This window comes from Rhinopithecus roxellana, chromosome 15, assembly GCF_007565055.1.
Source record: "Rhinopithecus roxellana isolate Shanxi Qingling chromosome 15, ASM756505v1, whole genome shotgun sequence".
NCBI lineage: Eukaryota > Metazoa > Chordata > Mammalia > Primates > Cercopithecidae > Rhinopithecus > Rhinopithecus roxellana.
The window spans coordinates 65,770-134,610 of NC_044563.1; the positions used below are offsets into that span (position 1 = coordinate 65,770).

The window sequence follows — 68,841 nt, forward strand, 5'->3', positions numbered from 1 at the left end:
CCGGCTAATTTTTGTATTTTTAGTAAAGATGGGGTTTCACCATTTTGCCTAGGCTGGTCTCGAACTTCTGACCTCAAGTGATCTGCCTGCCTCGGCCTCCCAAAATGCTGGGATGACAGGCGTGCGCCGCCGCGCCCGGCCTGCCTAGCATAATGTTTTCAAGGTCCAGCCTTGCTGTAGAAGCGCATGCTTCGCTCCTCTACCGCTAATAACATGACGCTGTTATCAAAATGCTGCAGCCATGAGCGCTGTAAGTTTGGCGTGGACACGTGTTTCCATGTTTGAGGAGCTGCCACACTGCTTTTCAAAGTGGCTCAGGAGCTAATTTTTTTGCGGGGTACCATGTCAACAATTTGGCTCAACCAAAACCAGCATGTCCGCACCATTCTCGCCGCCCAATTTCGCGCGATCCCGCCAAAGAATGACCCAGATCGGTCCGGGAGCGGTGGCTCACGCCTGTAATCCCAGCACTTTGGGAGGCCGAGGTGGCAGATCACAAGGTCAGGAATTCGAGACCAGCCTGGCCAACATAGTGAAATCCCGTCTCTACTAAAAATACAAAAATTAGCAGGGCCTAGTGGCGGGCACCTGTAATCCCAGCTACTCGGGAAGCTGAGATAAGAGAATCGCTTGAACCCGGGAGGCGGAGGTTGCAGTGAGCGGAGATCTCGCCATTGCACTCCAGTCCGGGCGGCGGAAAAGAATGACCCAGATCGCTTGGTGTGAAGGATCGAGAAGTGCCCCAAAAGTAGAACGGGGCTGGGCTCCGGAATCTGTCGGCGAGGAAGGGGCGAAGGGGTGGAGGGACTGGGGCCAGGCCGCCGGGGATGTCTGTGGTTACCTCGAAGCTCTGGCGGCCTTGTTGAGACCCGCGCCACCCGCAGTTTGGTTCCCGCAACCTCAGCCGCAGGGCGGTCCGGCTCTGGTTTCCTGGCAACCAGGCGGCATCCTTCCCAGCAAGCACTGCGTCCAACTGGCGACGTCGGATCACGAGGCCCAGTATGCCCCGCGCGGACTACAAGCCCCACAATGCACCGCACACCCTTTCCTGGCCGGCCCCGCGCCGCTCTCCTGAGACCCCGCGAGCCAGCGCCGCGACCCCTTCCCGGCGCTCCTAGCGCTGTGGGCGGTGCGTCCTCTAGCCGGTGACCCGGTGTGCGTGGGGTCGAGGGGCCGGGCGGAGCGGCTCTGGGCCGAAACGCCATGCGGAGGGGCGAGCGCAGGGACGCCGGGGGTCCGCGGCCTGAGTCCCCAGTGCCCGCGGGCAAGGCCTCGCTGGAGGAACCGCCTGACGTGCCGTCTGCCGGCCGAGCCACCGGGCCGGGCGCGGGCCGCCGCAGCACCGAGTCCGAGGTCTACGACGACGGCACCAACACCTTCTTCTGGTGAGGGCGGGGGGCGGCTGCGGGGCGGCGAGGGTGTCCTCGGCCTGGGGGTCCCGGCACCGCTGGCCTGGGGGTCCCCGGCAGCGCCCTCCCGCCGTCTTGGAGTCCGGGGCTGCGGCCGGGGATTCGAGGGTGTGGCAGCACCGCCCCCCTGGTCCCGGGGAGCGGCCGGACCGAGCTCCCACGCCGGGTCTGACGGAGGGCGGAGGGCGGCGCTGTAGGTGGGGGAGACCCTGGGCAGACCCTCCCTGCGGCAGCTTTGCGTCTCTCTCGCCGCCCTCCCCACCCCTGCCCGCCTTGCCTCTGACCGCGCGGTTCTGCGATCCTGACCCCCTCCCCGCCACTCGCCTCCAGCGTCACCCCAGAAACGCTTTCTCTGTCCTGCCGTCCAAGCTTCGCCTGTGTCCCCCGTCATTCTGCCTGTGGTTGCTCCTCAGTGCTTGCGGCTGCACGAAATTATCTAGTGTGTCGCCCCCGACCCCACGTGGCGATCGTGTTGATTATCAGAGTGTTGTGTGTGCTTCAGGAATGTAGTCGGTGTCCGTCGAATCAAGGCTCTGTTTCTCTCCTCAGTTGCCCTTAGCGGGGCCAGCGCCTCCTCCCTGCACAACTCAGCCCCAGCTAAACCTTGGGGTCCCCCTGTCCGCCACTCTGCCTTTCATGGGGGTGGAGAAGGAAGAGGCCCCCGGGAGCAGCTGGAATGTGGCACTCTGTGTCCAGACAGGCTCCAGGCGCCGGTCCTCCTCCCGATGGCTGCGACCCTGGGGTGGCCCTTTGCCCATGCTCTTCTGTGAGAAGAATCAAGCTGTCGACCTGAAAGCGGGCTTCGTGAGAGGAGGGTTTGGCTTTTCTTGACTGCAAGGTGCCCAGTTCCCATCCTGTGGAAGGCCCGGGGGCACAGGGGCAGTAGAGGTGGCGTCCACCCGAGGAAAGCGGTGGGAGACAGGCGCCTGCGGCCAGCAGTGGAAGGAAGGCTTTATGGACGCTTCCAAGAGCACCGTGCTGTGGGATGGTCGGAGAGCAAATCTGAGGGGTGAGAGAGCCTGATGGAGGAGTAAGGGACATGTCAGGGGAAGGCACCACCACAGACAGAGACTTCACTGGCCCTGGCCTGTCACCGGCAGCCAAAGCTCTGGAGAGAGACTGTCCAAGTGGTGGGAAAGTGGGTTAGGGTGGAGGAGGCCCCACGCAGGGTCTTCCGTGAGGTGTGGGCAGCTGCTGTTGCGCGGGGGCCATCGGAGCCCTCCTTTGGGGAGATGAATGCACCAGGTGGCTGTGGGGCCCTCAGGAGGGAGAGGAGATGGGGTGCCTGCCACGTGGACCCTCTGGCCTCCCGGCCCTGTGGACATCAGGCCTCTCCATCAGGTGCCCTGCCACACCCCTTCAGGCTGTCCTCCCACAGCACAGCTGGGGACCACCGGAGTCTCTGAGGTCCTGGAGCAAGAAGACTGGACTGGCTCTCCTTGTTTCTCATTTGGCCGTTCAGCACATTTTGGGGACCCCTACTGTGTCAGTTACCGTTCTACGGGACACAGCAGAGAACTAAACAAGAAGCTTAAATTCTGACACAGGCATGGAACTTCAGAAGGCACAAAATGTGCTGGCTGGAGGGGTGCTGAGTGTGGCGGAAGCTGGGGGGCACACACAAGCCCACCCAGTACCAGGGAAGCAGCAGCAGCAGCTCAAAGGTAGGAGGTGCCGGTCTCTTTAGAAGCACAGACCAGTGGTCCCTGCCCACAAGGGGTATTTGGGACAGATGCCTGGGCATAGCAGAGCTTGCCTGTCAGGAGGCCAAGGGGGTCAGGAGGGCTCTCCAGGAGTGAGTGCAATGGGGCTGGGTGGTCCAGGTACCTCCTTCCTGGGTCTTCTGGGTGGGTGGCTCTGGCTCTGGCTTTCCCCTCGACCCTGTCCCTGTAGAGGCACATGGGGCAGATTCTTGCTGCGCCTCCTCCCTTCCCTGTGCGGAGGCAGGAGCTTCATGCTTCCACATGGCAGGTAACTCAGTGCCTGTCTGGTGAGAATTCTGTTTACCTGCAGAGCCTTGCACTGACCTCCTGAGTCCACCTGGACTGATTTGCTGTGCTGGCATTTTTTGAACTCTAATTTTGTGTTTTAGATAATTTTACTTTTTATTTTTTATTCATTTTTATTTATTATTTATTTATTTATTTATTTTCAATAGAAACAGGGTCCCCCTGTGTTGCCCAGGCTGGTCTTGAACTCCTGGCCTCAAGTGATCCTCCCGCCTCAGCCTCCCAGAATGCTGGGATTACAGGCGTGAGCCACCACACCCACCCAGGGCATTCATTTTCAAGGATGGGTGCACTTCCTCCAGCCAGTGATGGCTGCCGTGTGTGAATTTTGTTTCTCTGTGATTGCTTATCAGCCGTAGGGGTAGGGCTTGCAGTTAGATTCAGGGCTCGCCTGGCCCTGGGAGCACGAGGCTGAGCTCTTCTCTAGATTCATTCAGGGTAGCAAGGACAATTGTGGGGAACATCCAGAGGAAAACGTTTAGATCCACAGACTCCGAGAAGCGCTGTGTGAAGACGTGGCAGCTCGTGTGGTCTGGAAATTGTTTGGGAGAACACCTGGAGACCCGTTAGCTGGTGAGATGCCTGTGAATGTTGTCGCCTGTCCATGGAAGACGCTGAAGCAGCTTTGGATGACCACACTTGCTGATCAGCTCCCGCCGGGGACCACTGTGATGTTCTGAGAGTTTTTATGTTTATGTCTCGGAATAGGCGCCTTGAATGAGCCTTCTCAGGACTTCCCAGGACTTTGTGTGTGGGGTGACCTCTGACCTTCAGATACCCCAGGTTTCTGGAAGATGCCTTTCTCCATTGTCCTGGATTGGGGCTTTCCCAGCTTTACCTATACCTGGGAGGCACGAGTAGCCAGATGAAGTCTTTCTGGTCTTGCTGGTCAGAGCCAGGAGGGCCAGTGCCCAGTCCAGGAGCCTCTCACAGGCCTCGAGCAGCCCATCTGGGCATGGCCTTTCCTTGGCGTTTTCCTCTTGGTCTTGGCCTTCCTGCCCACCATGAGAGTGGGCAGGAGAGTGCCCATCGCCAAGGAGGCGGCTGGGTCTTTTCCACTCCCCATGGTAGGGAGCCAGCTGTCCCCATGCCCTCACCCTAGTGAAGTGGCTGAATTCCCGGGATTTATCACAGCTCTGTTCTGTGATCACAGGAGCCACACCTTCCCGGGGAGTCTGCCCAGACAGCAGGGGGGTGGGAGGAGCCGTTGAACAGAACTGGCATCCTGAGAGGGACACAGGAGTCTGCCTTTAGAGTCTTGTGCTATCTTGAGCAGCACTCTGTCACTTCCAAGATGTGTGGACATCATGCTGTGTGTAGCACAAGGATTGGAACTCACTCATACGGATCTTACTTTCCAGGAGCACTGGATTTGAGCAGCTTTGAGACGTGTCCTCCTGCAGGGCTGCTGTGCCCTTTCTCTGGGTCCCTTACCCTCTGCCTCCCTTCCTGCTGGGTCCTCTGTCTTCCCATTTCTGCTTCCCCAGGGCCAAGAGGGTGCTGGGCACGTGGTGGCCCCTTCAATGACTGTGCACATTTACCTGAAGGGACAGAGGGTTATCTTTATATTTCAGGTAATCTCTGTGTTTTGGGGAAATGGAAAGATGGTGTTGGGTTAGAGTTGATTAATGATCAGAGTTTCCCTGGGCTACACAAGGAGTGAGTGTTGGGTTGGTGGCCACTTTAGAAACCACAGGAAGGTCTCTGTCATGGAAAGTTGTATTACAGAAGTCAAGTGTCCCATCTATAATCCCAGCACTTTGGGAGGCCGAGGTGGGTGGATCAGGAGGTCAGGAGTTTGAGACCAGCCTGGCCAATATGGTGAAACCCAGTCTCTACTAAAAATACAAAAATTAGCCGGGCATGATGAGGCTGAGGCAGGAGAATTGCTTGAACCCGGGAGGTGGAGATCGCGCCACTGCCCTCCAGCCTGGGTGACAGAGCAAGCAAGATTCCATCTCAAAAAGAAAAACCAAAGTCAAGTTTTAATTTTAACTTGTGTTAGCGTGTGATCCTGTCTTTGTGTGCTGTAGGGACACAGGCTGCTTGCCCCACCCCTCAAGCTTTGCGTTTATTCCTGGGATCCTGCATGTGACTTGGAGCCTGTGCTGTATCTGGCAGACACTGACTGAGGTGCGGGCATGTCTGAGGGTCAGGGTGGGGCCAAGCGCAGCAGCCTCCTTCTCTGGTGGGTCTGTGTGTAGAGTGGTGGCATTCTGGGTGTCCCTGAGGCCTGGTTGTTCCCGTCTCCTTCCTGAGCCCACGTGGAGATGACAAGGGGTTTCCTCTGGGTCCTGCTGGTCTCTTGCAGAACAGGGGTGAGTGGTGTCCTCACGTTGATCTAGCTTCTGGGTCTCCCATTCTGCATCTGAGCAGGTGGATGGGCTGTCGTCTCTTCCACAGTTAGACTCCCTTAGGCTGGGGCTCCTTCACCCCTGTTTTCTTAGAGACGTTACTGCCCAGAGTGAGAACCCCTCACGTGGGGCGGCCATGTGGTTCCAAGGCAGGGTCCTGTGGAGGCCCTGTTAGCTTCCCCACTGGAGGCCTCCCTCACAACAGGCTCCTGTCCCGGCACCTGCACTCCAGCCAGGCAAAGTCCTGCTCCCGTGCACACCACACCCTGTCTGTCTGTGCTGTGGGCCCTCGGCAGGGTTCTGGGTGTCTGGGGCCCCTTGACCTTCTTCTTCTTACAAGATGGGCCTTGTCAGGAAGCCCCAGGATGAGGCTGTCCCTGGCTTCTCCGAAGGTCACTTCAGCCATGTGCACCCTTTGGAGAGGTCCCTGCTGTTTCTCAGAACTGCTGGGGATGGAGGCTGAGCTCAAGACTGCTTGCTCCTCATGCTCCTTCCTTGCTGTGGTCTCTGGAGATGCCTCCCAGGCCACGAGCCCTCCTGGCATGGTTTTACTGGGACCTGGCTTTGCAACAAAAATAGTTGTTTTAATGTCCCTAATCACTCCCATCCCTCTTTTGTTTTTCTCTATAATGTGTAGGGTTTCTTAGCCCGCCTGTATTGGTCTCACTCCACTGGAAGGAAGGCTCAGGAAGGCAGGCTGTGCCTTCTCCAGGGTGCGGCTGGGACGGAGGCTCAGGGAATGGCTGTGATGGCCGAGTGTCCAGGAGGCTCTGGGCCCCGCCGCCCGCCTTGCTGTATGACCTGCACAGTGTCACTTACCGGCCCCTGACTTGCCTGCAGGCACCACGCACACTGCATGAGGGTGCCCTGGCCCGGGCACGTACACAGCCAGGGCCACCACGCTCCTGCTCGTCATCACATCAGTGGCTTTGTGATCTAAACACTGCTTGTTGTTTTTGGTTTGTTTTTCTTTCTTTTATTCTTTCATTCTTTTTTTTTTTTTTTTTTTTTTTTTTGAGACAGGATCTCACTCTGTCACCCAGGCTGGAGTGCAGGGATGTGATCTCAGCTCACTGTGGCCCCCAACTCCTGGGCCGAAGTAATCTCCCTTCACCCTGCCTCCTCCCAAGTAGCTGGGGCCAGACACATGCCACCACGCCCAGTTATTTATTTATTTTTTTTGGGGTAGAAACAGGGTCTCACTATGTTGCCCGAGCTGGTCTCCAACTCCTGGGCTCAGTTGATCCTCTTTCCCCGCAGGGCTAGTCTGCTTAACATAACCAGGTGGGCGTAAAACAACTCCTAAGTAAATGGAGAAATAGTCCATGTCTCATGAATGGGAATCCTAAGTGTTAGTCACCCAGCAGTTCTCCTCACACTACTTTGTAAATTCAATTCCACTCCAGTCGAAATCCTAATGGAATCATTTCTGTCAACTTGCCAAACTGCTGTTTAAACTAATATGGATTAAAATTAATGTGGAGTAAATGTGCAAGATTAATTAGGATTAAAAATGATAAAAAGGGCAGTATTCCGAGCACAGGTGGACTCTGGCCAGGGTCTCGCCTGGAGCCCCCACCTGCACTCCTGCAGCTCTACCCTGGCTCTTCATGAAACCGGCTGAATCCAGGCGTGGGTGCATTCCGTGCAGCACCCGTTTTCAGGTGACACGTCCGTGCGCCGCCACAACCACGCTCACTGGAACATTCCATCACCCAGAAGGCCCGTGTCTCTGCTCCAGTCTGCTTTCCGTGGATGCAAACTCTTTTCCTTGAGTTGGGTGTGGGTGGCAGCAGATGGGAGGTTTCTTCTGTGCCTGGCTTCTGTGGCCTCTTTTTCTTTCTCTTTTTTTATCTTTTGAGATGGGATCTCACGATGTTCACGATGTTGCCCTGTCTGGTCTTGAGCTCCTGGCCCAAAACAGTCCTCCTGCCTGGGCCTCCCAAGTGGCGTGTCTTTGAGATCCCTCCACGTGGAGGCCGTTGCCAGCAGCACGTTCCTCTGAGTGCTGAGCACTGCTCTGCAGTACGGAGGGACCACAGCTTTTCGTCCACTGATAGAGTTTTGGTTCATTTCCCGTTTTAGGTTATTATACCTGAAACATCTGCATGTAAGTCTGGCTGGACCTGTGTTTTCATCTGTCTCAGGTCCACATTTGGGTGTGTGGCTGGCTGGATGGTGGACGTAGGTCTCACTTTTCTGTGCCTTTTTGCAGTCCCACCTGCAGTGCGTGAGCATCTCGCTCTGAGACCTCATCAGCCCTTGGCGTTGTGCTGCTTTTAGCTTCAGCCCTTCTAGCAGATGTGTACTTACGTTGTGTCATGGCTTGGATTTGCTTTCACGATGACCAGTGATGCTCCTCATTTATCATGTGCTTATTGGCCATTTGAATGTTTTCCTTGTGAAGTGTATGTTCAATTATTTGCCTATTTTTTCATTAAATTTTTTATTGAGCTGTATGAGTTCTTTATAAATTCTGGATAAAAAGTCTTTTGTTTTGTTTTTTTGAGAGAGATCTTGCTCTGTCTCCCAGGCTGGAGTGCAGTGGCACGATCATTCTAGCTCACTGCAGCCTCGACCTGGGCTCAAGCGAATCTACTGCCTCCCGAGTAGCTGGGACTGCAGGTGCCCTCGTCATGCCCGGCTAATTTTTTATAGAGATGGGGTCTCACTGTGTTACCCAGTCTGGTCCTGAACGCCTGGGCTCAAGCAGTCCTCCTGTCTCAGCCTCCCAAAGTATAGGGACTGCAGACATGTGTGGCCTACAAAGTTTGATCAGATACGTGTATTGTGAATATTTTCTCCGAGTTTGTGACTTGCCTTTTCATTTTCTTTAGGGCACAAATAGTTTATGTTTCATGGAGGCAAGTCCTGGGCAACATGCTTTAAGTGCGTTGTTCACTTAATTTTCATGATGTCCTTGGAGGTCAGAAGCTCCCCCATTTAGACATGAGGAAACTGAGGCAGGGAGGGGGTGCATCATCTCTCCGAGGACACACTCTAGTGGATGTAGGACCTGGGTTAGACATGAGGACACACTCTGGTGGATGTAGGAACAGGGTTAGACATGAGGACACTGAGGCACGGAGGGCACATCATCTTTCTGAGGACACACTCCGGTGGATATAGGACCTGGGTTAGACATGAGGACACACTCTGGTGGATATAGGAACAGGGTTAGACATGAGGACACTGAGGCACGGAGGGTACATCCTCTGAGGACACACTCTGGTGGATGTAGGAACTGAGGAACTGGGTCTCTGCCTCCATTTGCAGGTGGTTGTGCAGAGGGGGTCTCAGGCGAGTGTCTGGCACAGGCAGGGCTGGGGTCTGGTGGTCCCGGTTCCGGTTCCGGTTCTGGTACTGGGCTGGTTGTGGGCTTTTCCACCAGCGATGGGACGAGACAAGACTGCAGAGGGAGTGCCCTGCCTCCTCCTCCCACGTCTGGGCTCTGACAGGCCAGAGGACGGCAGACCCGCGGCTCACGTCTTCCCCCAGCTGGCAGCGGTCACTGCAGGCCTCTGCTCAGGCCCCTTCTCAGCTCTTGGTTTCTTGGGCTGCTGCACTGAATGTCAGATGTTATTTCATGGACCGAAAGACTGGTTGTCTCGGCTTGTCTTGCGCAGTGAAAAGCACCATGTTTATGTGTCCAGTTGCTCTTAATAGCAGATACCTGCCCTGGACGCCACGTGCGGCACATGCCCTCTGAGCAGCAGCCTTCAGCTCCCTGGGAACACGGGGCTCTTCCTGCCCAGCCTCCTGGGGGTTGGTCTCAGCTGTGACTGGCCAGCAGACGCTGGGTCATCTCGGAGTTACCCAGCTAGGGACTCGCAGCCAGTTGCTGGCTGGGAGTTGGAGAGTGGAGTTTAAGCCCTCTCCTTGATGTAGAGAGGATTTGGGGCCTGTTACGTGAGTATTTAGCAGTGCTGCCCAGGCTCTGACACCATGCTTGTGCGTTTTTGGATTTCAGGCGAGCCCACACCTTAACAGTGCTCTTCATCCTCACCTGTACGCTTGGCTATGTGACACTGCTGGAGGAAACACCTCAGGACACAACCTACAACACCAAGAGGTAACCTTCATCTTGTCCTGCCTTCCGAAACTGCCCTGCGCCCCGTGTGGTGGGTGTGGCGTCCTTGCTGCTCGGGCTGCCAGGGGCTCAGAAGGCCTTCACCAGAGGGCTGCGTGGGACCGCCACCCTCTCCCTTGAGTGTGTCTGACGCATGGACTCCCGGGGCTGCCCTTGGTGCTGCACGGTGTTCCTGGTCAGCCCCCTCGCCTGTCACTGGGAGCCAGGAGTCTGTGTCATCTCCATGTGGCCGGCAGCCTGTGCCACGTTTCCCCTGAGTTTTGCATGTTGAGAGGCTGGAACGAGCTGCAGCAGCTACAGGGCTGAGCCCTTGAGTTTGGGCGTCTCCGGGGGTGAGGTTCCTGTGGTGGCCGCATGCTGGTTCCGTCGGCCCACGGGGCTCTTGCACGGACAGGGGCCGACACGGACCGCTGACCGTCTGGTCAGCAGCCTGCGACCTTGCTTATGTGGTCAGGAAGCGAGTAAACTCATCTTCTCAGGTTTATCTCCACCGGCAGGCTAGACGTTGGGTGTGTCCTCTGCCTGAATTCCATGGAATCTGACACCAGTCTCAGAAGTGTGTGTGGAAGAGAAGCTGGTTTTCGAGCCTGTGAATCAGTCTTGAGTTTTCTGCACCGCGAGACTCTCCTCTCGCGCTGCTTTTCCGACGCGCACACAGGGTGTGTCTGCCCAGGGCTGCCTCCTGCCCAGCAAGGCTGCTGTCGCCATCAGGGCTTGGGCCCCGTTTGCTCCGACGGGATGGCGGGAGGAGGCCGGAGCAGGGTCTGGAGACCAGCACCAGGGTGGGGACAGAGGTGGAAGGAGGCATTGGAGGCCTGTTGGTGCTGGGGCCACAAGTCGGCTGTGGTTGGCGGGAGCCCGGGGGTTTGTGGGACTTCCGCCGTCCCTACAGCTCTCGGGCCAGCACGTCATTTTGTAAAGCAGGAGTCTCGATGTCTTTGTGAGTGTTGGATGGCGTGATGGGTAGGCATGGTACAAATGTCGTCACGCCTGCACGGGTGTTGGTAGCCCTGTATGCCCGTTGACTTGCCACCAGCCCTGTGGGCTCTAGAACACAAGCACGCCCAGTGCCCTGTCTGTAGGTGACCGGGATGCTTTAGAATCACGCACAGCAGACCTCATAACCGAGCCCCTCTCCCTGGGGGCAGTGGGGCATTTCTGGTTAGAAATTGCTGTTGGGGTGCCTGGACCCAGGGCTGTGCGGCCTGCTCCCCAGAGGGAGCTCACCCTCCATCCTCACCTGGGAGGCGCAGGTGGCCTCTCCTGTCCTGGTCTCCCTACCCGGCTCCTGGCTGCATGCTCTGTGGATTCTCTCCCGCCTCGCTGCCATCCCTCTCCCAGTCAGCTTTGCCGGCCCTTCCCCTTCCTCTGAGCCTGAGGTGCCAGCGCCTCCCGTCCTGCAGGCCCAGCTCACTCCTCCTCCCTTTCTCAGGCAATCCCAGCAGGGGCCACATGCAGAACCTGCAGGACTGGTGTGCACTGGGTAACTAGGCTCCAGAAATAGATGAAGCAGCATGTGCCGTGCCTGGGGCCTGTGAGGCAGTGGGCAAGAGCCCCGTGTATGCCCAGAGGGAGCTTTCAAGTAGGACTTGGTCTTTCTTGAATTCATCCATCAGCACCTGGCTAGGAGGGTCTGTGGCATCTGCCGGGCACAGCAGGGCAGGTGGATTAGGAAGCAGGCCTGGGTCTCACCTCAAGTGTCCCACATGGCAGGAACTGTCAAGAGCAGGAGTACAGGGGGTGTCTTGGGAGCGCTCCCCAAAAGCATTCACCAGGCCCCCACCAGGCGCATCACAAAGCCTCACCACCGTAACCTCTGCCTCCCAGATTCAAGTGATTCTCCTGCTTCAGCCTCCCGAGTAGCTGGGATTACAGGCGCCTGATACCGCACCCAGCTAATTTTCGTATTTTTAGTGGAGACGAGAGTTTCATGTTGGCCAGACAGGTCTGAAACTCCTGACCTTTAGTGATCCACCTACCTCAGCCTCCCAAAGTGCTGGGATTACAGGTGTGAACCACTGCACCCAGCAAGTAATTCTTATGAACAAATTAGCCTTATAAAGTGGTAACGATAAATGAGACTCCCTCACTACAGGAGAACAGCATGGGGGAACTGCCCCCATAATCCAGTCACTTCCCTCCCTCAGCACGTGGGGATTACAATTTAAGACGAGATTTGGTGGGGGGACACAGAGCGAAACCATGTCACATGGCAAAACCCCATCTCTACAAAAAAATCCAAAAATTAGGTGTGGTGGTGCACACCTGCAGTTCCAGCTACGCAGGAGTCTGAGGTGGGAGAATCCCTTGAGCCCGGGAGGTCAAGGCTGCAGTGAGCCAGGATCACACCACTGCACTCCAGCCTAGGCAACAGAGCAAGACCCTCTCTTTCACACACAACCCTGGGTGACAGCTGCTCGGAAGTCTAAGGCAAGAGAATCACTTGAATCCAGGAGGCAGAGGTTGCAGTGAGCCGAGATCGGGCCACTGCACTCCAGCGTGGGCGACAAGAGCAAAACTTTGTCTCAAAACAAAAAAACACCTGGGTGAAAGGTCTACTAAGCAGATGCTCACTAGAGATGATGTTCAGGTGGGAGATTGTGGTGGGAGGGTGGCCAGCGTCATTTCAGGAAGTGAAAACACGGAGACGCCACTGCACACCTGATGGAGGGGCTGAAACCTTAAAAACTGACAGCATCAAACACTTCCGAGGAATCCTCGTCCATTGCTGGTGGGAATACAGAATGCTGAAGCCACTTTAGAAGACAGTTTGACAGACTCTCACAGAACTAAATATAAATTTTTTCTTGGGCCAGGCACGGTGGCTCACGCCTGTCATCCCAGCACTTTGGGAGGCTGAGGCAGGTGGATCACAAGGTCAGGAGAGCAAGACAAGCCTGGTCAACATAGTGAAACCTCATCTCTACTAAAAATACAAAAAATTAGCCTAGCGTGGTGGTGGGCACGTGTAATCCCTGCTACTCGGGAGGCCAGCAGGCGGAAGTTGCAGTGAGCCGAGATCAGACCGTTGCACTCCAGCCCGGGCAACAGTGCAAGACTCTTGTCTCAAAAAATATAGATATAGATATAGATAGATAAATGAATAGATATCCTCTTACCATGCAATCTGGCAATCTCGCTCCTAAGTACTTATCCAACTGAATTGAAAACTTATGTCCACAAAAAAACCTGCATGCGGGCCAGGGATGGTGGCTCATGCTTATAATCCCAGCAGTTTGGGAGACTGAGGCAGGAGGATCACTTGAGCCCAGGAGTTCAAGACCAGCCTGGGCAACATAGTGAGACCCCATCTCTACCAAACTAAAAAACTTAGCCGAGCGTTGCAGCACACACACATGGTCCCACCTGTCGAGAGACTGAGTGGGATCTCTGAAACCCAGAAGGTGGAGGTCACAGTGGGCTGTGATTGAGCCCCTGCACTCCAGCCTGGGCAACAGGGAGAGACCTCGTCTCTAAAAGATAGTAACAATAAATGAGCATCAAGCCACAACGACAGGGAGGAACCTGAAATCCACGTTTCTATAAATCCACGTTCCTAAGAGAGAAGGCCACGCACTGCGATTTCAGCTCAATGACCTGGAAGAGGTGACATGATGTGGTACTGAAAGCATCAGTTGCTTCCTGAGGAAAGGGGAGAGTGGATAGTAGAATGCAGCATGTGTATGGCAGTGAGGCCACTCTGTGCGGCACCGTCCTGGTTGGTTCACGAGACTGTGCATTTGTCCGAACCTGTAGAACTGGACAACACAAGAGAAGACCTTGTGCAGATTTTAATCATTCATTGAGGAGATGGGGGTCCCACCGGGGAAGGCCGACTGATGAGAATCTTAACTTCTGCAAATGCATTCTGTGACCTTCCTGAAGGGTGTTCAGAGGAAGGTGCTGAGTAACTTTGGAAATGAGCAGCGTCTGTAAGGCCAGAGGCAAAAGGAATGACACAGGCGCTGCTCTAGTCGATAAAGTTTTTCCCCACAGAGGTGCTGGGTGGCAGCTCGTTACTGTGGTGTGTGTGATGGCTGTGGGAGGGGAGCCTCTGGGTCATCAGAGGGAGGAGGAGGGGAGCCTCTGGGTCATCAGAGGGAGGAGGAGGGGGGCCTCTGGGTCATCAGAGGGAGGAGGAGGGGAGCCTCTGGGTCATCAGAGGGAGGAGGAGGGGAGCCTCTGGGTCATCAGAGGGAGGAGGAGGGGAGCCTCTGGGTCATCAGAGGGAGGAGGAGGGGGGCCTCTGGGTCATCAGAGGGAGGAGGAGGGGAGCCTCTGGGTCATCAGAGGGAGGAGGAGGGGGGCCTCTGGGTCATCAGAGGGAGGAGGAGGGGGGCCTCTGGGTCATCAGAGGGAGGAGGAGGGGAGCCTCTGGGTCATCAGAGGGGGGAGGAGGGGAGCCTCTGGGTCATCAGAGGGGGGAGGAGGGGAGCCTCTGGGTCATCAGAGGGGGGAGGAGGGGAGCCTCTGGGTCATCAGAGGGGGGAGGAGGGGAGCCTCTGGGTCATCAGAGGGGGGAGGAGGGGAGCCTCTGGGTCATCAGAGGGAGGAGGACAGTCTGTGGGTAATCAGAGGGAGGAGGAGGGGAGTCTCTGGGTCATCAGAGGGAGGAGGAGGGGAGCCTCTGGGTCATCAGAGGGGGGAGGAGGGGAGCCTCTGGGTCATCAGAGGGGGGAGGAGGGGAGCCTCTGGGTCATCAGAGGGGGGAGGAGGGGAGCCTCTGGGTCATCAGAGGGAGGAGGACAGTCTGTGGGTAATCAGAGGGAGGAGGAGGGGAGTCTCTGGGTCATCAGAGGGAGGAGGACAGTCTGTGGGTAATCAGAGGGAGGAGGAGGGGAGCCTCTGGGTCATCAGAGGGAGGAGGACAGTCTGTGGGTAATCAGAGGGAGGAGGAGGGGAGTCTCTGGCTAATCAGAGGGAGGAGAAGGGGAGTCTCTGGGTCATCAGAGGGAGGAGGAGGACAGTCTGTGGGTAATCAGAGGGAGGAGGAGGGGAGTCTCTGGGTCATCAGAGGGAGGAGGAGGACAGTCTGGGTAATCAGAGGGAGGAGGAGGGGAGTCTCTGGGTCATCAGAGGGAGGAGGAGGACAGTCTGTGGGTAATCAGAGGGAGGAGGAGGGGAGTCTCTGGCTAATCAGAGGGAGGAGGAGGGGAGTCTCTGGCTAATCAGAGGGAGGAGGCTGGAGTGACCCCTGTGATGGTGGATTACTGTTGCACATTTAGCCCAGAAGAGATACAGATGGTTAAACAGTGTGTGTGCAGTGGTTAATGGATACACACGTATCTTGTTGCTCTGCAAGCTGAGGGGGACTAGAACCAGTTATGCTTGCAGCAGTGAGCACACCCAGGCCCAGATCCTGGTTCCTAGTGTCCTCCAGTCCGTGGGGCCAGGGCTCTGACAAGAAATGGCTGATTCCAGCAGCGGAACAAGAAATGCCCAGGATCAGCTGATCCTGGCAGTGCCAGAAAGTGAGGAGCTCGGCTGGGTGTGGTGGCTCACACCTGTAATCCCAGGACTTTGGGAGGCCGAGGCGAGTGGATCACGAGGTCAGGAGATCGAGACCATCCTAGCAAACACGGTGAAACCCCGTCTCTACTAAAAAAAAAAAAAAAAAAAAAGTGCAAAAGATTAGCCGGGTGTGGCAGCAGGCGCCTGTAGTCCCAGCTACTTGGGAGGCTGAGACAGGAGAATGGTGTGAACCCGGGAGGCGGAGCTTGCAGTGAGCCGATCGCGCCACTGCACTCACTGCAGCCTGGGCGACTGAAGGAGACTCCGTCTCAAAAAAAAAAAGACAATGAGGAGCTCGGTGAACAAAACCTCACAGTCACAGGATTACCTCCCAGCGAAAGAGCCCCCCAGTGGCCAAAGAGCAACAAATCAATCAAGTAGTATTAGAATATAACCCAGAGTATAAAATAAACATGCACAAGCCCATACTGATATAACTGATTGAATAAATAAACAGAGGGAAAGAGACCAACCGTCCCTGCAAGTTTTCAGTGAATGAGGTAGAGCCCCCGTTCCAGGCAGGAGGTGGCAAGCTCCCTGCCCCACCGTGCGCTGCGTGTGGCGACCTCCCTCCTCCCTGCCCCGCAGTGCGCTGAGCGTGGCAACCTCCTTCCTGGGCGTGGTGGAGGCGCCCGCAGACACCCCTGGGCCCGGCGGTCAAGTCAGCACCCACTGGTCATGTTCACAGTGTGGCCAATGGTGAGGCTGCTGCCGGATCCTCCCAACCCCGACGACCCCAGCCCGGCCACACGGAGGCACAGCCCACCGTCTCACTAAGGAACGTTCCACAGAATTCCTGACCAGGACTCCTCCAAACCGTCCAGGTTATCAGAGACAAGGAGAGTCTGAGAAACCATCCCAGCCTAAGGGAGCCTGAAGAGACAGGATGAGTAGATGCCACGTGGTGTCGAGGAAGGGATTGTTGGTGGGGGCGGGTGGAGGGGGAAGGACGTCAGGGGAGAGCAAAGGAGGCGTAGGCCTCGGCAGTCGTGTGGCAGCACTGGCTTTTTTTGTTTTTTATGTTTATTTTATTTATTTATTTATTTATTTATTTTTGAGACTGAGTCTTGCTCTGTTGCCCAGCCTGGAGTGCAGTGGTGCGATCTTGGCTCACTGCAAGCTCCGCCTCCCGGTTTCAAGTGATTCTCCTGCCTCAGCCTCCCGAGTAGCTGGGATTACAGGTGCCCGCCAGCACGCCTGGCTAATTTTTTGTATTTTTAGTAGAGACGGGGTTTCACCATGTTGGTCAGGCTGGTCTCGAACTCCTGACCTTGTGATCCACCTGCCTCAGCCTCCCAAAGTGCTGGGATTACAGGCGTGAGCCACCGCGCCTGGCCAGCACCGGCTTATTAATGGTGAGCTGTTAATGGGAAAACTAGGCGTGTGAGATATGGGAACTTTTACTATTTTTACAATAATTCTGTAAATGTAAAAACATTCTAAAATTAAAAACATTTTAAAAATGCAATATATTTGCTTTCCTTTTAAAGTACTTCCCTCATTCTTACCCAATGGACACACCTTCTCAAATACTTAAGTAATTCTTTTGTTTTTTTTTTGAGACCGAGTCTTGCTGTCACCCAGGCTGGAGTGCAGTGGCACGATCTCAGCTCACCGTAACCTCTGCCTCCCAGATTCAAGTGATTCTCCTGCTTCAGCCTCCCGAGTAGCTGGGATTACAGGCGCCTGATACCACACCCAGCTAATTTTTGTATTTTTAGTGGAGACGAGAGTTTCACGTTGGCCAGACAGGTCTGAAACTCCTGACCTTTAGTGATCCACCTACCTCAGCCTCCCAAAGTGCTGGGATTACAGGTGTGAACCACTGTACCCAGCAAGTAATTCTTATGAACAAATTAGCCTTATAAAGTTGTCATAAACATGTGATGTGTGGCCAGGTTAGAGTCCTGTGTGACCTGGTCTGAGCTGGCCTCTGGGTGGCGTGCCTTGTCGGGGGTGCCATGGGCTGTTCCAGGGAGCACCGGCCTGCGGTGACGCGCGTCTGCACCAGGAGCAGCTTTCCTTGGCCAGTGCCATGTTCCTCTTTTCCTTTTTATCTTTTCTGGGGAGGGCAGGAGACCATTTCAGTGTCTTTCCGCTGAATGTCACGGCCCTCTCCATGCACCATGGAGGCACAGCTGAGGTGGGGCCTGTCTGGCTTCAGGGGGCCCTGGAAGGTACTTTTCACACCTCCCAACCCTCAGCACTGACAGACCTCGGGAGGGGCACCTGTGACAGGGACGCGGGTCCCACCTTGCTGAACCCAGCAGCGAGAGCATCTCTGCTTCTGTCCCTGGAGGTTGACAGCAGTCGTATGGGAGCTGGGGCCTGGGTGGAGACTGGGTCAGAAACTCTGGTTTCACCTGGGGGGCCATGAATGTCCTGCCGAGGGTGAGACCCTCAGGGCTCTGGGTGGAGAGTAGCACCTGCCCAGAACCACCAGACCCTTGTCCCAGCTGCACCAGGGGCCAGTGGCCTTGTGCCCTCCTCCATCCTCCGTCCTGCAAGCCTCCGGCGGGGCTTGGCCTCACCTGCCTCTTTCTACTCAGGACTTTCAGGACCAGGCACTCCTGCAGGCAGAGAAGGGAATTTCTCAGACTGAAGTTGTTATTAGATACTTTTTAAGAGTGCTGTCTTAAAAATAGATCGCTTGTCTCTGTGGCCCCCGCGCAGCAGCTTCCTTCACGGCAGCCAAACCCAGAAGCAGCCCAGCGTGCGAACACACCGAGGTGTGACTGTCAGCACAGCACCACTGAGCCATGGGAGGGACTGGGTGGTGCAGCGGCCAGTGGGTCTCAGACCCCGAGCTGAGCACAAGCAGAGAGGAAGGGTGCATCCGAACGCCTGCAGAGCACAGAGTGGGTCCACGGAGCAGGTCCACAGAGCACATCTACAGAGCGGGTGCACAGAGCAGGTCCACAGAGCGGGTGCACAGAGCACATCCACAGAGTGGGTCCACGGAGCAGGTCCACAGAGCGGGTGCACAGAGCAGGCCCACAGAGCACATCCACAGAGCAGGTCCACGGAGCAGGTCCACAGAACACATCCACAGAGCGGGTGCACAGAGAACATCCACAGAGCAGGTCCATGGAGCGGGTCCACAGAACACATCCACAGAGTGGGTGCACAGAGCACATCCACAGAGCAGGTCCACAGAGCACATCCACAGATCGGGTCCGCAGAGCGGGTGCACAGAGCGGGTCCACACGTCGGATGCGGGGGTGGATGTGAGCAGTGTGCCTGTGACCAGGGCTCTGTGTCTGCACATCCACCAGCCTAAGCTGCTTCTCAGTGAAACCCACGGAGACTCTGGCTGAGGCCTGCCCCAAGGAGCTTTGCCGAGGAGGGAGCCCCTCGCTCCCTCCTTCCTGTGAACCTGCGTCTTTGGTTGCAGTTACAGCTGTCACGCTTCCATCTTATGAATCACAGGAGTCCCGTTGGTGTTGGATGAGTTGACCCCAAAAAGACACAAGAACTCTCTAGAGACACTTCCTGGGGGTCCTGCTGCGTTGGATCAGGGAGGCAGTAGCTCCTGACGCCTTCCCTCCTATGTGGGCTTTGCGATCGCTGATGGTCACATGGGGGGTGTTTGGTGGCCTCTGTGTAGAGCGAGTGTCTTCCTGATGTGACACTGGGAACCACCAGCAGCCCGAGCACAAGGGCTCCCGGCCACTGGGCGGGCGGCACATGTGAGGGCGAATGTTGGGCCCAGGGTGGTGGAGGTGTCTGGGCCTTGCCCGCCCCGGAGTTGCCCAGCTCTGCCCGAGGCCCTTCCTCCAGCCCCAGCATCGGGGGCTCTTCCACAATGGGTGTCTGGGCATCCCTGCAGCCTTCCACCTCCCTCCTGGGAGAAGCCTGCACACACTGAGGGGCTGTTTGTTCTTTATTTGCAGAGGTATTGTGGCCAGTATTTTGGTTTTCTTATGTTTTGGAGTCACACAAGCTAAAGACGGGCCATTTTCCAGACCTCATCCAGGTAACTTGCCATTTCCTTCTCCGTGTGCCCCGTGGCAGTTCTGTTCTGAGCAGCCACTCTGTGTCTGTGCTGCTGGGTGTGAGTGTCCTGTCCTCCCTCCGCCCGGCCCCTCCCCAGGGCCTCCGAGGCCACTTCCCACGTGGACAAGGACGTGGGGTTCTCAGCTGGCCGTGTGCTCCTCCTCCAGCCACCAAGGGTCCCTCCAGGCCTTCTCCGGCCCTTTCACTCTTCCCTGTCCAGGGCTTTCCGGCCCTTCTCTTCCTGCTTCTGCCTCCTCTTTCCACAGACCAGGTGGCAGAGGGCACCAGGTGGGGCTGTGAGGCCGGGAATTGTGGGTGCCAGGTGGGGCTGTGAGGCGCTGCCCACCCCCTGCCCTCGAAGTGGTTGCCCAGCACACTCTGCCTCGGCCTCCACCCCACCTTCTGGCCCTGACTTCTAACAAACCCTCGTGGGCCAGCGCTCCCCCAGGCTCAGTGCACGCTGTCCCCACGTCCCGCCCAGGGAGGCGGCTGCGGCCTCTGTAGGGTTGGTTGTTTCCCTGGAGTGGCCACACGAAGTAATTAGAAACGTATTTTTTGGTTCAACAGGAGTAGGTATTATAGGAAATTTCAAAAATACAAAAAATACCTAAAAATAAAACTACCCACAAATAATAACCACTGTTAAATTTTCACGTTTGTGTATATGGACATACTCACGACCTCGGAAGACCGGAATCCTGAACGTGTGGCTTCGTACGTTCCCCACTTCAGGTTCGATAACTAGTCATTTTCTTTTTTTTTTTTTTTTTTTTTTTTTTTGAGACAGAGTCTCGCTCTGCCGCCCAGGCTGGAGTGCAGTGGCGCGATCTCAGCTCACTGCAAGCTCCGCCTCCCAGGTTCACATCACTCTCCTGCCTCAGCCTCCCAAGTAGCTGGGATTACAAGCACCCGCCACCATGCCCGGCTAATTTTTTGTATTTTTAGTAGAGACGAGGTTTCACCATGTTAGCCAGGATGGTCTCGATCTCCTGACCTCACGATCCCCCCACCTCAGCCTCCCAAAGTGCTGGGATTACAGGGTGAGCCACCGCACCCGGCCCTTCCTTACTGATTTTGTTAATGACTTTAGTCATAGGTTTAAATGACTTTAGTCATTTCCTTACTAATTTTTTGACAGCTGAAATTTTAATGACTGCTTGTTTAGCTGTCATTTGAATGTACTACATTTAACCAATTTATTTTAGCCATAATACTATATATTTAGAAAGTTTCCAGTTTTATTTTAATAAACTAGGCTGTGGTGAATTTTTTCCCTATGCTCTGTGTAAATATCTGATTATTCATTTAATAAAACGTCCCAGAAGTAAGTATTGAATTAAAGGACATACACAGTTTAAGCCCGTGATACGTGTTATAAACTTAGCCTCCAGGAGAGCAGCATCTGCCCCAGGGTCAGTGCCATGGTGGTGAGTGAAGCTTCCCCATCCCCAGAGGCCCTGAGCAGGGAGCCATCCGGTGACCCAAGCGGGCTGGTCTCACTGGCCGCTTCCTTGCCCAGGGCCTTGAGAAAGGGCTCCTTGAGTGCCTGGTGGGCCGCTCTGCTCTGCTGACTGACAGCTGTGTGGGAAGGGCACAGGGCTCCTGTCTACCCAGTTGGCTGAACACAGACGGTCTTGCCTCCGACGGGTTTGGATTGCTCAGTAGAGCAGTGGAAAGTGCAGCGATAGTCTAAAAACTGCCTGTCACGCAGTGAAAAGCCTGGTGCAGTTACATGTTTGTTGGGTGGATTTGGAGGGAATAAGAGGTGCCAGAAGCTCAGCCAGTGGCCGTCCTTGCTTGGAGATGCACCAAATCCCTCCTGGGTGCGGGCATCACCGGGTGCTGGGACGCAGCCGTGAGTGGGGCAGACTGGTCACCAGGCAGCAGCTTGTCTTGGCATGTGGCCCCGGCACAGGGAGAGACTCCTGGGAGATCCTCAGCTCTGTGCAGTCTAGGAGCTCCGGCTGCAGGTCCCCTGGTGGGATGTGGAGCATCTGGGCCTGAAGGTCTTGGTGCTTCCGAAAGCTCCAGCCATGGCATCTCAGAGCTGTGGCTCGTCCCCTCCCGCTGGGCAGGGCTGGGAGTTCCCAGGGTGTTCGGTTTTGGTTTGAGCTCTGCTCTACCTTTCTTCTGTTAGTTTAGTTTGCTTGGCATAAATTCCACGTTACTTTGCCAGTCTTCAATTTACTGACGGGGAAGCCTGTCCTGGAGCCACCTTCTTCCACATGTCTTGTTAACTTGGGGGCCGGCAGGGAGCCCTTCACCCTCTGCAGTCACAACACATTGAAGTGGACAAGTGAATCCTGTGCAGCAGAGGTTCTGGGAGGGGCAGGGAGAAGGGCTTCTCCAGAAAGATGGTCCCTGTGGGCTCTGCCCTCCTTCTTCCCACTCCCCTGGGTCTGGCCCAGGAATGCCCAGTCCGGCGGCTGTAGCCGTAGCCATTAGCGACTGGGCCTCATGAGGAAGATGGAAATGAGCCCAACCCGGCCATGGAGGGAGCTGCTTTCTTTGGGAAGTTGAGTTGGCTGCAGCTCGGAGGGAGGCGGAAGGTGCTGGGCCACTGAGACGGGCATCCCTTCTGTGTCAACTGCATTTTCTTCCTGGCTCCCTCTGAAGGCTGAGTCAGCCACAGTGTTGCCCGGGCTGCTGAGGCTGCCTGTCTGTCCTTCCCTCTGGTGTCATGTTTAGAAAGACAAACCAGCGCTGGGGGCTGGAGGGTGGCCCTGGGGTCAGGGAGGTCTGGAGTTGCTCCGGGGAGCGAGGCAGGAATGCAGACCAAGGGCCTGCTGGGTGTTCGGGGGCAGCAGCCTGGTGCTGGTCACGTGTGAAGCCTGAGTGGGGAGAGGAGTCCGAGATCACCTTTCTGATCTGGGGCCTTCCCCAATAGGAGAAATGTGAGAAAGATTCGACTCGGCAGTGGCGGGGAGGGAAGTTAGCCCCGGACGTGGTGACCTGTGGCCCACTCAGAACATTGTGGTTTCATGGGTGTAGCCGTCCCCTCAGAGAGCGCCTGCAGGCTGGGCACCTGCTCCGAAGGCATCCCCTTCAGTTAGCGTCGGAGAACGCCGGCAGGCCGGGCACCTGCTCCGAAGGTGTCACTGGGAGGCCGGGCACCTGCTCGGAAGGCGTCCCCTTCAGTCAGTGAGCCCTTGTCGAGCGAGGGCTGCCTCAAATTAGTCTCACCATGACCTTTGGCTCTTGGGCCACTGGGAAGGTTCAGGTTTTCACCCCGTGCGTGAGGAATCAGTTTGTGATCTCAGCTGTCTGTCTTGGGTCCCAGACCTCCCTAAGCAGCTTTTCCTAAGAACACCAGGGCGTTTGTATTTCCTGCCGATGGAGGGCGGCTTTTCGTGAGCCATGGTGGCCGTCTTCCCCTGAGTACGTCGGGGCCTCCTCCGTTTGGTCCTAAAACCTCACATCTGCATGTCTTGCCATGAGCTGCTCGGAGCCGTGAGAAGTCAGGAATTGAGGGATGGTTTCACGTTAGAAGTCTATTAACGTAACTCATCACATCAACATGAAAAAATTAATCCCCTTAAATGCAGAAAAACAAAAATTCATATTCATCCATGACAAAAACTTAACATACTGGAATTTAAAACTTTTTTTAACATGATAAAAAAGTATCCTAGCCTGGGCAACATGTCAAAACCCCATCTTGACAAAAAAAAAAAAAATTAGCTGGATGTGGTGGCAGGCACCTGTGGTCACAGCTACTCAGGAGGCTCAGGTAGGAGGTCGCTCGAGCCAGGAGGCAGAGGTTGCACCAAGATTGCGCTCCAGCCTGGGCGACAGAGACTCCATCTCAAAGAGAAATATCCACCAAAAACCTACTCCAGACTTAATGGCGCAAGGTTAGAAGCATCCCTGGTTAACAGGATGGGGATGTTTGCTGACCGATTCTGTGCAGCAGTTCACAGGCCAAAGATTTAAGGGCTGGAATGGAAAAAATGAAGAAAAAAATTCACTTTTTAGAGGGAAATTGTGCCTAATTCTCAGTTACAGCTTTATAAAGGGCTCTCCAGGGACCTGTGAGGGGCCCAGAAGAGACACTGGGTGTGAGGAGCCAGGAGCCAGCCTGGGGCTGAGCGGGGCCGTGGAGGCCTGGGCTGGGTGCACTGACCTTCCGTCATCTGTCTTTGTAGCTTACTGGAGGTTTTGGCTCTGCGTGAGTGTGGTCTACGAGCTGTTTCTCATCTTTATACTCTTCCAGGTAAGCCGTTTTTCTGGGTTGGATACCTGGGAACTTAGGTGACAGTCTGGCCCCAGGCAGGGTGACAAAGGAGGCCTTGCCCACCCAGCCCTCGAGTGATGGGAGGAAGCAGGGTGAGACCTCAAAACGTAGGCCGAGCTGCGGGGGGCCTCCAGGAGCATCTGCTGGTGGGGCTGACGGTGGCCGTGTGGCAGGGCCACACCTAAGTGTGGGCACAGACGAGGGCAGGGCCAGTGTGGCTGCCGGGGTGGCTTTGCCCACAGCTGTCTGAGTGCGGGTAGGGACTGGGCATGAAGGGAGCAGCAAGGGACCTGCAACGCAGGCCAGCGTGTGTGTGGCCAGGGCACATCTGGGCCTCAGAGGGGACCCCGGCGCCCAGAGGGACAGGGTCTTTGTGGTTGTGTTTTGTGGTTGACCAGTGTGGCTGTGTGTGCTGCTTCCCCATCCTGACCACATTCCGCAAGACGGGCAGGGTGCAGGTGGGAGATGCAGCTAGCGCCTCTGTAATTCCTGGGTCAGGCTGTGTTGCTGCCGCAAATGCTTACTTTATTAATACTCTTTGTTCCGTTTAACTCAGTTTAAACACACATTTTGGGGCTGTCTTCAGGTTACAAAGGACTTTGCTATTCCCAGTCTTAAAACTCCGTCAGTGCGTGACCAGATTTTTTATCATCATGGCAGAATTGGTTTTTCTGGGGTAGTGTGCATTCTATGAATTTTAGCATTTGTGTAGACTTATAGAAACACAATTAGGACGCACAACAATTCCACTGGCCCCAAAATTCATTTGTGTTACCCCTTGGTAGTCGTACCCGCCCCTGACCCCTGACTGCTGGTGAGGGATCGCTTCTGTCTCCGAGAATGTCCTATACATGGAATCATGCAGTGGCAGCCTCTTCCCGCCCTGCACGGTGCCTCTGAGGTTCATCCAGGTTGCATATGTCTTCCCATGCTCCTCTTTCTTTTAGTATTTATCTATTTTTGAGACGGAGTCTCACTCTGTCACCCAGGCTGGAGTGCAGTGATGTGATCTCGGCTCACTGTAGCCTCCACCTCCCAGGTTCAAGTGGTCCTCCTGCCTCAGCCTCCCAAGTAGCTGGAATTACAGGCACCCGCCACCACCCCCCACTAATTTATTGTATTTTTAGTTTCATCGTGTTGGCCAGGCTGGTCTTGAACTCCTGACCTCAAATGATCCACCCGCCTCGGCCTCCTGAAGTGCTGGGATTCCAGTTGTGAACTGCCCCGCCGGCCTGGGCTCCTCTTTCTTGGCAGTGACAGTTTCTCAGGCTCCTTGTGTCTGGTGACCTGGACAGTTTTGTGGGTTGGTCAGGAATGTAGTGGAATATCCCTCAAGTGACATTTGAAATTGGACAGTGTGAGTTCACCCAGGTTGTTCTTTTTCAAGATGGTTTTGAATCATCTGGGTCTCTTCCATTTCCAAACGAATGTGAGGATCACCCTTTCCAGTTCAGTTCTGTGAAAAGAACAGGTGGAATTTTTTATAGGGATTGCATTGAATCTGCAAATCTGTTTTGGGAGTAGTGTCATCCTAACAATATCAACTCAGTCCTTGAAAATCGGATGGCTTTCTGTTTATTTAGGTCTGTAATTTCTTCCAACAATGTGTTAGAGTTTTCAGAGTTTAAGTTTTGCACTTGCTTTATTACATTTACGTCCACTCATCTGATTCATTTTATGCCCTTGTAAGTGGAACTGTTTTAATTTTACTTTTGCATTGCTCATTACTAGTGTATGGAAATGTAGCTTATTTTTGTGGCTGGTCTTGCATCCTGCAACCTTGCTGAACTTATTAGCTCTAAGAGTTGTGGGGTTTTGGGTAGATTCTTAAGAATATGCTATATTAGGCTGGGCACGGTGGCTCACGCCTGTAATCCCAGCACTTAGGGAGGCCGAGATGGGTGGATCATGAGGTCAGGAGATCGAGACCATCCTGGCCAACACGGTGAAACCCCATCTCTACTAAAAATTACAAAAAAACTAGCCGGGCGTGGTGGCGGCGCCTGTAGTCCCAGCTACTCGGGAGGCTGAGGCAGGAGAATGGCAGGGAACCCGGGAGGCGGAGCTTGCAGTGAGCTGAGATCCGGCCACTGCACTCCAGCCCGGGTGACAGAGCTGAGACTCCGTCTCAAAAAAAAAGAATATGCTATATTCAAGATTATGTCTTCTACAAATAGAGTTTTACTTCTTCCTTTCCAGTCTGGATGTCTTTTATTTTCTTACGTAGCTGCGCTGGCCAGAACCTGCAGCTCAACATTTCCTAGAACAGACAAGGATGGGCTTTTTTTTTCTTTTTTTGTGGAGACAGGGTCTTGCTCTGTTGCCCAGGCTAGAGTACAGTTGTGCGACCATAGGCCTCCACAGCCTCTAACTTCCCAGGCTCAGGTGATTTTCCTGCCTCAGCCTCCTGAGTAGCTGGGACTACAGCCATGTGCCACCACGCCTGGCTTTGTTTTTTTGAGACATGGTCTTGCTTTATCACGCAGTCTGGAGTACAGTGGCATGATCTTGGCTCATTACAACCTCCACCTCCTAGGTTCAAGCTGTTCTTGTGCCTCAGTCTCCGGAGTAGCTGGGATTACAGGCATGTGCTACCACACCCAACTAATTTTGTATTTTTAGTAGAGACGGGGTTTCTTTTTTTTTTTTTTTTTTTTTTGAGACGGAGTCTCGCTCTATTGCCCGGGCTGGAGTGCAGTGGCCGGATCTCAGCTCACTGCAAGCTCCGCCTCCCGGGTTTATGCCATTCTCCTGCCTGAGCCTCCCAAGTAGCTGGGACTACAGGCGCCCACCACCGCGCCCGGCTAGTTTTTTGTATTTTTTTTTTTTTAGTAGAGACGGGGTTTTACCATGTTAGCCAGGATGGTCTAGCCAGGATGGTCTCGATCTCCTGACCTCGTGATCTGCCCGTCTCGGCCTTCCAAAGTGCTGGGATTACAGGCTTGAGCCACCGCGCCCGGCCGAGACGGGGTTTCATCATGTTGGTCAGGCTGGTCTTAGAACTCCTGGCCTCAAGTGAGCCACCGCACCTGACTAATTTTTTAATTTTCTGTGGAGGTGAGGTTTCGCCATGTTGGCCAGGCTGATCTCAAACTCCTGGGCTCAAGCTATCCATCCCCCTTGGCCTCCCAAAGTGCTGGGAGTATAAATGTGAGCCACTGTGCCTGGCCAGATGGACATTCTTATCTGATTCCTGATCTTAGGGGAAAAGCATCCAGTCTTTCCCCACTGAGTGTGTTAGCTGTGAGTTTTTCCTGGATCTCCCCTACCGAGTGGAGAAAGTTCTGAGTTTTTCATAGATCTCCCTTACCGAGTAGAGAACATTCTAGTATATTCCTAGTTGGTTGTTTTTATCATGAAAGGTTGTAAGAGTTTTGTTAAATGTTCTTTCTGCGTCAAGTGAGAGGATCATATGGGTGTTTTTCCCTCTTCGTTAATATAATGAATTACATTTATTTTCTTATCCTGAACCAACCTTGCATTCCTGGGATAAATCCTGCTTGGTCGCAGCGTGTGCCTTTTTACATGTTGCTGGACTTGCTTTCCTAGCATTTTATCTGAGATTTTTGCGTCCATATTTGTAAGAGATACTGTCCTTTAATTTTCCTGGAATGTCTTGTTCTGGCTTTGATACCAGGGTTTGTGAGGATGTGTCTGATGTTTTCTCTTGATTCGTCTGGGGTGAAGGCACACACTGGCACCATCACCATGACGCATCCGTGGTGCTGTGGACCTTGACCACCGGGTGAGGTGTGTCTGTCAGGCTGTCCACGTCAATCACAGTGCGTTCTCCACAAGGGGGTCACTGGTGCAGCCTGCACAGAGGGAGGGGAGTTTCGTTGCCCTCCTTGGAGTGTGGCATCTGTGCGCTACCTGGAACTCTTGTGCATGGGAGAGATCCTGCTTCTCTACCAGTGAGTTATTCCATCATGTGTTTATTTATATCAGTGCGGAATTACAGATACTTGTCTTACACTTGGATATTTATTTCAGCGCTGCTCTATTTATCATGGTGCCCAAATTCTTTTGCCTTTGGGAGTTTCCACTTGGTTCCTGTATTGCTTTCACACACCATCACTGAGTTTTTGGCCTTTTGTTTTGTTTTTCTGGGCACATCCTGACTTCCTAGCACTGCGGGATGCTCCAGGCTCCTCCTGTCCACTCCCTACCCCGGTCCTGAAATCAACCCCTTCTCTAAGAGCCCCGGGTCCTTACTGAATATGAGGGACTGAGACCTGGGTGCTGGGTGGGCTGCATGGTCCTGGGTGCCACAGCTCACTGTGTGCTCAGACGTCTGTCAATGATGTAAACCTCCCTTGACGTCAGGCCCAAGAGCCTGCCTTGCCCCAAGGCCAAGAGGTGCATCCGGCTGATGCCAGCGTCCGGGTGAGGAAAGAGCGATGTCCCACAAGGGTGACTTCTGTGGGGGTGTTGGCCTGAGCACATGTGTGGGGAGGGGTCGGGGGTGGGGGCGCGCAGCAGGGACTCGGGGCCCCGTCCCGCTCCTGTCTGTCCAGTGGTCCTAGTCCCCCATGTCCGGAAGCGCACCTGTGCCCACCTGGCCCCGGGGAGCCCAGGTGTGGAGACTTGGGTTGTCGTGCCCGGGGTTCCTTCCACACGCGCTATCCCACCAGGATTGCCCTGGGGTGGGAGGGCTGCTGAGACAGGGCGCTGCCCTCCTCCCGGGTGACCGAGATGCAGTTTACAACCATGATCTCCCGGCCGGGCTCAGTGGCTCACGCCTGTAATCCCAGCTCTTTGGGAGGCCGAGGCGGGCGGATCATGAGGTCAGGAGATCGAGACCATCCTGGCTAACACGGTGAAACCCCATCTCTACTAAAAATACAAAAAATAAATAAAATTGGCCGGGCGTGGTGGCGGGCGCCTGTATTCCCAGCTACTCTGGAGGCTGAGGCAGGAGAATGGCGTGAATCCGGGAGGTGGAGGTTGCAGCGAGCTCAGATTGCGCCACTGCACTCCAACCTGGGCGACAGAGCAAGGCTCCATCTCAAAAAATAAATAAATAGGCCGGGCGTGGTGGCTCAAGCCTGTAATCCCAGCACTTTGGGAGGCCGAGACGGGCGGATCACGAGGTCAGGAGATCGAGACCATCCTGGCTAACACAGTGAAACCCCGTCTCTACTAAAAAATACAAAAAACTAGCCGGGCGGGGTGGCGGGCGCCTGTGGTCCCAGCTACTCAGGAGGCTGAGGCAGGAGAATGGCGTGAACCCGAAAGGCGGAGCTTGCAGTGAGCTGAGATCCGGCCACTGCACTCCAGCCCGGGCGACAGAGCGAGACTCCGTCTAATAAATAAATAAATAAATAAATAAATAAAATAAACAACCATGATCTCCCATTTCAAGTTGCCACCACTAACTCTAGCCCCACTGACGGGGGCACTGGCCTTGCAGACTGTCCAGGATGGCCGGCAGTTTCTGAAGTATGTTGACCCCAGGCTGGGAGTCCCACTGCCAGAGAGAGACTATGGGGGCAACTGCCTCATCTATGACCCAGACAACGAGACTGACCCCTTTCACAACGTCTGGGTAAGACGCCGGGAGCCCTGAGGCGGATCCCTCCCCAAGTGTGGCCCTGTGCCGGACCAGGCACCATCCGTGCTCCTGCCTTGCCCCCCGTGCCCCTTGGCCCACATGTGGGGCCTCCTCCTGGTCCAGAGATGTGCCGAGGCCCTGTCCGTTCGGGTGGTGCTCACGCTGGCCGGGGGCCCCTGCTCTCTAGGCTGTCAGGGACGTGGTCTCCACAGGCCACAGCAGCACCTGTGAGTCCCCAGCCTTCTTCCCGGGGTCTGGCAGGTGCTGCTCAGTTGTGGGTTTGACCTGCCAGTGTAGGGGGGTGGGGGTGGCTGTGCCCCAGGGTCAAGGGTCACACCCTGTCGCCCACAGGACAAGCTGGATGGCTTCGTTCCCGCGCACTTTCTTGGCTGGTACCTGAAGGTACGGCACTTCCTCTTCGCAGCCACCCTGCCCCAGTTCTCGGGCCTGCCCTGTCCTCTGGGCTGTTTCTGCCCATGGGGTTGAGCTCAGGGTGCTCTGAGTGTGGTGGGACCCTCCCGGGAGCCCTGGAACCGAGCCCTGATCCTGGCCGGGTCCTCACTCCGTCCTCAGGGTGGGGTCGGCGGAGAGAGGCAGCAGGGCAGGAAGTCCCGGCCCCACCTGGGCTCAGGCACTGCCCCATCCCACTTCTGAGGGGCCCTGTGCTACCTGGGGGGCCAAGAGCAGTACCCGCTTGACCCTGCAGCCCACCCAGCAGCCCCTGCGCGCAGCCTCGGCTGGCTTGGCAGAGGGACCAGTGCCCCAGCAGTTTGGTGTCAGGCCCCAGGCATGGGGATGCTGCCTTGTTCGCTGACAGTCATAGCATCGAGGCTGTCGGACGGGCAGCCGCCCACCCCACACTCACCCCGAGACCTCACTGGGGGGCCTGCCAGTGCTCTCAACTCCAAGAATGCTGCCAGCCGGGGTGGGGGCTGTGTGCACCCGTGGGCAGGGCCAAGCGTGGCAGCACGTCCCACACTCTGGTTGACCCTGGCACCCGCAGACCCTGATGATCCGAGACTGGTGGATGTGTATGATCATCAGTGTGATGTTCGAGTTCCTGGAGTACAGCCTGGAGCACCAGCTGCCCAACTTCAGCGAGTGCTGGTGGGACCACGTAGGTGCCGGCACAGCCCCCGGGGCAGGGGTGCAGGCTGAGGGCATTCTCGGTTCCCTGTGCCCTGCTGGGGTCTTCCTCAGGGGCCCCGGTACCCCCCAACCCCTGCGATGAGTGCTGGCCCCTCCCCGCAGTGGATCATGGACGTGCTTGTCTGCAACGGGCTGGGCATCTACTGCGGCATGAAGACCCTCGAGTGGCTGTCCCTGAAGACGTACAAGTGGCAGGGCCTCTGGAACATTCCAACCTACAAGTACGTCGTGGGGGCTGCAAGGGCAGGGCTGGGTGCGGGTTACCCAGAGGCAGCCTCAGCGTGTGTGCCCTGGCGGACCCCGAGCACCAGGCCTGTCCAGCGTGCGGCTCAGGAGGGGTGACCGTGGGGCTTTGCCTCCTGGAACCTCCCCTCTGACCCGCTGTCACTCGAGCCTGGCCGCCCCTCATGGTGGCCACGGCGTCTGACCCGCTCACCTCTCTCCTCAGTCTCCGGCCGGCCTGGCTCAGGGGCTCTGGGATCCTTCCGTGCCTCTCCCTCCCCTGGTTGCTTTGGTTATGAAACAGTTGCTGGTACTTTGTCATTATGACTTTGGAATTTTTTTTTTTTTTTTTTGAGACGAAGTCTCGCTCTGTCGCCCAGGCTGGAGTGCAGTGGCCGGATCTCAGCTCACTACAAGCTCCGCCTCCCGGGTTTACGCCATTCTCCTGCCTCAGCCTCCCGAGTAGCTGGGACTACAGGCACCAGCCACCTCACCCGGCTAGCTTTTTGTATTTTTTAGTAGAGACGGGGGTTTCACCGTGTTAGCCAGGATGGTCTCGAACTCCTGACCTCGTGATCCGCCTGTCTCGGCCTCCCAAAGTGCTGGGATTACAGGCTTGAGCCACCGCGCCCGGCCAGACTTTGGAATTTTAAAAAAATACAAAAGTCTAAGGAAAAGCCTGGGGGGCGGGGGTCTCCCCTCCTGCCTGTGGGTGCCCCGTCTCTGCCTGGACACCTCTGCACACGTGGCCAGCTCATGGCGCCGTGGAGCGCCCTCTGAGGCGCTGCAGCCGCTGCTCTGACTGGAAGAGACTGAACAGCAGAGGGCTGTGGGGAGGCAGGGCTTATGGCTGCGTGGCCAGACCTTGGAGAGCGGCCAGGCAGCAGCTGGGTAACCAGGAACAGAGTCCTTGGCCCGATGCCGCAGGGTGGGGCCGGGTGACCAGGAGCAGAGCCAGCCCGTTGGCGCAGGGCAGGGCCGGGTGACCAGGAACAGTCTGTGGCCTGATGGTGCAGGGTGGGGTTCAGTGGGCTGCCGTCCTCAGGCTGCCGGCTCTGTGATTCCCAGGGGCAAGATGAAGAGGATCGCCTTCCAGTTCACACCCTACAGCTGGGTTCGCTTCGAGTGGAAGCCGGCCTCCAGCCTGCGTCGCTGGCTGGCCGTGTGTGGCATCATCCTGGTGGTAAGGCCGGGCTGTCTAGCAACGGTGTGGCGGGTTGGGGGCCAGAGCTGGTGCTCACCCTCTCCTCCCCTAGTTCCTGTTGGCAGAACTGAACACGTTCTATCTGAAGTTTGTGCTGTGGATGCCCCCGGAGCACTACCTGGTCCTCCTGCGGCTCGTCTTCTTCGTGAACGTGGGTGGCGTGGCCATGCGCGAGATCTACGACTTCATGGATGACCCGTGAGGGTTGTGGGGGGCCAGGCGGAGACACCCTGGGGCGCGGGGGGCGGGTGGAGACACCCCCAGGGCGGGGGTCCGGATGGAGACACCCCTGGGGGGCAGGGGGCCGGGGAGCAGAGCCTGGGAGGCTGGGGCCTGGGTAAGGCCTCCTGGAGGACCCTGGGGGGCCCGGAACGCTGAGCCCCCTGCTACCCCTGCAGGAAGCCCCACAAGAAGCTGGGCCCGCAGGCGTGGCTGGTGGCGGCCATCACAGCCACGGAGCTGCTCATCGTGGTGAAGTACGACCCCCATACACTCACCCTGTCACTGCCCTTCTACATCTCCCAGTGCTGGACCCTCGGCTCCGTCCTGGTGCTCACCTGGACCGTCTGGCGCTTCTTCCTGCGGTGAGTGGGGGCGGGCTGGTGTGTTCCGAAGGAGGGCTGCTGTCCGGGTCTCGGCGCAGGCGCTGTGGGAGTTTGGTGGTGGTGCCTCCTGTCCCTGCTCCAGCCCTCTGGCTGCCTCTGTGGGAGGGGCCTTTCCTGACCCAACCCTCGGGTCCTTCACTCTGCACTGATGGATCCAGGCTCCTCAGGGCTCCAGTCAGCCACGGCTGCTGTCACAGGGCCAGGGTACCCGGCCCCCACCCCGCCCATCCTGGACCTCCACAGGGACGAGGTGCCAGCTGTCCGTGGAGCCTGCAGTGGGGGCGGGTGTGGGAGCAGGTGATGACACTGCCCCCTGCCCCCAGGGACATCACTTTGAGGTACAAGGAGACCCGACGGCAGAAGCAGCAGAGCAAGGATGACCAGGGCAGCGCCGTCGGCAACGGGGACCAGCACCCGCTGGGGCTGGACGAAGACCTGCTGGAGCCTGGGGTGGCTGAGGGCGAGGGGGCACCAACTCCAAACTGACCTGGCCGTGGCTGCCTCGTGAGCCTCCCAGAGCCCAGGCCTCCGTGGCCTCCTCCTGTGTGAGTCCCACCAGGAGCCACGTGCCCAGCCTTGCCCTCAAGGTTTTCTTTTCCTTTTCTCCCGTGCATCTGGCAAGGCTGAAGGCGAGGGGTGGAGGAGGCCCCAGCACAGCCTCATCTCCGTGTGTACACGTGTATGTGTGTGTACACATGCGTGGCCACCTGCGGTGTGCACGTGTGCTCAGGGCTCCAAGGCTTCTCCAGAGCCGGGAGCTGGCTGGCGTGGCAAGGGCGTGCTCTGGGGCAGCGTGTCCCTCAGGAACCAGGGTCCTCCCTCCCCTTTCTGCCTGGTCAGCCCCGTGGCCTCTGGCCCACCAAGCTCCCTGTCACCCAGCCACGGCATGGCCCAGGCAGGGACATCACAGTACCCTTTCTGCACTCCGTGGGCCCCGGTGCGCTGAGGCCTGGAGGAGTCCACCCTGGCTCCACATCCACCTCCCCGCAGCTCGTGTGGGCGTTCGTCCACAAACACTCCATAGCTGAGAGGCAGCAGATCGAGGCGGCGACGCTGAGCCATTTCCTCAGAGCCTTCCTTTCACACAGACCACCCTGGAGGACACGTGGATGGGGTCAGAGATCACTGAGCTGGCCCCTCCCGGGGGCCTGGAACCCGGATGCTGGGGCCATGACGCCTCTGTGGCTCCGAGTTGAGGGTCATCTTCACGAGCAAAGAGAACCAATAAAGTGACAACGAACGTCTGAGGCTTCCAGCCCTCCCCCCAGCTCCCCATGTCCTGCTTTGGGGTCCAGTGCAGCCCCCCAGCCTGCCCTCATGCCCAGTGCCCACTTGGGGAAAACCACACAGAGGATGGGAGGCACCGGAGTCAGCCTCAGCCTCTGCACCTGAGCAGACTTGGTGCCTGCCCCCCAGAGAGAGTAGGTGCCAGACGCAGCCCCTCCCCCAGGCTCCATGAGGGTCCAGGTGGCACCCACCCTCTACTGCGTTTGTCCCAGGGCTGGCGACCACTGGGCAGTGGACACAGGATTCCTGGGGAGGGGCAGCTGCCTTCTCAGGCCACTATTTTTTTTGCGATGGAGTCTTACTGTGTCACCCAGGCTGGAGTGCGGTAGCACGATCTTGGTTCACTGCAACCTCCACCTCCCAGGTTCAAGCAATTCTGCCTCAGTTCCCCAAGTAGCTGGAATTACAGGCGCCTGCCACCACTCCCGACTAATTTTAGTATTTTTAGTAGAGATGGGGTTTTACCACATTGGCTAGGCTGGTCTTGAACTCCCAACCTCAGGTGATCCACTTGCCTCGGCCTCCCAAAGTGCTGGGATTACAGGCGTGAGCCACTGTGCCCAGCCAGGCCACTATTTTTAAAACTTTACCATGAAAATTTTCAAACAAATGGAGAGAAAAGGGGTTCCCCGAGCCCTGTTCCTAGCTGGGGGGAGGTAAGCGGTGTCGGTGGCTGGTTGGACACAGCCTGAGGGGACTCCAGGAGCCAGATGCACCCACATTCCCTGCTCTGCCTCGGGGCCCCAGGCTTTAAACAGCTTTACGTTGTGTTTTTCTTTGACTACTTTTGGGGAAACTTTCAACCCCTGTACGTCAAGGGCTGTAACGTGGAGCACACGTGAGGGCAGCCTCCCGGGCTTGGCAGGAAGATGTCCTGTGTGGCCACCACACCCGGTGCCCAGCAAATCCCTTTTCCAGTCACAGCCACTCACAGCTTTGGCCTCTACGGCCCTGCACCGACAGGGTTCTGCCAGCGGCCCTGCCCTGTGCTGCAGGACACACGGGGCCTCAGCATTCTGCTCTTTGCAGGTGGCAGGTTTGACCCCTCAGGAGGAACTCCCCACTGTGGGGGCCCCCCTCCCCTCCCGCACTCCTGGGGGACCCCACTGTCCCTCCACCGGTGTCTGCATCCCCTGATGCTCTGAGCCCCGTGGCGGCAGGTGGGGTGGTGGCAGGCGGCAGTGGAGTCAGGTGGGGGTGGCGGCCGGTGGGGTGACGGCCGGTGGAGGTGGTGGTCTGCTTGTGGTCACCGTCTGCTCTTCCCAAGGAGCAGGGCGAGGCGGGGCTTGCGATGAGAGTCCTGTGTTCCAGCGCCAGCCCTGTCCCAAAAGCGGCCCCTGGGAGCCTTTCCGGCAGCAACTCAACCCCAGACAATGCCCAAGGGCTCTGGTTCCCCACACACCGAGATGCTCCGAACTCATCTTGGGCATCTCTTGCCCCACGCCTGGCATCACCCGTGTCCCCAAGGAGCCCTGTTCCCCTGACTGGGGGGTCATAGTTAAACTAAGATTCTGGGTCATTTTTTAATGTAGGTATGTATATATATATGTATGTATGTATGTTTGAGACAGTCTTTTTTTTTTTTTTTTTTTTTTTTGAGACGGAGTCTCGCTCTGTCACCCAAGCTGGAGTGCACTGGCCAGATCTCAGCTCACTGCAAGCTCCGCCTCCTGGGTTCACGCCATTCTCCTGCCTCAGCCTCCCGAGTAGCTGGGACTACAGGCGCCCGCCACCTCGCCCGGCTAGTTTTTTTTTGTATTTTTTAGTAGAGACAGGGTTTCACCGTGTTAGCCAGGATAGGTCTCGATCTCCTGACCTTGTGATCCTCCCGCCTCGGCCTCCCAAAGTGCTGGGATTACAGGCTTGAGCCACCGCGCCCGGCCTGAGACAGAGTCTTGCTCTGTTGCTGGAGTGCACTGGTGTGATCCACTGGTGTGATCTCAGCTCACTGCAACCTCCACCTCCCAGGTTCAAGCCATTCTCGTGCCTCAGCCTCCCGAGTAGCTGGGATTACAGGCATGGCCACCACGCCCGGCTAAATTTTGTATTTCTAGTAGAGACGCGGTTTCATCATGTTGGCCAGGCTGGTCTCGAACTCCCAACCTCAGGAGTTCCCGACCTGATCCGCCCACCTCAGCCTCCCAAAGTGCAGGCGTGAGCCACTGTGCCCAGGTCTCCGCACCCGGCCCCTGGGTCGCTTTAAAGGGCTTTATTGGGCCAGGTGCGATGGCTCACACCGGTAATACCCAAGACCAAACACCAGCCTGGGCAACATGGCAAGACCCTGTCTCTACAAAAACTACAAAAATTAGCCAGGTGTGGGGGTGCACGCCTGTCATCCCAGCTACCTGGGAGGCTGAGGTGGGAGGACGGTTTGAGTCCCGGAGGTCAAGGCTGCAGTGAGCAGAGACCGCGCCACTGCACTCCCACCTGGGCAAGTGAGAGACCTTGTCCAAAACGGGGGGTTGCCAGGGAGCTTCTTTGCAATGAATTTGTAGTTGCTGACTCAACATCAGACCTCTGAAAGCTGACAAGCGTCCCCGCTCTTGGCTTGGCATGGCGGGGCACCCCGGGCTGCCCACTTTGATCAGCTGCCCACCCACGGGCAAGATGGGCTGCCCCTGAGGGTGGGCCCCACCGTCCCACACAGAGCTGCAGACAAAGCTGGGGCGAGAACTGGGCTCCAGGCAGGAACCCAGGTGGGGCTGCGCTGGGCAGCGCTGGGAGCTCCTGAGGCTCCAGGGTGGAAGCTGTGGGAGTGGCTGGGCCTGTGGGCAGCTCCCAGCAGGCGTCACCCTGCACAGGCAGAACCAAGGGGCCTCCCCCGCCCCCAGGCAGGGCCTGCCCTGTGCTCCCCAGTGTGGGTGTGGTGCGGCTCAGAGGACCCAGCTGAGCACAGCCAGGGCCTTAGGCTGCTTCCCTGGTGCAGGTCCCTTAGGCAGTGAGAGAAGCCCATGCCACGTGGGGTGGTGTCGTCTCCGATGCCAGCACACCTCGCAGGGACCCCAGGAAGGACACGAGCCCCTCCTGCCAAGAAAATGCTTTAATGGTTTATAAAGTGTCCAAAATATACTGGCAAAAATAAGCAGATCTGAGCATTTCTCTTCAAACCTAGGATATGCAGGGCGAGCACACGGCAGGGGCTGGTCAGCCCCAGGGGTGCCTCGAAGCCAGTCGTCCAGGGACAGCAGCGGCAGAAAGCGCCTCAGGAGATGACCCTCAGGGATGGCTTCTCCTCCTCCAGGGCCTGCAGCCGGTCCTCCATCGCCTCAGACCAGTAAATGTCGTACAGGCTGCACAGAGGCCAGAAGGGAGGCATGGGCCTGTGTCTTCCCCACCCCCGCCTTCCTCCCTGGGCAGCCCTGGCCACACCACCCGCCCAACGCGTCCACATACACCAGCTGCTCCAGGAGGCAGCCCGGCTGCCGGACACTCTCCACCAGCTGCAGGACGCCCGCGTCCCCCAGGCAGTTGTTGCTGAGGTCCAGCTCACGCAGGCTGTGGTTGGCCAACAGGGTCGCGGCAAGGCTGCTGCAGCTGCGGTCACTCACATCACAGTCGCCAAGCCTGGGTGGAACAGGGTGGGGGTCAGGGTGCGGGGCGTGCCTAGCACCACGCTGACCAGCCAAGCAGCCTGGGCCTGGGGGGCACGATGGAGGCCCAGGCCGCGAAGCCCAAGGACCAACGGACACCTGCCTGTGCTCGGCAACTCGGGACCCTCAGGGGCCATCCCCAAGGCTCAGCCTTGGCAGCTTGTCTCACTGTCCCTCTATGGCCCTGGGCAGGTTCCCCACCACAGACAAGAAAGGCCACACAAACAAGTGGGGCACGGCAGCCTGACTCACCTGAGACCTTCTGCAGGGAGGAGAAAGGACAGGAAGGAGATACCGTCCACCCAGAGAGCTACACCCACCCCCTTGGCTCTCCTCTGGGTGGGCTTCAGAGGAGAAGCCAGCCAGAGGCCGAGGGGCAGCTGTGGGGAAACGAGGGTATGGAGACCACCAAGAAAGGCACAGAGTGGACAACAGAGTTGAAGTTCCAGAGAGAAACAACGAGGGTACAGGCCAGACAAGAGGGTGGAGAAGAGAAGACCCAACACACACTTCCCGGGGTGGAGCCACCACAGGCCAGACAGCAAGGCCAAGGAGTTGCACTGGGCCTCTCCAAAGTGGGGGCCAGGGAAGCTGCAGGACCCCCACCCTGTGCGGTGGCTCAGGGGGAACAAGTCTGCAGTGACCAGGACCCAAGGTTCCTCTCCACACCTGGAACACCCACAAGGTCCTGGCAGCCAGGATGGTGTCCCCTGGCAGGGAACTGGAAATGCCCCAGCAGGAGGAAGCCCTCGGGAAACAAGCCATGTCTCGGTCTGCAGGACCCCCTGTCCAGCATGACTCAGCCTGCAGGGCCCACTGTCCAGGGCTCCGAGGGCTCACTCAGAACCTGGTGCCCAGCCCAAGATGACCAGCCACCCATGGAAAGCCCCTGGCGAGAGGCACACGGGAAATAGCAAACAAAAGACAAAACACTGAGGGTGGAAATTCAGTAGACTGGCTGGTAAATGAGAACATCTCCCAAAAATAAAACACCAAAGAGAAAGAAAATGTGGAGAACACAATTAGAGGGCCAGTCCACAAGACATCAGGACAGACCCATGGGCACACCACAAAGAAAGGTAATAAAAGAGAGAGAGGCCGGGCGCGGTGGCTCAAGCCTGTAATCCCAGCACTTTGGGAGGCCGAGACGGGCGGATCACGAGGTCAGGAGATCGAGACCATCCTGGCTAACACAGTGAAACCCCGTCTCTACTAAAAATACAAAAACTAGCCGGGCGAGGTGGCGGGCGCCTGTAGTCCCAGCTACTCGGGAGGCTGAGGCGGGAGAATGGCGCAAACCCGGGAGGCGGAGCTTGCAGTGAGCTGAGATCGGGCCACTGCACTCCAGTCCGGGCGACAGAGCGAGACTCCGCCTCAAAAAAAAAAAAAAAAAAAAAAAAAAAAAAAAAAAAAAAAGAGAGAGAGAAAAATTGGCCGGGTGCGGTGGCTCAAGCCTGTAATCCCAGCACTTTGGGAGGCCGAGACGGGCGGATCACGAGGTCAGGAGATCGAGACCATCCTGGTCTACACGGTGAAACCGTCTCTGCTAAAAAATACAAAAAACTAGCCGGGCGAGATGGCGGGCGCCTGTAGTCCCAGCTACTCGGGAGGCTGAGGCAGGAGAATGGCGTAAACCCGGGAGGCGGAGCTTGCAGTGAGCAGCGATCGCGCCACTGCACTCCAGCCTGGGCGATGGAGCTAGACTCCGTCTCAAAAAAAAAAAAAAAAAGAAAAGAGAGAAAAATCAGCAAAGACATATTTTCTTAGTAGAACCAAGTATCCGGCACAAAGAACAAGACCCACGTCAAGGCCAAGCACATGGAACGCCGAACACAATGGACAAAGAGATCTGGAAAAACTGCCGAGAAAAAGCAGATCATGCCCACAAGATGACAGTGGCTCATGCCTGTAATCCCAGCACTTTGGTAGGCTAAGGCAGGCTTATCATTTGAGGTCAGGAGTTCAACTCCAGCCTGCCCAACATGGTGAAACCCCATCTCTACTAAAAAAAAAATTAGGCCGGGCACGGTGGCTCACTCCTGTAATCCCAGCTCTTTGGGAGGCCAAGGCAGGTGGATCACGGGTCAGGAGATCGAGACCATCCTGGCTAACATGGTGAAACCCCGTCTCTACTAAAAATGCAAAAAATTAGCCGGGCGTGGTGATGGGCGCCTCTAGTCCCAGCTACTCGGGAGGCTGAGACGAGAATGGCGTGAACCCGGGAGGCGGAGCTTGCGGTGAGCCCAGATCGTGCCACTGCACTCCAGCCTGGGTGACAGAGCAAGACTGTCTCAAAAAAAAAAAAAAAAAAAAAAAAGCTGGACACAGTGGCACACGCTATACCCGGCTAAATGATCCAAGGGCAGAGCAGGGGCACAAAGCCTCCAAAAATTACCTTCTGCAGAACCCTTTCCTAGGAAGCTGCAAGAGAACGTGCTTTAACAAAGGGAGGAAACCTGGAAAGACATCCTGAAGCGGGCGGGTTCCCGCATGGGAGGAAGGTGGGCGGGGCTTCCACGAAGATGGACCACAGGGTGACCAGGTGGGCTAGAGCCCCATAAAGCTCTCAGGTTTCATGAACTGTGACCTCTTTCAACGTTAAAATGAGAACTCAAAGTGGTGCCGCCACCCTGCCTTGCCCAGCCCATGAACATGCATGCTCGCTCTCACCCGTGTGCACACGCACACTCGTGCTGACACGTGCTCACACACACACTAATGCTCACTCTCGCCCATGTGCTCCCAGTCGTGCTCACTCTCACCCATGTGCTCACACAATCATGCTCACACGTGCTCACATGGACACTCATGCTCTCGCTCACTCTTCACCCATGTGCTCAATCATGCTCACATGGACACGTGCTCACACTCGCTCATGTGCTCACACATGCTCACACGTGCTCACTCGTGTTCTCACCCATGTGCTCACACTCGTACTCACATACACGGACACGTGCTCACTCTCGCCCATGTGTTCACACACACGGTCATGCCCACACGTTCTCACACACGGACACTCGTGCTCACTCTCGCTCATGCTCACACACACGGACACTCGTGCTCACACATACGAACACTTGTGCTCACTCTTGCCCATGCGCTCACACACAGGCAGTTGTACTCACATTCCCTCAAGGATACTCCTCTCGCTCGTCCTCACACACTCATGCTCACTCGTGCTCACACCCACATGTGCTCACACACGGACAGTTGCGCTCACTCTCGCCCATGTGCTCGCACACATGCACACTCATGCTCACACGTGCTCGCACACACGTACACTCATGCTCACTCTCACCCATGTGCTCACACACGGACACTCGTGCTCAGACACTTGCGCTCACTCGCCCATGCGCTCACATACGTGCACATGACCTCCCAAATATGCATACTCGTGTCCCTCTCACACTCACCAGAGCACCCGCAGCACGGAGCCGGGCTGGCCCAGGCCCTGGCAGAGTTCCTGCACGCCCGCATCCCCCAGCCTGTTGTTGCTTATTTGCAGCTCCAGGAGAAACTTATTCTGGGTCAGCACCGAGCTGAAGTGGGAGCAGCAGGCGGCTGTGAAGCTGCAGGACTTGACCCTGTGGACACAGACAGGACTGAGGCCTGGCAGGGACCAGGCTGGCCCACAGCTGCAACTGACCCTTCTCCTGAAGGCCCCACATGGACCTGAGCAAAAACATCTGAGAGCCTCCCAAGGTGTGGGCACCTGCACCTGGTCCTCAGCCCCAGCACTGTTACTATCAAACCACAGGCTGCTCCCTGGCCCATGCATTCTGAACGTCAGATCTCAGCCCAGCACCTCCCCTGGTCTCCTTGGTCACCCTGGCCCTCTCTTGGGCGACAGGGCCTGCCCCGACAGCCACACTCACCACAGTGACTCCAGCTGGCAGCCGGGCTCCAGCAGAGTCTCACACAGCAGCCGGGCACCCTCATCCCCCAGCTCGTTGCCGGCCAGGCTGAGCTCCTTCAGGCTCTCCTTGGTCCTGAGGACACGGCACAGATCCCCACAGCCCTTGGCGGTGATGCCACACTCCCAGATCCTGCAGGACATGGACCCCCCCCGACTTTCCTCAGCGCCATCTCATGGCCTGAGGTGAGCCCAGGGGGTGGGGGAGGGCTCTGAGGACAGCCCGCCGCCCCTTACCCTCCAGGAAGGAGGCCTCGGGGAGGTGACTCACCACAGGGTCCTGAGGCTGGAGCTGGGGTGGAGCAGCCCTGGGCACAGCTCTGCAAGGCCCACATCACCCAGCTTGTTGCTGCCCAGGGCCAGCTCCCGCAGCGAGGCCTTGGAGGCCACGATGCTGCACAGGTCCCGGCAGTTGTCTGACGTGATACCACAGCTCTCCAGCCTGGGGACGCAGGTCACGCATGAAGCAGCATGGGACCCCCCAGCCCACACCCCACACCTCCCCAAGGCCCAGGGCCTACTTGAGTGCCTCCAGCTGGCAGGGGGAGTCCTTCAGGCCCTGACACAGCACACGGACGCCGGCCTCATTGATGTCGTTGTTGCTAACCGTGAGCTCCTTGAAGTCCGGCTTGGCCCTGAGCACGGAGGCCAGGGGCTCGCAGCTGGCAGCCGAGAGGTTGCAATACTCAAGCCTGGGGGATAGCTGAACTTAGCACCACACAGGAATGTGCACCAGCCAAGGGTGTGATGCGAGGGAGTGCAGGGGGGTGCTAGTGTCTCATCTACCCCTCAGCCTTCTCCTGCCTAGGCATCAGGTGGCAGTGCTGAGGGCCCCCCAGACTCATCCAGAGGCCCAGGCCTCTGTGGACACCGGCATTCCTTCTGGAAACCCCTCACCCCCTCCCCGACCTCGGACCTCGGGGCCCAACCAGGCCCAGGAGAAAGAAACCAGCCTCTGGAGGGCAGGGCCGCCTGCACGTGCCAGGCTGTGGTCAACTCACAGTGGCCGGGCCCGCCACACACACTGAGGTGGTGAGTGGAGCCTGACTCACGGCCAGGTCTGTTCCCACTGTCAGGTCCTGGGGCAGCTGTGCCTTGCAAAGGGCAACTGGAGGGGGAGGGCAGGCGATGACAGATCCCCCCAGTCCCAGCATCACGGAGAGGGGAGAGCACCACAAGGACCCTGGGACCCGAGTCCCCTCCTCATGGCTCCTGGTGGGCGATGTGCCGTACAGGGGGCTGGCCGGGGGACGTGCGGTCCCGGGGCAGGGGACAAACTCACTGCAGCTTTTCGAGGCGGCACTGGGGGTCCAGGAGTCCCTCGCAGAGCAGCTGCAGGCCTGCATCCCCCAAGAGGTTGTCACTGAGGTGCAGCTCCTGCAGGGTGGGCAGGGAGCGTAGCGTGCTGGACAGGACCCCGCAGCCGGCCCCCGTCAGGCAGCAGTTCTGGAGGCTGGAGCACACCTGGCTGTCAGCAGGGCTCCCCTGAGCCAAACTGCCACGCCCTTCGCCTGCCAGAGTCCGGAGCCCGGAGCAGCGCTCTGCAGGCGGTAGGTCTATATGCCTGCTCCTTCCCTGGACAGGGCTCTGGGGTCTCCAGGCCGAGTGAAGGAGGGCACACGTGTGGCTCGGCTCAGGGAAACCTGTCTGCAGACACACCCTTCAGCAAGGGTCCTGTGGTGATGCTGGAAGGCCAGGGATGGTGGGTGGGGCCAGACCTTGGGCGCAGGGGCTGGGACAAGGCAGGAGGGGCCCTGTCCCCCTGTTGTGAGGCCACCAGGCCTGTGTGCCTCTGGCTCATGTTGGAAATGCCCGCTGCCACCGTCTGCCCACCCACAGCTGCCCACGAGCCCCTGGCAGCTTTGTCCCCTGTTGCCAGGCTACCAAAACAGGCCGCACCAGGCCAGAGGCAGTGCTAGGCCCCACCTCACCTCAGCTTCTGGATCTTGCAGGAGGGGTTCTGCAGGCCCTGGAGCACGCAGTGCACGCCAGCATCACCCAGCTCATTGCCACGCAGGCTGAGTTCTGTCAGTGCAGGGTTGACTCGGAGTGCCGAGCTGATGTCGCTGCACCGTGCCTCTGTAAGGCCACAGTCGTCCAGCCTACAACCAGACCCCAGGGTCATGCGGGCCACGCTCAGGCTCCACCACTACCCCACGCGCAGATTACAACCCATCAGTGGGCCCAGAAGACAGCAAGGCAAGTCACACAGGACATTGCAAAAAGGAAACAAAAAAGAGGAGGAACTGTTCTGTGAAAGTTTTAAGATGCTTGCACGCATGCAGACATGTGCCTGAGGCCTAACGTCCTCTTCACCTCCAACCCTGAGGCACTACGCACAAAAGCTCCTGGTCTGTCTCTAGGGAAAAAAATCAAACCTGTCTGAGGTAACACCTACAGGAACTGCCTGGAACAGGACGCAGCAGGTAGTTCAGACACAGGAGCAAATAAACAGTGACACCAGCTTCTAACATGACAAATAAACATACTCAAGTCCTTCCTGATTAAATGAATAACTGAATAAAGACAGCTAGGAAAAAAACCAAGTCTTGCTCACAAAAGAATGACAATTGATCAATGGTGGAGGAAAGAAAGAAATTACAAAATTCAGGCCGGGCACGGTGGCTCACACCTGTAATCCCAGCACTTTGGGAGGCCGAGGTGGGCATCACCTGAGGTCAGGAGTTCAAGACCAGCCTGGCCAACATGGTGAAATCCGTCTCTACTAAAAATACAAAAAGCTGGGCATGGTGACAGGTGCCTGTAAACCCAGCTACTCAAGAGGCTGAGGCAGGAGGATTGCTTGAGCCCAGGAGGTCGAGGCTTCATGAGCCATGATGGAGCCATGATGGAGCCACTCCAGCCTGGGCGACAGAGCAAGGCCCTGTCTCTAAAAACAAAAAGAATTTAAAGTATCTCTCGAAGCCACTGATTGGTCACAGGAGGAAAGGCAGTGGCGTCACAGTGAAGAGGATTCTTGCCAAAAATGCAGGACTTCAACCATGAGAAACCGTCAGACAAGCCCCAAGAGAGGACGTCCTACAGGAGCACGGCCAGACCCTCAGACCACCAGAGCCCAGAGAGATGAGGGGACAGTCACAGACGTGAAGAGGGCTAAGGAGACAGAGGACTGAGGGCCACACAATCCTGGACCAGTCAGGAAGAAGAAAAGGGCAGGGCGGAAAAGCAGACTCTGCCTGGAGGTGCTGGGCCAGAGCTAGCGTCCACAGGTACACAGGACCACCTCACCAGGGAGCCCCATACAGTCCTCACAACCCTCCGCAAACCTGACGCTACTTCAAATAATCAGCTAGAAAGAGACAAGATGAGACCCACCCAGGCACTCATGTCCTGCTTGTGAAGCCGCTGGGGTTGTGAGGACCTCGAGGGCCAAGGACTCCCAGCCCCTAGCTTGGCAGGGACAGGCAGCGCCCCACGGAGGCTCACGGAGGGGACCCAAGCTATGTCCTGCCCTCGTGTCTCCAAGGGAGGGAAACACGCGGAGACACCAGAGCCAGAGACCCACTGGCCAGTGCCGGCCCACACTGCATGAGCCTGGAATGGGTTTTACATTTCTAAATGGTCGACAAGAAGCACAAGAATCACAAGAATCACATTTCATGCACGTGGAAGCTGCATGGAATTACACTTCACGTCCATAAACAAGGCATTCCAGAACAGTGTGCCCTTCAGAGGAAGCCGCCGCCCGCAAGCCGCCCCTGCCAGCACCCAGGGCCACCCCGAGGGCAAGCGTACCTGACCACTTGGCACTGCTGGAGCAGGGGGAGGAGCTCGGCCCACCTAGCATCGCTCAGCTGCTCACACTGGATGTCCAGGCTCATGGTGGAGGTGAAGAGTGGCTGGGTGGGAGGCAGAAGGAAGAGAACGTCTTGGCCAAATCCCGTCACAGTTTCACAGGCTGGAGATTCTGCAAACGAGAAAAGTCCAAACAGGACCCACAGGGCTGATGTTTCAGGAGGAGCCGCAGCCTCTCCCTGAGCAAACACTTCCTCTTCAGCACCTTCCCCACCTTTGTCTCTGGAGCAGACGTCGGGAGTGGGGCGGGGGGCAGGGACCAGCACCCACCCCCAGAAAGGCCACCATGGGCAGCAGAGCTTGGGAACATAGACGCCAGCTTCCATGGCCCCCTTCTGGGGCTGGGGACTCTGCACCAGGCCAGGGCACATCCCCTGTCCCATGGCACACCAGCCCAGAGGCCAGACTGCCAGGCAAGTTGGGAGGGTCAGCCTGGGATGGGCACGGCTGCCACATCCTGAAACCTCCCCAGGCACAGGCCCTGAATATGGAAGGAGGTTCCTGAAGCCCTGCGAGCACAGCTCAGGTACCTGCCAGGGGCCTGGAGAAGGGAAGTGGTCAGGCAGAGACAGCCACCCCAAACCTCAGTAGGTGGATACATTCCCTGAGCACCTGCCAAGCACTGGCCTGGGGACTACAGCAGGGCAGGAATCTGGAGAGGAGGCTCGACGGCCAGGAGGGCTCCCTGGAAGCCGCAGCTCTGATGCCACACTGAGGGGAAGGGCGGGCAGGGGTGGGGAGAGGGCTCTCATCCAAAAGCCCCAGGAAGCTGGCAGGATCCACTCCAGGAAATGACGCAACCCCAGCTGCCCTTCAGAAAGACAGCCAACGGGACCACTCAGGAGGTTCCTGGTGCCCTGACACCCCCAGCTGCCTGAGTCTGTGTGCCAGGCACTCCTCTTCCCAGGGCTGGTTCAGAGGCGGCTGGTCCACTCTGGATGAGTGGAGGGAAGAGGCCCCTGGTACCAACCAGGAGGAAAGAGGCAAGGATGGGCTCGGATCTACACGCCTGGGCGCCAGGCCTGCAAGGACAGTGGCAAAGGGCGGTGACACCCTATGGCCCCACATGGAGGGACTGAGTCCACCCGACCCGAAGCACATAAGCAAAACCAACCAGGGTGTGGTCACCCAAACTCTGACTCCAGAATCTAGTCATTGGGAGGTACTGTGGGTGGGAGGGGGGGTGGAAGGAGAGCCTCAGGCGGCTGCCCAGGCTGAAATCCAGCATGACACTCCTGTGTCCTCTGTAGCCAGATGAAAGGTGGCCCCAGGGTGTCCTCCTCCTGGGAAAGCTTGGTGGGAGCTCAGGGAGGCCAGTGCTCCTGTGACCATCTGGAACTAGGGCTGCGGGAGTGGCCCCGTCCCCACCCCTCAGGCTTGGCCAGACCCTGCTGTATCCCAGGAAGGACCTTCTGAACCTCTGTGGGTCACAGTTCCCACTGAGAATCCCATAAAAATGCGGGTGTAAGCGCCCTTCTCTGTGACTGGAGGAGGCCCTGGCTCCCTACACAGCCAGGGCTAAAGCACATTCAGGAACCCGCCACCACCAGCTGGCAGCCTACTTTGGTCCAGGCAGGGGTCTGAACAGCGGCCCTAACGGTCCCTTATCCGGAGACCAGACCTTCTCAACCTTACAGGGGGAGGTCTCCGCAGCGCCCAAGGCCTGAGCCCCCCCGCCCGGGGAGCCACATAGAGGGGCCGTTTGGAGGCCAATTCAGGTCCTTCGGTTCCGACGTGATGGGGACGTAGACACGGCGACCTCCGAGGGGCGCAGGGCCACCCTCTAGGGAGACACGGGCCACGCTCAGGCAACGTGCAAAGGTTCCCAGTCCCTGGGACCCCTGCCCGCGTCGAGTCCTTCGAACCTGCTAGTTCTGGACACCCTGCTGCATACTAAAGGGCTGGGAGGGAACCTCAGAAAAACACGGAGGGGGTCTTCCCTGCCTCTCTCTGCCCCCGCCCGCGCCCGCTCAGCCCGGGACGCTCACCCGGCGCCGCCGCCGCAGACCCAAGGCCCGAGCCGCTTCGCGCTCCTACTGCCCAGGCGGGGGCAGGCGGGGGCGGGCGGAGCCTCCAGCCCAGCCCAGCCCAGTCCCCGGGCCTCGTTCCAGTTACTACCCCAGCTTCCCCACTCCCCCCTCGGTCGGGGGTGAAGCCTGACGTCCGCATCCCGTTTCCCACTGTCTGGCCCCAACCAGCCTTTCCACTTAATCTCCCGGAACCGGCGCCTGCACCTGCCTTCCCCCAGACCATCCCTCCAGCTCTGGCAGCCCCTGCCTCCTCCCACAAACAGGCCGGATTCCAAGAATTCCCCAAACACTAAAATAAAGCAAACCTGAGACACCCCTTTTTGCTACCAGACTGGAGAAGATGGAACAGATTGAGGATGAGTTGTTGTGGCTGACGCGAAATGGGCGAGGCTGTGAGGAGAGGTTTTGGAGAGCCGCTGGGCCCTCCTGAAAACTTTGGACACGCCCTCGGTTTCCATCAGTCAAGAGTTCTTCATGCCTGAGCTCGGGAAACATGTTCAAAAATACTTTGTTTGGTCCCGCCTTTCTGGACCAAACCAATGTATATCTTAAATGTATTTAATTGATGCTTCATGTCTCTCTAAAACGTATAAAACCAAGCTGCCCCAACCACCTTGGGCACATGTTCCCTGGTCTCCACCGGCCGCGGTCACTCATATTTGGTTCCGAATAAATCCCTTCAAATATTTTACATTTTAACTATTACTATCGACAGTATATTTTTAAAAATAAGAATGGCCCTGAAAGATGTCAACATCCTAATCTTCAAACCTGTGGTATTACCTTACGTGGCAAAAGGGACTTTGCAAATATTAGGAATATTGAGATGTGAAGGCTATCCTGGGGTATCTGGGCGGCCGGCATATTATCATGAGGGTTCTCCTGCAGAGACAGCAGGTTTTGAAGATGGAAGAAGATGGCCTCTAGAAGTCGGAAAAGCAGATTCTCCTTGGGAACCTCCAGAAGCAACTACCCTTGCCAACACCTTGATTTTAACCTCCTAAAACTCACTTTGGGCTTCTGAGCTCCAGGCCTATGAACAACCTATCTGTGGCAAATTCGTTATAGCAGGGATGAGAAAATAGCTCACTGCAGCCTCCTCCTCCAGGGCTCAAGCGATCCTCCTGCCTCAGCATCCCAAGTAGCTGGGACTACAAGAGTTCAATACCGCAACTGGCTAATTTTTTCTATTTTTTGTAGAGACGGAGGTCTCACTATGTTGGCCAGGCTGGTCGCAAACTCCTGGGCTCAAGAGATCTGCCCGCCTCAGCCTCCCTAAGTGCTGGGATTACAGGCGTGCCAGCGCATCCAGCCAAATGTAACTTTTTTTTTTTTTGAGACGGAGTTTCGCTCTTGTCACCCAGGCTGGAGTGCAGTGGCATGATCTCGGCTCACTGCAACCTCCGCCTCCTGAGTTCAAGTGATTCTCCTATCTCAACCTCCCAAGTAGCTGGGATTACAGGCGCCCGCCACCACGCCCGGCTAATTTTGTATTTTTAGTAGAGACGGGGTTTCGCATGTTGGCCAGGCCGTTCTTGGACTCCTGACCTCAGGTGATCCACCCGCCTCGGACTCCCAAAATCCTGGGATTACAAGCGTGAGCCACTACGCCCGGCCCCAGTGTAACTTTTTTTTTTTTTTTTTTTTTTTGAGGCGGAGTCTCGCTCTGTCGCCCGGGCTGGAGTGCAGTGGCCGGATCTCAGCTCACTGCAAGCTCTGCCTCCCGGGTTCACACCATTCTCCTGCCTCAGCCTCCCGAGTAGCTGGGACTACAGGCGCCCGCCACCTCGCCCGGCTAGATTTTTGTATTTTTAGTAGAGACGAGGTTTCACTGTGTTAGCCAGGATGGTCTCGATCTCCTGACCTCGTGATCCGCCCGTCTCGGCCTCCCAAAGTGCTGGGATTACAGGCTTGAGCCACCGCGCCCGGCCCCCAATGTAACTCTTAATGGCAACATGGTGTGCAGTCTCCCGCTTGTATTCAGTTTACTAAACCAATCGCTAAGACGACACTTGAGACTGTTTTCAGATCTTTAGGCTTTCCACCCTCCTAGAAGGGGGCCTGCCTGGTTCTAAGGCCGTTCTGAAACACTACCAAACTGTCCTCGGAAAACAGCGCAGAAGTCCTCTGGTTTCCCCCGAGGCGCGTGGGCACCTTGGCTGGAACCTCGCCCAATAACACGATGTGCCTGGGGCCCCTTCATCATTTCCGCCAACCCTGGGGACAGCCCTGAAGCCGGCCCCTAAGAGCCGTTCCAGTTCTGTTGCTCTCCTCCCCGCAGCCCCAGGCCGTAGCTTCGCGGCCCGGCGTCCGGTCTCCCGGTGGTCCCAGAGCGAGGCTCCGCAATGGAGGGCGGAGGACCCTCCCTCCCCGACCTCGCACGACCGAGACCGCCCACCTTTCCCCCAACGCCCGGCGGTGGGAGCCGTTCGAGTCTTCTCCGCCAGGGCGGTCCTTCCCGGGAGGCCGGTTCTTTGGGGGAATAAGGTCAAGGGTTACGTGATTTGGGGAAGAAAGCTCGGCTGGACCAAGATTGCTTGCGTAGCTCGCTGGAATCTAAGGAACTATGGGGCATGACGGCCACGCGAGAACGACCCAAGTAGGCGCAGCACCGCCCCCTACCCCGCACAGGGACTTCCGGCGCGCCCCAAGAGGGAGCTCGCGGCGCGATGACGTCTTCAGGGAGCGCCACGTCCGCCGGGGGGCGCATCTGCCCAGCGCAACCTCGGCCTCGCCTTGCCGGCCCCCGACCCCTGCCCCGCCCGACCCCGCCCCGCCGCGGGAGCGCGCCACTCGCCCGCGCAGCAGGGGCCTCAGTAGCGCTAGGCGCGCGCCTTCCGAAAGCCCGACCAAGGCCGGCGTGGGCGAGGCCTGGCTACAGGCTGACACACCGCTGGAGCTACTGACCTCGGGACGACTGGCGGACGGTTACGGGCCTGGAGACCCAGAGCCCGACGGCCGACTTCCTTCTCGAGCCAGCAGAACGGGTCGAACGTGTCCACAGCTCCAGCCGCCAGAGTCAGCGGCGCGGAAGTGTTGGAGCCGGCTGGTGGGCGCGGTCAGGTGCGGGGGCGGGGACTACTGGGCGGGGCTCGGCGCAGGGGCGGGGCCTGATGGGCGCAGTCTTGATGCGGCGGGGGGCCTAGGGGGCAAGGCTAGGCTCGGGGGCGGGGCTCGGCGAAGTACAGTCTTGGCGCAGGGGCGGGGCCTGGTGGGGCGAGGCTCGATGCGGGGGCGAGAGGGTCTCGTGTGCGGACGCGGTCTCCCTGGTAGGCGGGGCTTGGTGCTGGGGGCGGGGCCTGGCGGGCGCGTGCTGTGGCCTATCACTGGCAGACACGTCTCAGCGATTCCTCAGAATCCTCGAAGGAGGCGGCCGGGGTCCAGCGCTGCAGCGCAGTGGAGGCGGAGTCGCAGGCGCGGGTCGGGCCTTGCTGGGGCATGGAGCGCGGCCCCCGGAGAAAGCGGCCGCCTCGGGACAGGAGGGACCCGGGAGAAGCCCCCCTGGGGCGGCTCCGCCTGTCGGGGTCGCGCCTCTAAGCCACCTTAGTAGAGAGGCTCCTTTGCGCCGAGATCGCGACCCTCGAGGGAGCCACGGCCCGGTGAACCACGCTGCCCGTCCCGGCCATTGGCTGCGCCTTTCTTTCGTGGGACCCCACCCCGCAAGGCCTGCAGAGCTGCGGCCTCTTCCCGAGTGTTCTCATCGCGGACCGAGCTGCCCCCGCGTCCATTCTACGGCCGACACCCGAGCGCCGCCCGGAGCTGAGGGGAGCAGGCCAAGTTCCAGACTAGCCTGGGAAACGCAAAGCGACCCCACCTCTACAAAAGTGGGTTTACTTTAAGTTTTTGACTAGTCCCCAGTTCACAAAATTGACATTTTGGCAGATGAAGATTGCAAGGAAACTGACGGTACATCAGATTTGTTCTTTAGCAATTTGCTAAACCTCTTCTCTGACTGCCTTTATTATGTATTTATTTTCAAGACAAGGTCTTGCTCCGCTGCTTAGGCTGCACTGCAGTGGCGCGATCCCAGCTCACTGCAGCCTCCACCTCTCGGACTCCAGCGATCCTCCCGCCTGAGCCTCCCAAGTAGCTGGGACCACAGGCACCACCACGCCTGGCTAATTGTTTTATTTTATGTAGAGAATAGGTCTCCTTGTGTTGCCCAGGCTGGTCTTGAATTGGGCTCAAGTCATCCTCCTGCTTCAGCCTCCCATAGCGCTGGAATTACTGGCATGAGCCACTGTACCCGGCCTGATCATCTTTAAAGAAGGTGGTTGTGGCCGGGCGTGGTGGCTCACATCTGTAATCCCAACTCTTTGGGAGGCTGAGGAGGGTGCATCACCTGAGGTCAGGAGTTCAAGAGGTGCCTGCCACTATGCCCGGCTAATTTTTTGTATTTTTAGTAGAGACAGGGTTTCACCATGTTAGCCAGGATGGTCTCGATCTCCTGACCTTGTGATTCACTCGCCTCTGCCTCCCAAAGTGCTAGGATTATAGACGTGAGCCACCGCGCCCGGACTTCATTTTTATTTTTGAACTTACTTGGCTCACCTAGTTATGTCTTTATCTTATTTTTTAACTTACCCAGTTCACCCAGTGTGGAATTGGGAGTATACGGAAGTACTCCCGCCCCCAGTTTTATATACCGCCCCAGAGCTGACCACTCCTGCTCGCTTCTGCTGGGTCCTGGCCGACTCGAGTGTGCCTTTCCTCCTGATCCTGCCCCACACAGGGCTGAGGAATGCTACCCTTTCCTTCTTCACCTGCCCCTCCCTCACACATCCAGCCCCACCAGGCTACACGTTAGCTTAAAGAGGGAGCTTTCACATTCCCCATGAAAGGAAATCCAGGGACAGGCTGAGGCAGGAGACCCCCAGTGTTCATGAGATGCCATTCTAGAGAAAGCACCGTGGTGCTGAAGGCCTCAGTCAGACCCCGGTGAGAGATGCCCCAGGGTGACTTTGGGTGGAGAGTCCTGTGCCTGTTCTACTTCTATAAAAATATCCAGGCCAGGCGCGGTGGCTCACGCCTGTAATCCCAGCATAACTGGGAGGCCGAGGCAGGCGGATCATTTAAGGTCAGGAGTTCAAGACCAGCCTGGCCAACATGGTGAAACTCCATCTCTACTAAAAATACAAAAAAATGACTGGGCGCTGTGGCTCACACCTGTAATCCCCGCACATTGGGAGGCTGAGGCAGGTAGATCATTTGCGGTCGGGAGTTCGAGACCAGCCTGACCAACATGAAGAAACCCCGTCTCTACTAATAATAATACAAAAATTAGCTGGGTGTGGTGGCACTTACTTGTAATCCCTGCTACTCAGGAGACTGAGGCACGAGAATCGCTTGAACCCAGGAGGTGGAGGTTCTGGTGAGTCAAGATCGCGCCATTGCACTCCAGCCTGGGCAGCAAAGAGCAAAACTCCGTCTCAAAAAGTAGTAATAATAATACAAAAAAGGCCGGGCGCGGTGGCTCAAGCCTGTAATCCCAGCACTTTGGGAGGTCGAGACGGGCGGATCACAAGGTCAGGAGATCAAGACCATCCTGGCGAACACAGTGAAACCCCGTCTCTACTAAAAAAAAAAAAAAATACAAAAAACTAGCCGGGCGAGGTGGCGGGCGCCTGTAGTCCCAGCTACTTGGGAGGCTGAGGCAGGAGAATGGCAGGAACCCGGGAGGCGGAGCTTGCAGTGAGCTGAGATCCGGCCACTGCACTCCAGCCTGGGCGACAGAGCAAGACTCCGCCTCAAAAATAATAATAATAATACAAAAAAATGAGCCAGGCATGGTGACCTGCACCTGTAATCTCAGCTACTCAGGAGGCTGAGGCAGGAGAATCACTTGAACCCAGAAGGTGGAGGCTTCAGTGAGCCGAGACTGCACCACTGCACTCCAGCCTGGATGACAGAATGAGACCGTGTCTCTAAATAAATAAATAAATAATATGTTTGTCTAAAAATGCCTTTTTAATTATGAGATATGTACAGAAAGCACACGTAGTGTAAGTGTAGCACACACTGGACTTTCACAAGCGACGTGTGAAATGGGAAAACATTGGCCGGGCATGGTGGTTCATGCCTGTAATCCCAGCACTTTGGGGGGCCGAGGCAGGCGGATCACGAGGTCGGGAGATCGAGACCATCCTGGCTAACACGGTAAAACCCCATCTCTATTAAAATACAAAAATTAGTTGGGCGTGGTGGCACACACGTGTAATCCCAGCTACTAGGGAGGCTGAGGCAGGAGAATGGCATGAACCCAGAAGGCGGAGCTTGCAGTGAGCTGAGATCATGCCACTGCACTCCAGCCTGGGCGACAAAGTGAGACTCCATCTCAAAAAAAAGAAAAAAAAGGCCGGGCGCGGTGGCTCACGCCTGTAATCCCAGCACTTTGGGAGGCCGAGGCGGGCAGATCACGAGGTCAGGAGATCAAAACCATCCTGGCTAACATGGTGAAACCCCGTCTCTACTAAAAATACAAAAAAGTGGAAAAAAAAAAAAACAACAACAAAAAAGAAAAGCAAAAAAACAAAAAACAAAAAAAATACAAAAAAGTAGCCAGGCGTGGTGGCAGGCACCTGTAGTCCCAGCTGCCCAGGAGGCTGAGGCAGGAGAATGGCGCGAACCCAGGAGGCGGAGCTTGCAGTGAGCCGAGATTGCGCCACTGCACTCCAGCCTGGGGGACAAAGTGAGACTCCGCCTCAAAAAAAAAGAAATGGGAAAACATTGAGGATGAAGTAGCAAATATTTGAGAATTCAACTTGATTGGTGGCTATTACAGGTTCATATCTGAGTGGTTACGTAGTGGGTAGTTTTTCTTTAACTTACACTGGCAATGAATGACCAGCTGAATTTTGGTGACCGGATTGCTCATAAGGTTTAGAATGTAGGGTACCTCTGATTCATGGGCTAAGTTCTGCCCCTTAGCAGAAGGAGCTCATGACAGAGCAGGCTGAGGGGAAATCTTTGCCCCATAAGGGCTCCTCACTGCAAGTGAGAAAGTCTCGGCTTAAGCCACCAATTTCAATCAGACAGAAAGCAGACCAGTAAGCAGGACGGTGTATGCCTCAAGAGATCCGTGCTGATGTGGGGGCCTCAGATACACGACGCCTCTCAGGGCCCAGGCATGACCCTCTCCTTCCCTCCTGCATGGAGATGCTGTGAGAATTAGACACTCCTACAGGGCCCTGTCAAAAACACTGAGGTAACCTCTGGGAACCCGAAGATATTCAGAACACCAGCCAGTTCCCCCCACACACATACACAAGGTGCTGGAGGGAACCGCTGTGCAGCGGCAGAAAGTGGGAGGTCTAAACTCAGGTTAGGAGGTGACTTATTTTTTTGAGATGGAGTCTTACTCTGTCACCCAGTCAGGAGTGCAGTGGCGCCATCTCTGCTCACTGAAACCTGCGCCTCCCGGGCTCAAGCGATTCTCCCGCCTCAGCCTCCCGAGTAGCTGAGACTACAGGTGCATGCCACCACACCCAGCTAATTTTTGTATTTTTAGTGGAGACAGGGTTTCACCATGTTGGTCAGGCTGGTCTCAATCTCTTGACCTCATGATCTGCCCGCCCTGGCCTCCCAAAGTGCTGGGATTATAGGCGTGAGCCACCAAGCCCAGCCTTTTTGTTTGTTTTTGCTTTTGAGACGGGGTCTCACTCTGTCACCCAGGCTGGAGTGCAGTGGTGCAATCTCGGCTCGCTGCAAGCTCTGCCTCCCTGGTTCACGCCATTCTCCCTTCTTAGCCTCCCAAGGCTACAGGTGCCCACCTATAGGCCTGGCTAATTTTGTTTTTGTATTTTTAGTAGAGACGGGGTTTCACCATGTTAGCCAGGATGGTCTTGATCTCCTGACCTCGTGATCGACCTGCCTTGGCCTCCCAAAGTGCTGGGATTACAGGTATACAGGTGTGAGCCACTGCGCCCGGCCTTTTTTTTTTTTAGACGAAGTCTCACTCTGTCACCCAAGCTGGAGTGCAGTGGCACAATCTCAGCTCACTGCAACCTCTGCATCCCAGTTCAAGCAATTCTTCTGCCTCAGCCTTCTGAGTAGCTGAGATTACAGGTGCCCACTACCACACTTGGCTACTTTTGTGTATTTTTAGTAGAGATGGGGTTTCACCATGTTGGCCAGGCTGGTCTCAAACTCCTGACCTCAAGTGATCTGCCTGCCTCGGCCTCCCACAGTGCTGGGATGACACTGAGCCACCGCGCCCAGCCAGGAGGTAACTTGATCTGTATGTTTGCATTTACATGGTTCGAGGAAACACCACCCTAGGTAGATAGAATAGCGTGTACAAAGGCTCGGAACTTTAAAATCACCACTCTTCTAGCCTCTATATTCCTCATACTAACTTTGCCTATTTTGAACTTTATATAAATGGAATTATATTGCATGTTCTCTTTTGTATCTGATTTCCTTTTCTCAATACTGTGTGAGTGGTATCTATGCCATTTAAAGTAATGGTCAATTCACTCAGTGCTACGTGGCCTTCTAGTTGATGGAGGCCAGGCAAGACCCACAGTGAGACTGAGCCTCTGGGGGGTTCCTGGCTTTGCCCAGGAAACAATTCAAGGGCAAGCTGGAAGTGAAAGAAGACAGGCCAGGCGTGGTGGGAGTTACTACCCCTTCCCTAGAAACTTGCCTGAGCCGCCCCTTAATCTGCATGAAATTAAAAGTGGGTATAAATGTGGCTGCAGAACTGCCCTGAGCTGCTGCTCTCAGCACAGTCTGCCTATGGGCCTGCAGGGGCTGTCAGGGAGCTGTAACCCTGCCGCTTCAAGCTGTTTTGTTTTTCTTTTGAGACAGTCTCGCTCTGCCCTTCCAGTTTGAATATCACGCAGGCTGGATATGGAGTGCAGTGCTGCAATCTCAGCTCACTGCAACCTTCGCCTCCCGGGTTTGAGCAATTCTGCCTCAGCCACCCGAGTAGCTGGAACTACAGGCACACGCCACCATGCCCAGCTAATTTTTGTATTGGTAGTAGAGACAGGGTTTCACCATGTTGGTGAGGCTGGTCTCGAACTCCTGGCCTCAAGTGATCTGCCCACCGCCCGCCTCGGTGTCCCAAGGTGCTGGGATTACAGATGTGAGCCACTGCACCCTGGAAAAGTGCTTTCTTGAGATGGAATCTGCTCCTGGTGAAGATGCTCTAAACACTGCTGAGATAACAAAGGATTTATAATATTCCATAAACTTCGCCGGTACAGCAGCGATAGGGTTCGAGAGGGTTTTCCACTTGTGAAAGAAGGTCTGCTGTGGACGAAATACTTGCAAACAGCATCACGTGCTACAGAGAAGTCTTTTGTGAGAGGAACAGGCTCAATATGGCCAGCTTTATTGTTGTCTTAGTTTAAGAAATTGCCGGCCGGCCGTGGTGGAGAATCACTTAAACCCAGGAGGCGGAGGTTGCAGTGAGCTGAGATCGCACCATTGAACTCCAGCCTGGGCATAAGGGCAAAACTCCATCTCCAAAAAAAAAGGAGAAAGAAATTGCCACAGCCACCCCAGCCTTCAGCCACCACCACCCTGATCAGTCAACAGCCACGAACGAGACCTTTCACCAGCAAAGAGATCCCAACTTCCTCAAGCCTCAGATGATTGTTGGCACTTTTTATCAGTATCTTAGTTTTTATTTATTTATTTATTTATTTATTTATTTATTTATTTATTTATTTTTGAGACGGAGTCTTGCTCTGTCACCCAGGCTGGAGTGCAGTGGCCGGATCTCAGCTCACTGCAAGCTCCGCCTCCCGGGCTCAGGCCATTCTCCTGCCTCAGCCTCCCGAGTAGCTGGGACTACAGGCGCCCGCCAACTCACCCGGCTAGCTTTTTGTGTTTTTTAGTAGAGACGGGGTTTCACTGTGTTAGCCAGGATGGTCTCGAACTCCTGACCTCGTGATCCGCCCGTCTCGGCCTCCCAAAGTGCTGGGATTACAGGCTTGAGCCACCGCCCCCGGCCAGTGTTTATTTTTTTAATTTTTATTTATTTATTTTTGAGACAGAGTCTCACTCTCTTGCCCAGGCTGGAGTGCAGTGGCGCCATCTCGGCTCACTGCAGCCTCCACCTCCCAGGTTCAAGCGATTCTCCTATCTCAGCCTCCCAAGTAGCTGGGGCTACAAGCACGTACCACTACACCCGGCTGATTTTTTTTGCATTTTTAGTAGAGACAGGGTTTCACCATGTTGGCCAGGCTGGTCTCGAACTCCTGGCCTTAGGTGATCCATCCACCTTGGCCTCCCAAAGTGCTGGGATTACAGGTGTAAGCCACCGCCCCCAGCCATTTTATTTTATTTTTGAGATGAGGTCTTCCTTTGTTGCCCAGTCTAGAGTGCAGTAACATGATCTCGGCTCACGGCAACCTCTGCCTCCCAGGGTGAAGCAGTCCTCCCACCTCTGCCTCCCTAGTAGCTGGGACCACAGGTGCGCACCCCCACACCCCGCTAATTTTTTGTATTTTTGGTAGAGACAAGGTTTCACCATGTTGCCCAGGCTGGTCTCCTGAGCTCATGCAGTCTGCCCACTTGACCTCCCAAAGCACTGGGATTACAGGTGTGAGCCACTGTGCCCAGCCTATTATCATTATTATTATTATATTATTATTATTATTGGTGTTGAGGGAGGGTAGGGTGGTGGGAACCTAGTTGGGCAGGGGAGTGAGGAGTGGTCAGTAAAGTATTTTAAATTGAGGCATGTGCCTTGTTTTGTAAACATAATGTTTGCACACCTGACTGCACTGTGGTATAAACATAGCTTTTATATGCACTGGAAAACCGAAAAATCCCTCTGATTGGCTTTATTGCGACATTTGCGTTATTGCAGTGTCTAGAACTGAACGGTGATATCTCCGATCCGCCTGTGCTAACTTCCAGCACTACAGAGTTTGATGCAGCTAGATGGTTTTCTCCCCGGCTGGTTGCTGCTTCTCACCCACGGAAGAGGTGGAGCCCTCGGGACCGGGCAGAACACAGGGCTGCCTCGTCACCACTGCCTGGCTTAACCTGAAATTGGGTCATTTGACAGAAAGACTTGAAAGGGCCACCAGTAAATTCTTTTTTCTTTTCATTGATTTTCCTCTTCTTTTCCTCCTCCTGAAGTTGGGGTCATGTCCTAAGAAGACCCACAGGGCCTGACCTGTGGGTGCACACGTGGAGAGGGTCGGGTCTGTGGGCTGAGGAGGGCATCGGTAGGGGACTTTGAGCAGTGCTGCTCCGGGGACACGAATTACGGGATGGGAGGCTCTCCCGTATCTGCCGAGAGCACAGCACCCCATGACTCCTGGGAGCTTGTCGTAGATGCTGAGATGAGTCCTTCCTCAGACAGGATATTTGCTAATGCCTCCGCCAGCCAGGGCTTGTCTTCTCAGAGCTTTTCAAAATGCACACACCCTCCATTCCCATGAAGTCCAGTGGATCAGGTTTTCCTTTGTGCATCATGCTTTTAGTGTTAACCTAAGAATCATTTCCCTAACCTAAGTCACACTGATATCCTCCTTTTCATTCTTACACACATTTTACAGTTGTAGGCCTTACATTTTGGCTTATAACAAGTTCTGAGGCTGGGCACAGTGGCTCACACCTGTAATCCTGGCACTTTGGGAGGCCGAGGCGGGTGGATCACCTGAGGTCAGGAGTTTGACACAAGCCTGACCAACATGGTGAAACGCCGTCTCTACTAAAAATACAGAAAGTAGCCAGGCGTGGTGGCGGGAGCCTGTAATCCCAGCTACTCAGGAGGCTGAGGCAGGAGAATCACTTGAACCTGGGAGATGGAGGTTGCAGTGAGCCAAGATCGTGCCACTGCACTCCAACCTGGGCGACAAAGTGAGACTCCATCTCAAAAAAATTAATAGTAACTTTTGAATGGATTTTTGTTTGTACTGTCATGTATAGATTGACACTTCCGTTCATATGTGTAGCCCCATCATTCTAGTACCATTTGTTGCTAAGATTCTCCTTTCTCTGCTGAATTTGCTTACGCTTATTTCAAAATCAGTTGAGCATATATGTGAGGGTCTACTCTGGATCTTCTGTTCTGTTCCACTGACCACCAATGCCACACTGTCTGGATTTCTGAACCTTTATGACACATCTTGGGCCAGGTGCAAAGGTTCATGCCTGTAATCCCAGCACTTTGGGAGGCCGAGGCGGATGGATCACTTGAGGCCAAGAGTTCAAAGACCAGCCTGGCCAACATGATGAAACCCGTCTCTACCAAAACTACAAAAACTAGTCGGGCATGGTGGTACACGCCTGTAATCCCAGCTACTTGGGAGGCTGAGGTATAAGAATCACTTGATTCCCAGAGGCAGAGGTTGCAGTGAGCCGAGATCGCACCACTGCACTCCAGCCTGAGTGACAGAACGAGACTCCATCTCAAAAAAAAAAAAAAAAAAAAAAAAAAAAAAAAAAAAACCCACATCTTGAAGTCAGGCATAGAACGCCCTCTCACTTGACTATTCTTTTCCAGAGCTGTTCTGATGATTGTGGGTCCACTGCATTGCCACACACTGAAACACAGGCCCGTGAGCACACATACATGTACAATACAAATATAAGTAACTGCACACCATGACCCAGTGAAATTTATCCCAGGAATGCAAGACTGGTTCAACATGAAATATGAGCCAATGGAATTCACCATATAAACACATTAAAAGACAAAAACACGGCCGGACATGCTGGCTCACGTCTGTGATCCCAGCACTTTGGGAGTCTGAAGCAGGAGGATTCTCAGGGTCAAGGCCAGCCTGAGCAACATGGTGAGACCTGGTCTCTAAATAAAATAAGACAAAGATACATCATCATTTCAGTAGACTTTTTTACATAATTTTCTTTTTTTTTTTTTTTGAAACGGAGTCTCGCTCTGTCGCCCAGGCTGGAGTGCAGTGGCCGGATCTCGGCTCACTGCAAGCTCCGCCTCCTGGGTTCACGCCATTCTCCTGCCTCAGCCTCCGGAGTAGCTGGGACTACAGGCGCCCGCCATCTCGCCCGGCTAATTTTTTGTATTTTTTAGTAGAGACGGGGTTTCACCGTGTTAGCCAGGATGGTCTCGATCTCCTGACCTCGTGATCCGCCCGTCTCGGCCTCCCAAAGTGCTGGGATTCCAGGCGTGAGTCACCGCGCCCGGTCGCCTGTTCGCTTTATTACTTGGGGACTGTAATCTATTCCCATAACCCGGGGGAGGAGGCACGCACGAGCCGACACTGGCAGGTGGGGCGGGAAACGCAGCCAGCGCGGAACCGGACGCCCAGGAGCCGGCCCCGGGCTGCCCGCGGCGGGGCCGCCGGACAGTACTCGCGGCGCCCCCTCCTGGACGCGGCCGGCGGCGCGCGAGGAAGGAGCCGCCCCGAACGCGCGATTGAGGCCGGGACTCGGGCGCCCTCTGCCGGCCGCTTCCGCCGGCCGCTGGTGGGGGGGGGGGTGTCTCCCTGTCACGTGACCTGGAACCCCCCTCCCCCGCCCCAAGCCGAGGGGACCTGCGGCCCGAAGACGCCGCGCGCTAACGAGGGCGCGGGAGGCGCTGCACCCGGGAGGCTTCTCCGAAAGCCGCGCGGGCCGCTCCCGTGTGTGCCGCGCGGTGTGCAAACCGGTCCTTCCGCCAAAAACCTGCAGTCTGGCTTTTCTCAGGTAAGAACGACCCAAAAGCTAGACGACATTTTCAGAACATACAAGTACAAATGAGAAGAGGGAAGATCACCCGCAGTTCACCCCTCGGCCGCACGCATTCCTTAGATCTCGGTGTTTCTTCATAAAGGGCCATGGGCTGATACACATATGAGCTTTATTATTGGATTTCTTTTCTTTTTTTTTTTTTTTGAGAGGGAATCTCGCTCTGTCGCCCAGGCTGGACTGCAGTGGTGCGATCTCAGCTCACTGCAGCCTTCGCCTCCCGGGTTCAAGCGATTCTCCTGCCTCAGCCTCCCGAGTAGCTGGGATTACACGCGCCACCACGCCCGGCTAATTTTTTTGTGTTTTTAGTAGAGACGGGGTTTCATCATGTTGGCCAGGCTGGTCTCGAACTCCTGGCATCAAATGGATCCGCCCACCTCGGCCTCCCAAAGTCCTGGGATTACAGGCATGAGCCACCCTGCCCGGCCTAGTATTGAATATTTCAAACATACAAACAGATTTTTTCAAAATAATGAGCCCCAGGCCTGACCTTTCCCCCTGAACACATGCCCGGAGCCTCCCGAGTCGCCCTCTCTCTTCCATCCAGGGTCTCCCGGAGGCCTCCGCCGCCTGAGTTGGGTCTCCGTCCTTCCCGTCCCTGAGGCCGTCCTCACCCCTGCACCTTCCCAGATGGCGAGGGCCTCTCCTGGGCCTCTGAACGATTTGGAAACGCACCCGCCTGCCAGTTGCGGGTTCCATTCAACAGAATTGAGGTGGGAATTGTCCATATTGAGACGGCGTTGGTTATTCATCTTAGCTGCTGTTGACTGCTCCGCTGCCTGAACACCGGCATTTACTCACCAGTGCTCCCGTTCTGTCTGACTTTATGCAAACACTGCCACCACCAGCGCACTCCAGACCTGTGTATGCCCGGGCACGGGCCAGACGCCCTGCCAGGCCCAATCGCCCCCCAGCAGTGGCTCTCAGAATTTACACTCCCACCCCAGAGCACAGGCTCCCTCCCTGCTCCAGACCTTCACCAGCCACTGGTTCGACTGCCTCAGGCCTCCCTGTCCCCACCCCTGTCATTTCACGAAGTACTAGTCAGGCATACTTCCGCTTAGTCTTGCCTGTTCCTACCCTTTGCTTTATTGTGTGTGTGTTTTGAGACAGGGTGTCGCCCAGGCATCTGGAATGCAGTGTCGTGATCGCAGGTCACTGCAACCTCCACCACCTGGGCTCAAGCAAGCCTCCTGCCTCAGCCTCCTGAGAAGCTGAGACAACAAGCACACACCACTATGCCCAGCTAATTTTTGTATTTTTGGCAGAGACGGAGTTTCGCCATGTTGTCCAGGCTGGTCTTGAACTCCTAGCTCAAGCAATCGGCCCACCTCAGCCTCTCAAAGTGCTAGGATTACAGGTGTGAGCCCCTGCACCCAACCAGGAGATATTTTGTTTTTTTTGTTTTTTTTGTTTTTTTTGAGACAGAGTCTCGCTCTGTCGCCCAGGCTGGGGTGCAGTGGCCAGATCTCAGCTCACTGCAAGCTCCGCCTCCCGGGTTTATGCCATTCTCCTGCCTCAGCCTCCCGAGTAGCTGGGACTACAGGCGTCGCCACCTCGCCCGGCTAGTTTTTTGTATTTTTTAGTAGAGACAGGGTTTCACCGTGTTAGCCAGGATGGGCCAGGATATATTTTCAAAAACACAATTACAGCTTAGTGCAGTGGCTTGAGCCTGTAATCCCAGCACTTTGGGAGGCCAAGGCCGGCAGATCACGAGGTCAGCATATCGAGACCATCCTGGCTAACACGATGAAACCCCCTGTCTCTTCTAAAAATACAAAAAATTAGCTGGGCGTGGTGGCATGCGCCTGTAGTCCCAGCTACTCAGGAGGCTGAGGCAAGAGAATTGCTTGAACCCGGGAGGCAGAGGTTGTAGTGAGCCGAGAGCACGCCACTGCCCTCCAGCCTGGGTGATAGAGTGAGACTCCGTCTCAAAAAGAAAACACAATTAAAATCAGCTGCCAAAAACAGCTCACATAACCTAAATGAAGGCAGAAAAGGGGACATAGGTACGGGAAACAAATAGCGTGAATGGAAAAATAAAAAAATCTAAATCCAAATATATCAATAATTACATTAAATGCAAATAGTCTAAGCATATTAATCAATGCTTTTTCTTTTTTGAGACAGTGTCTTGTTCTGTCAGGCAGGCTGCAGTGCAGTGGTGCGATCACGGCTCACTGCAGCCTCAACCTCCTGTGTTCAGGTGATTCTCACTTTATCCTCCAGAGTAGCTGACACTACAGGCACACACCACAATGGCTGGCTAATTTCTGTATTTTTTGTAGAGACGGAGTTTCACCATGTTGCCCAGGCTGGTCTCAACTCCTGAGCTCAAGCAATCCGCCCACCTCGGCCTCCCAAAATGCTGCGATTACAGGAGTGAGCCCCCTCGCCTGGCCTTTTTTTGTTTTGTTTTGTTAGGTAAATTCTGACATTTTCTGTATATATTTTCTTTTCTTTTCTTTTCTTTTTTGAGACAGGGTTTCACCCTTGTCGCAAAGCACAAAGGCTGGAGTGCAGTGGCACTATCGTCGGCTCAGTGCAACCTCCACTTCTCGGGTTCAAGCAATCCTCCTGCGTCAGCCTCCCAAGTAGCTGGGATTACAGGCATGCACCACCATGCCTGGCTAATTTTTGTATTTTTAGTAGAGATGGAGCTTCACCACGTTGACCAGGCCAGTCTCGAACTCCCGACCTCAAGGTGATTCGCTCGCTTTGGCCTCCCAAAGTGCTGGGATTACAGGCATGAGCCACCGCGCCCAGCAATATATAGTTTTAAAAAGCAATCTGGGCCAGGTGCGGTGGCTCACACCTGTAATCCCCGCACTTTGGGAGGCCGAGGCGGGCGGATCACAAGGTCAGGAGATCGAGACCATGGTGAAACCCCGTCTCTACTAAAAATACAAAAAATTAGCCGGGCGCGGTGGCGGGCGCCTGTAGTCCCAGCTACTCAGGAGGCTGAGGCAGGAGAATGGCGTGAACCCGGGAGGCGGAGCTTGCAGTGAGCCGACATCGCACCACTGCACTCCAGCCTGGGTGACAGAGCGAGACTCTGCCTCAAAAAAAATAAATAAATAAATAAAATAAAAAGCAATCTGGGAGCCAGGAGTGGTGACTCATGCCTGTAATCCTAGCACTTTGGGAGGCTGAGGCAGGCAGATCATGAAGTCAGGAGTTTGAGACCAGCCTGCCCAACATGGTGAAACCCCATGTCTACTACAAATACAAAAATTAGCCAAGTGTGGTGGCGTGTACCCATAATCCCAGCTACTCAGGAGGCTGACGCAGAAGAATCACTTGAACCCAGGAGGTGGAGGCTGCAGTGAGCCAAGATCACACCACTGTACTCCAGCCTGGGTGACAGTGAGACTCCATCTAAAAAAGAAAAAAAAGGTGTTGGCAGTGCCCGGTGTGGTGGCTCACACCTATAATCCCAGCACTTGGGAGGCCCAGGCGGGCAGATCATGAGATCAGGAGTTCAAGACCAGCCTGGCCAATATGGTGAAACCTTGTCTCTAAAAATACAAAAATTAGCTGGATGTGGTGGCGCGTGCCTGTAGTTCCAGCTACTCGGAGGCTGAGGCAGAAGAAACACTTGAACCCAGGAGGCAGAAGTTGCAGTGAGCTGAGATTGTGCCACTGCACTCCAGCCTGGGCAACAGAACAAGACCCTGTCTCGAAAAAGAATAATAAATAAACAAAATAAAAATAAAACTACGTGATCTGAAGAAAAAAATTTAAGAGACCTAAATAAATGGAGAGACATACCACATTCTTAGATGGAGACATAATATCATACAGGTATCAGTTCTCAGTAATTGATCTATGGATTCATTGCAATTCCAATCAAAGTCCCAACAGGACTTTCTGTAGATATAGACAAACTGATTCTAAATGTACCAACGTGGAAAAATGAAAGGAGACTCACATAACCCAATGTTACGCTGACTCTGGAGTGACAACGTGAAGCCAGCTTGGTGTTGGAGAAGGGGCAGGCACACACCGAGGGAAGGTGACTTGGGTCATGGATTATTGACCAAGGTACACAAGCAATTCAATAAAGGAGGATCTTTTCAACAAGCAGCGTGGGACCAACCGTACATTCTTATGCAGAAAAAATGAATTTTGACCTAAACCTCATAACTTAGACCTATGATCCATTTTGAGACCATCTTGTATAAGTATGAAATATAAAAATTAGTGGGGCCCAGTGGCTCACGCCTGTAATCCCAGCACTTTGGGAGGCCAAGGTGGGTGGATCACAAGGTCAGGAGATCAGGACCATCCTGGCCAACATGGTGAAACCCTATCTCTACTAAAATACAAAAACAAAAACTAACTGGACGTGGTGGTGTGCACCTGTAGTCCCAGCTACTCAGGAAGCTGAGGTAGGGGAATCGCTTGAACCCGGGAGGTGGAGGTTGCAGTGATCTGAGATCTTGCCACTGCACTCCAGCCTGGCGACAGAGCTGCCACGGGCAAATCACCTGAGGTTGGGAGTTTGAGACCAGCCTGGCCAACATGGCGAAACCCTGTCTCCACTAAAAATATAAAAATCAGCCGGGCTGGGCGCGGTGGCTCACGCCTGTAATCCCAGCACTTTGGGAGGCCGAGGTGGGCGGATCACCTGAGGTTGGGAGTTTAAGACCAGCCTGGCCAACATGGAGAAACCCTGTCTCTACCAAAAATACAAAAGTTAGCTGGGTATGGTGGCGAGCGCCTGTAATCTCAGCTACTTGAGAGAATGAGGTAGGAGAATCAGAGGTTGCAGTGAGCCGAGATCACTCCACTGCACTCCAGCCTGGGAGACAGAGTAAGACTCCATCTCAAAAAGAAAAAAAAAAAATTTATATATATATATATCTATATATACACGTGTGTGTGTATATGTATGTATATGTGTGTATATATGTGTATATGTGTGTATGTGTATATATGTATGTGTATATAGCTGCATGTACATGTGTATATATGTATATATGTGTATATGTATGTATATGTGTGTATATATGTATGTGTATATGTGTGTATGTGTATATATGTGTGTGTATATAGCTGCATGTACATATGTGTATATATGTATGTGTATATAGATGCATGTATGTATATGTGTGTGTATGTGTGTATATATGTATGTGTATATATGTATGTGTATATATGTGTGTGTATATAGCTGCATGTACATGTGTATATATGTATATATGTGTATATGTATGTATATGTGTGTATATATGTGTATATGTGTGTTATGTGTATATATGTGTGTGTATATAGCTGCATGTACATATGTGTATATATGTATATATGTGTATATAGATGCATGTATGTATATGTGTGTGTATATGTGTGTATATATGTATGTGTATATGTATGTGTATATATGTATGTGTGTATGGTGTATATAGCTGATGTGTATATGATGTAGTGTGTATATATGTATGTGTATATATGGTATGTGTATATATGTGTGTGTTATAGCTGCATGTACATATGTGTATATATGTATATATGTGTATATAGATGCATGTATGTATATGTGTGTGTATATATATGTGTATGACTTGGGTTTTTTCCTTTGTTTAAACAGAGACAGGATCTTGCTATGTTGCCCATGCTGGTCTCAAACTCCTGTCCTCAAGTGATCCTGCTGCCTCAGGCTCCCGAGTAGCTGGGATCACAGGTGTGAGCCACTGTACCCAGCTAACTTTATTTTAGAGATGGGGTCTCCTGTGTTACCCAGGCTGGTCCGGAACCCCTGGGCTCACACAATCCTCCTGCCTTGGCCTCCCAACGTGGAGGGATTATAGGTGTGAGCCAACAAGCCCAGCCAATTTACAATTTTTACATAACAACATAGGAGAAGGTGGACGCAGTGGCTCAGGCCTATAATCCCAGCACTTTGAGAATCTAAGGGGGGGGGGGTGGATCATTTGAGGTCAGGAGTTCGAGACCAGCCTGGCCAACATGGTGAAACCCCATCTTTATATCATCTACCAAAAATAGGGGAAAAAAAATTTAGCTGGGTGCAGTGGCACACACGTGTGGTCCTAGCTACTTGCTTGAGCCTGGGAGGCAAAGGTTGCAGTCAGCCAAGATTGCACCACTGTACTCCAGCCTGGGCAACAGAACAAGACCCCGTTTGAAAAATAAAACAACAGGCCGGGCGCGGTGGCTCAAGCCTGTAATCCCAGCACTTTGGGAGGCCGAGACGGGCGGATCACGAGGTCAGGAGATCGAGACCATCCTGGCTAACATGGTGAAACCCCGTCTCTACCAAAAATACAAAAAACTAGCCGGGCGAGGTGGCGGCGCCTGTAGTCCCAGCTACTCGGGAGGCTGAGGCAGGAGAATGGCGTGAACCCGGGAGGCGGAGCTTGCAGTGAGCGGAGGTCCGGCCACTGCACTCCAGCCTGGGCGACAGAGCGAGACTCCATCTCAAAAAAAAAAAAAAAAGAAAAGAAAAGAAAAAGAAAACAACAAAAAAACCTGACACACTGGACTTCATTAAACTTTAACTTTTTGTCCTGTGAAAGGGCCTTAATAAAATAAACAACAGAACTACAGATACGGGAAAATATTTTTTTTCTTTTGAGATGGAATTTCACTCTTTTTTTTTTTTTTTTTGAGACGGAGTCTCGCTCTGCCGCCCAGGCTGGAGTGCAGTGGCCGGATCTCAGCTCACTGCAAGCTCCGTCTCCCGGGTTCACGCCATTCTCCTGCCTCAGCCTCCCGAGTAGCTGGGACTACAGGCGCCCGCCTCACCCGGCTAGTTTTTTGTATTTTTTAGTAGAGACGGGGTTTCACCATGTTAGCCAGGATGGTCTCGATCTCCTGACCTCGTGATCCGCCCGTCTCGGCCTCCCAAAGTGCTGGGATGACAGGCTTGAGCCACCGCACCCGGCCGGAATTTCACTCTTGTCACCCAGGCTGGAGTGCAGTGACACGATCTCAGCTCACTGCAACCTCCCCCTCTTGGGTTCAAGCAACTCTCCTGCCTCAACCTCCCAAGTATCTGGGATTACAGGTGCCCACGACCACGCCCAGCTAACTTTTGTGTTTTTAATAGAGACAGAATTTCACCATGTTGGCCAGGCTGGTCTTGAACTCCTGACCTCAGGTGATCCACCCACCCTGGCCTCCCAAAGTGCTGGGATTATAGGCCTGAGCCACTGCGCCTGGCCAAAGGGAGAATATTCTCAAATCACACCTCTGACAAGGACTTATTCAGAATATGTAAAGAAGTGTTGGCCAGGCGCAGTGGTTCACACCTCTAATCCCAGCACTTTGGGAGGCCAAGGCGGGTGGGGTCACTTGAGGTCAGGAGTTTGAGACCAGCCTGGCCAGTATGGCAAAACCCCATCTCTACAAAAAATAGAAAAATAAGCCAGGTGTGGTTCGTGCCTGTCGTCCCAGCTCCTCAGGAGGCTGAGACACGAGAATCGCTTGAACCTATGAGGCAGAGGTTGCAGTGAGCTGAGATCGCGCCACTGCACTCCAGCCTGGGTGACAGAGGTGACAGCACAAGACCCTGTCTCAAAAAAAAAAAAAAGAAAAGAAGAATCTCAAAAGCATAACCAAATAAAAAACCAGTTTCAAAAATGAACAAAATGCTGGGTGAAGTGGCTCATACCTGTCATCTCAACACTGAAGAGAGGCTGAGCAGAAGGGATCACTCGAGGCCAGGAGTTTGAGACCAGCCTGGCCAACACAGTGAGACCTGGTCTGTAGAAAAAATAAAAAAACATGTAGCCAGGCATGCTGGTGCACGCCTGTAGTCCCAGCTACTCAGGAGACTGAAGCAGAAGGACCACTTAAGCCAGGGAGGTCGAGGCTGCAGTGAGCTACCATCACACCACTGCACTCCAGCCTGGGGGACAGAGCCAGACCCTGTCTCCAATAAATAAATAAGTAGGCCAGGTGTGATGGCTCACATCTGTAATCCTAGCACTGTGGGAGGCCAAGGCACATGGATCACACTGAGCTCGAGGCTCAGGAGTTCAAGACCAGCCTGGGCAACATGGCAAGACCACGTCTCTAGAAAAAAAAAATTTTTTTAATTAGCCTGGGAGGTCGAGGTTGCTGTGAGCCATGATCACTGCACTCCAGCCTGTCCAATATAAATAAAATGAAATAATAAAAAATAGGCCAGGCAGGTGGCTCACACCTATAATCCTGTCATGATCCTTCCCTT

At 55.5% G+C, this 68,841-nt stretch overlaps 2 protein-coding genes and 1 long non-coding RNA gene across 8 annotated transcripts; 2 read left to right on the forward strand and 1 right to left on the reverse strand.

The window, feature by feature from the left end:
* The first annotated feature begins 1,026 nt into the window (after nt 1-1,026).
* On the forward strand, nt 1,027-33,604 carry PTDSS2 (phosphatidylserine synthase 2). 3 transcript variants are annotated; one of them, XM_010354307.2, is made up of 12 exons: nt 1,027-1,385; nt 9,743-9,844; nt 19,267-19,349; nt 23,515-23,582; nt 29,017-29,151; nt 29,509-29,559; nt 30,161-30,274; nt 30,409-30,527; nt 31,597-31,711; nt 31,785-31,930; nt 32,131-32,316; nt 32,661-33,604. In XM_010354307.2, exons 1-12 carry the CDS (start codon nt 1,204-1,206, stop codon nt 32,821-32,823), a joined length of 1,464 nt encoding a protein of 487 aa, XP_010352609.2. In that variant the 5' UTR covers nt 1,027-1,203; the 3' UTR covers nt 32,824-33,604. The 3 variants fall into 3 exon arrangements, with proteins under 3 accessions (XP_010352609.2, XP_030773462.1, XP_030773464.1); XM_030917602.1 differs by lacking the exon at nt 1,027-1,385 and adding an exon at nt 3,574-4,992 and having other exon boundaries at nt 32,661-32,829; XM_030917604.1 differs by lacking the exon at nt 1,027-1,385 and adding an exon at nt 5,344-5,551 and having other exon boundaries at nt 32,661-32,829.
* A 3,048-nt stretch (nt 33,605-36,652) lies between these two features.
* Nucleotides 36,653-50,039, reverse strand: RNH1 (ribonuclease/angiogenin inhibitor 1). 4 transcript variants are annotated; one of them, XM_030917605.1, is made up of 10 exons: nt 49,884-50,039; nt 44,887-45,058; nt 43,062-43,232; nt 42,413-42,583; nt 41,652-41,822; nt 41,402-41,572; nt 41,093-41,263; nt 40,631-40,801; nt 37,021-37,191; nt 36,653-36,917 (listed from the first exon to the last, which is right to left on the reverse strand). In XM_030917605.1, the coding sequence occupies exons 2-10, from the start codon at nt 44,970-44,972 to the stop codon at nt 36,830-36,832; spliced, it is 1,371 nt and encodes a 456-aa protein (XP_030773465.1). In that variant the 5' UTR covers nt 44,973-45,058; nt 49,884-50,039; the 3' UTR covers nt 36,653-36,829. The 4 variants fall into 4 exon arrangements, with proteins under 4 accessions (XP_030773465.1, XP_030773466.1, XP_030773467.1 ...); XM_030917606.1 differs by having other exon boundaries at nt 44,887-44,990; nt 49,884-50,036; XM_030917607.1 differs by lacking the exon at nt 49,884-50,039 and adding an exon at nt 49,375-49,582 and having other exon boundaries at nt 44,887-44,990.
* A 140-nt stretch (nt 50,040-50,179) lies between these two features.
* Nucleotides 50,180-58,041, forward strand: LOC115893523. The gene is made up of 2 exons (XR_004053553.1): nt 50,180-50,882; nt 57,799-58,041. It is a non-coding gene; the product is annotated as an uncharacterized LOC115893523 (long non-coding RNA).
* The last annotated feature ends 10,800 nt before the right edge of the window (nt 58,042-68,841 follow it).

What these genes read in the sequence shown, in the direction of transcription:
- RNH1 (XM_030917605.1), bottom strand. Translation starts at nt 44,972, where the DNA reads ATGAGCCTGGACATCCAGTGTGAGCAGCTGAGCGATGCTAGGTGGGCC. An exon ending in TGCCAGCTGGAGTCACTGTG is followed by an intron (nt 40,802 to 41,092) that starts GTGAGTGTGGCT and finishes CTGTGTCCACAG; the next exon opens with GGTCAAGTCCTGCAGCTTCA. An exon ending in TCCGTGCTGCGGGTGCTCTG is followed by an intron (nt 37,192 to 40,630) that starts GTGAGTGTGAGA and finishes TGTTCCACCCAG; the next exon opens with GCTTGGCGACTGTGATGTGA.
- PTDSS2 (XM_010354307.2), top strand. Translation starts at nt 1,204, where the DNA reads ATGCGGAGGGGCGAGCGCAGGGACGCCGGGGGTCCGCGGCCTGAGTCC. An exon ending in GCGAGTGCTGGTGGGACCAC is followed by an intron (nt 30,275 to 30,408) that starts GTAGGTGCCGGC and finishes CCCTCCCCGCAG; the next exon opens with TGGATCATGGACGTGCTTGT. An exon ending in TACGACTTCATGGATGACCC is followed by an intron (nt 31,931 to 32,130) that starts GTGAGGGTTGTG and finishes CTACCCCTGCAG; the next exon opens with GAAGCCCCACAAGAAGCTGG.